Source organism: Molossus molossus, unplaced genomic scaffold (genome assembly GCF_014108415.1).
Source record: "Molossus molossus isolate mMolMol1 unplaced genomic scaffold, mMolMol1.p scaffold_m16_p_1, whole genome shotgun sequence".
Lineage (NCBI taxonomy): Eukaryota > Metazoa > Chordata > Mammalia > Chiroptera > Molossidae > Molossus > Molossus molossus.
In genome coordinates, this window is record NW_023425344.1 from 194462673 (window position 1) to 194524751 (window position 62079).

The window sequence follows — 62079 nt, forward strand, 5'->3', positions numbered from 1 at the left end:
GTGGCGGATAAAAATCAGGAGGACACCTCAGCTGGGAAGGTCCTCCCTGAGGACTGAGGGGGTCCCCGTCCCACACCAGGTGCCTCGCTCAGGGTTCCAGTGCCAGGAAGAGAAGTCCCCATAACTTCTGGCTGGAAAAACCAGCAGGAACTGAGGCTCAGGGAGGCTGAAGCTGCTGGAGCCCCAGGCAGATCCTTAAAGGGCCCGCGCACGGACTTATCGGACTCTCTCCCTCTAAGCTTGGAGGGGAGGCAGCTCGAGGGGCACCAGAGACATACAGGGAAGAACTGAGCTGTTTGGCACTGGAGTGAGGGCTGGAGAGAGGGCTTTCTTTGGGACAAACGTGCTGTCAGAGGCCTTTGTTCCTTTGGTGAGCCCTTCCCGGGGGGCGGCAGGCAGCCACCATATCTGGGACTCCAGCAACCTGGCTCACACTGGTAGCCCCGCCCTGCCCCACCCAACTTTCAAGCCCACCCAAGCTGTTGGCACTTGCTTAACCATAGGATTGGCCTGTCTTGGATCCTACTTCAGGTTTTCCTCAATTCTTTCAAACGAGCAGCATCTGGTCTCAGCTAGCCCCATACCGCTCGTTAAGTAATACACAGAAACAAACACAGGGAGGCAGCCAAAATGAGGAGACAAAAAAACAGGTCCCAAATGAAAGAACAGAACAAAACCCCAGGAAAAGAACTAAGCAAAATGGAGATAAGCAACCTAACAGATGCTGAGTTCAAAATACTGCTTATAAGGATACTCAATGAACTCAGTGAGAACCTCTGAGCTTAGTGAGGGCCTCAAGAGCATAAAAAAGGACCAGTCAGAATTGAAGGAAGCATTAACTGAAATAAAGAATAATTTACACAGCTTCAATAGTAGAGTAGGTAAATCGAAGAAGCAAACCATCGATTTGGAATCTAAGGAAGCAAAAAACGCCCAATCAGAACAGCAAAAAGAAAAAGGAATCCAAAAAAATGAGGATAGTGTAAGGAGCCTCTGGGACAACTTCAAGCGTGCCAACATTCGCATCTTGGGGGTGCCAGAAGAAGAGACACAAGAAATCAAAAACCTGTTTGAAACAATAATGGCAGAAAACTTTCCTAACTTGGTGAAGGAAACAGACATACAAGTCCAGGAAGCACAGAGAGTCCCCAAACAAGATGAACCCCAAGAGGCCTACACCAAGACACATCATCATCAAAATGAAAAAGGTTCAAGACAAAGAGAGAATCTTAAAAGCAGCAAGAGAAAGGCAGCTAGTTACCTACAAGGGAGTTCCCATAAGGCTGTCAGCTGATTTCTCAAAAGAAACTTTGCAGGCCAGAAGGGAGTGGCAAGAAATATTCACAGTGATGAAAAGTAAGAACCTACAACCAAGATTACTCTATCCTGCAAAGCTGTCATTTAGAATCAATGGCCATATAAAGGGTTTCCCAGACAAGAAAAAGTTAAAGGAGTTCATCGCCACCAAACCATTATTATACAAAATGATGAAGGGTCTTTTTGAAGAAAAAGATAAAATATATGAACAAACAAAATGGCAATGAATACATATCTATCGACAATGGAATCTACAAACAAAATGAACAGGTAGATCAGAAACATTCTCATAGATACAGAGAACATTTTGTTGGTTGCCAGATGGGAAGGGGGTTGGGAGGATGGGTGAAAAGGTGAAGGGATTAAGAAGTACAAATTCATTGCTAGACTGACCAACCTCAAAGGGAAAGGGGTTTGGAGGGTGGGAAGAAATAAACCAAAGAACTTATATGCATAACCAATGGACACAGACAATAGTGTGGGAAAAGGCGGGAGGGGGGCAGGAGTGGGGAGGAGGGGGTCAATGGGGAAAAATGTGGAACATCTGTAATACATTCTACATTTAACAATAAAGATTTAAAAAATAAATAAATAAAATAAAATAAAATAAATGAAACTTCCAAAAAAAATAAAAATTAAAAATGAACAAAGGACCTGAACAGACACTTCTCCAAAGAGGACATACAGATGGCCAATAAACATGAAAGATGCTCAATGTCACTAGTTAGAGAAATACAAATTAAAACCACAATGAGATATCACCTCACACTTGTCAGAATGACTATCATGAATCAACAAACAAGTGTTGGCAAGGATGTGGAGAAAAGGGAACTCACATGCATTATTGGTGGGAATGCAGATTAGTGCAGCCACTGTGGAAAGTGGTACAGAGTTACCTCAATAAATTAAAAATGAAACTGCCTTATCACCCAGTAATTCGACTTCTGGGAATATATCCGAAGAAACCTGAAATACTAATTCAAAAAAATATATGCACCCCAATGTTCATTGCAGCATTATTTACAATAGTCAAGATTTGGAAACAGCCCAAGTGTCCATCAGTAGATGAGTGGATAAAAAAGCCATGGTAATTTACATAATGGAATGCTACTCAGCTGTGAAAAAGAAGAAACTCTTACCCTTTGCAACAGCATGGATGGACATGGAAAGTATTTTGCTAAGTGAAATAAGCCAGTCAGAGAAAAACAAGTACCATATGATTTCACTTATACGTGGAATCTAATGAGCAAAATAAACAAACAAAATAGAAACAGACCCTTAGGTAGAGAACAGACTGACAGCTATCAGAGGAGAGGGCGGTTCGGGGGCTGGATAAAGAAGATTAAAGGATTAAGAAAAAAAACTACCTCATAGACACAGACAATAGTATGGTGATTACCAGAGGGGAAGAGTGATGAGAGGACGTAGAAGTGTTGGTAAAGGGGGGATAAATGGTGATGGAAGGAGACTTGACTTGGGGTAGTGAACACATAATACAATATACAGATAATGTATTATAGTATTGTACACCTAAACCTGTATAATTTTATTAACCAATGTCACCCCAATAAATTCAATAAAAAAGGAAGCAAGGAGGCTAAAATAAATTATATTTTCTCTTTTTAAAAATTATTTATGTACCATAATTTAATTAAGAAATCTCATGTTGCTAATTTTACACTATTATAAAAAAAGCTGCAATAATTATATTTGTAGCTTTTCCATACATTTAAATTTTTCCTTAAGATAAATTCTAGGAGTAGTATTTTTGTAGCAAAGCAAATTTTTACTGATTGGTTTTTTTGAGAGAGAAACATCAATTGTTGTTCTACTTATGTATGTATTCATGGATTACTTCTTTTATATGCCCTGAATGGAAATGGAATCTGCAACCTTGGTGTATGGGGATGATGCTCTAACCAACTGAGGTACCTGGCCAGAGCTCAAAGGAAATTTTTAAGGTTAAAAAATATATTGCCAGATTATACTCTAGAATGTTTAAGCAAATACATAACTCTTACTAGAAGAGTATGAGAGTACCCACTTCTTCACACTCTTAAACACATTAATTAGCTTTATCACTGTTTTAAATAATTGAATAATGTAATGTACAATTGTAAAACTTTTCTTCTAAATCTTAATTTTTAAATTACAAAAGCAAAAGTTGTTTTTTGGCAAGAACCTAACAGTTTAAATATGTAAAAAAAAATCAACATCCTCCCTATCCTACCCACAACTGTCTCATTCCCCACTGATAATCACTGTTAACAACTTTTTAACTCTACAGTTGGGAACTTTGTTTATCGTGTTCTTTGCTAGATCCCTAGTTAATGGCCCATTTCTCAGTATATAAAGCATTTAAAAAATCTCTCTCTGTAAAAACTGAGATCATACCTGAAATTATTTTCTGAAACTTGATATTTTCATCCAACACATATTATAAATATATTTATATTCTTTGTATATATAGACCTGCTACATATAAAAAATATATATGAATAGTATTACATTGTATGTATATAACATAATTTATCAAAACCCTAGTTAGATTATTTCAAATTTTTATTATTATAAGCACCAGTGAAATGAGTATCCTTGGAAGTATTTCTTTGTTTTGTACTACAAATAATTTTGAGGGATAAGGTCCTAAAACAGATTCAAGGTCAAAAAATATGTGCCAAATTGCTTTCCAAAAGATTGTACCAATTTACATTCTCTTCAATATGTGAGTGTTTTCTTGGTCTCAAGCCAGCATTTGATATCTTAAGTATTTTACCTTTTGCTACTTTGAAACATTAAAAGTTTATCTCATTATTTGAATTTTAGGCATAACCACTTAGTGGTTTAACAGTTTTTTTTACAATCATTAGTCATTTGTAGTCATCTGGAAATTCCTCCTTTATATCCTTACCAATTTTCTTATTAGGTTTTGTTGTCTTTTATTATTTATCTGCCTTTTTTCTATTATATATTTTGAGATAATCTTTACCCAGTTTGTTATTTGTTCTTTAACATTGTTATGCTATATTTACCATACAGGAATTTCAAATTCAAATATTTTTTGGTAGAGTACTATTGTGACTTTGTTTTTGTAGCTTCATAACATTTTTTTTTTTTTTTTGACCTGGTATGGCAAGCGCCTCCTCAACACTTTTTTGTTGTTGCTGCTGTTAATCCTCACTGGAGGATATTTTTGCATTGATTTGTTTAGATAGAATGGGAGTTAGGGAAGGAGGTAGAGAGAGAGAGAGAAAGAGAGAGAGACAGACAGAGACAGAGACAGAGACAGAGACATTGACTGGCTGCCTCCTGCACAGCTTTGACCTGGGGCCCTGATCTAACCTGCAACCTAGGTATGTGTGTGCCCTTGACTGAGAATCGATCTGGAAACTCTTCAGCTCCATGGGCTGATGCTCTAACCACCAAGCAGAACCAGCCAGGGCCCCTCCTCAACACTTTAAAAAAAGTCTTCACTTTTTGCATTTTCAATATAATTCACCAAATTTCCCTAAAAATGGTCAAAATTTTGTGAATGGATTACCATGGCAAATTACTCAAGTCAAATAACTTTGATTCTTTCCTGCCTCTCTCTGTTAATCTCTTTCTTGAAGATTTCTCAGATCTTTCCCCTCTTCACTCTTCACACAGTCACTGCCTTATTTCGGGCTTCATCACTTCTGAACTGAATTACTGCAATAACCTCCCAACAGGTCTCCCCATCTCTCATCTCATCTTCATCCAATCCATTTTTCACAATGTGATCAGAAAAACTTTTCTTTAAAAAATCTGATCATGTGACTACATCTTTGAAATTCTTCACAGTGAAGAATTTGGATCCTTTAATTTATCAGCCTATTACTTTAATGTGCTTTCTTCCCACTTCTCTATATAATTTCTTACTTTTAATCCTGAATCAGTTCCTTAGGACTTTTCCCTCTGTCTAGAAACCTTTCCTTTGCTTTTTTTTTTTTTTTTTTTTTTTTGATACGTGCCCCTAGCGGGAACCAAACCCGGGACTCTGGTCCTCAGGCCGATGCTCCAACCGCTGAGCCAAACCGGCCAGGGCTCTTTTGCTTTTTAACCTAATCATTTCTTACAGATTTAAAAATTCAGCTGAAGCTTTACCTTCCCCAGAAATACACATTTGTGATGCCACAGAAATCTACTGCATATGTCTGTGATAGCACCTATCAAACCATTCTGTGTATGAATGTTTATAACAAATTTAGTCATAATAACCCAAAACAATTTACATGTCCATCAATAATAGAATTGGTAAGTAAGTAATGGTTTATTCATGTTTGGAATGCTTAAAATCAATAAATAAATACAAACTACTGATACATGAAACAACATGGATAAACCTTAGAGACATAGTGTTGAGCCCAGGAAGAGAAACACAAAAGAGTACAGAGTGTACCGTCCAACCTGCCATACTGGAAAAACCTAATGAATCATGGGCCTTGGGTAGAGTACATAGAAAGATCATGCCTCTGAAGTAGGGCATAACTAGCTATAAATTAAACACTACTCCAATCTTGCCTAATAAATTTTAAAAGCAAGACTAGAAAAGATCATACTGTTTCATAGTAACTCAATTGTGTCCAAGGGCAAAACTCAAGAATATTTATAGAAATACAAAAATATGCAGCATCCAATAAGGAAGAATTCACATTGTCCAGACTTCGATCAAAACTTGTCAGGCAAAACAGCAGGGGGAGAAAACTTGCCATATGATGAAAAAATTCAATCATTTGGAACCAACCCTAAATTGAAAGAGATGAAAAAATTAGTAGACAAAACATTAAACTGTCTGCCACACATTAAATTTTCAGTAAAGAAATGGATGATATGAAAGAGATCCACTAAAATTATTAGAAATGAAAACTAAATAGATGAAATGAAAAACACACTGGATGATATTAACAATAGATTTGACACTGTAGAATAAAAAATTAGTGACCTCGCCTAGCCAGTGTGGTTCAGTGGCTAGAGCATCTGACCAAATTGCCGTAGATTTGATTCTGGTCAAGGGCATGTACCAGGCTTGCAGTTTGGTCCCTGGCCCTGGTTGGGGTTGTGCAGGAGGCAGCCAATCAATATTTCTCTCTCATATTGATGTTTCTCTCTCTCTTTCTCTCCCTCGCCCCACCTCCCACTCTATCTGAAGATAAATGGAGGAATATCCTCGGGTGAGGATTAAAAAAAACATTAGTGCTTTTGAAAAATTACTGAATAGCAGATTTGATGGTGTAGAAGAAAAATTAGTGAAGTTAAATAGAAACTACCTCAAAATAAAAATTTTTAAAAAGATAATTTAAAAAAAATGAGTGGAACACAAGCAACTCTTAGCATATTTCAAGGCCCTCATATATATGTAATTGGAGTATTCAAAGGCAAGGAAAGAGTGTGACAGAAAAATATTTAAAGAAATAAAAGTCTTAAAATTTTCAAACTTTATGAAAATTATAAACCCACATATTCAAGAAATGTCATCAATTTCATATTTAAAAACACGAGAAAAACCACCCTAAGGCACATCATAATCAAATTTTTCAAAACTAGTGAAAAAGAGAACATATAAAAAGTAGCCAGAGGAGTAAAAAGACATATTATATGGAAAAGAACATAAGGATAACAGGAGGTTTCTTTTTAGACACAATGCAATAGAACACACAATGCTGCAACTATCTACCTAGAACTCTATACCTAATAAAAATATTTTTCCAAAACAAAGTTCAATACAGACTTTGTCAGACATACAAAAGCCAAAACATTTCTCAAGAGCAGACCTGTACTATAAGAGATGTTAAAGGAGATCTTTTGTTTTAACTTATCTTTATTGTTGAATGTATTACAAATGTCTCCCTTCTTTTTTCCTCATTGACCCCTTCCTCCCCAATCCCCGCCTGCTCCTGCCTTCCCCACACTATTGTCTGTGTCCATTGGTTATGCACATATGCATAGAAGTTCTTTGGTTTATCTCATCCCACCCTCCTTCTCACCTTCCCTTTGAGGTTCATCAGTCTAACAACAAATTTGTACTTTTTAATTCCTTCATCTTTTTCACCCATCCCTCCAGCCTTCACCCATCTGGCAAGCTACCAAATGTTCTCTGTATCTATGACTCTGTTTCTGTTCTGGCTGCTCATTTTGTTTGTAGATTTCATTGTTGATAGATATGTATTAATTGCCATTTTCTTGTTCTTGTTCTTGTTCTTGTTCTTCTTGTTCTTCTTCTTCTCCTCCTCCTCCTCCTCCTCCTCCTCCTCCTCCTCCTCCTCCTCCTCCTCCTTCTTGAAGAAGACCCTTCAACATTTCATATAATACTGGTTTGGTGGTGATGAACTTCTTTAGCTTTGTCTTGTCTGGAAAATTCTTGATACGTCCATCAATTCTAAAGGATAGCTTTGCAGGATAGAGTAATCTTGGTCGTTGGTCGTTGCTTTTTATCACCTTGAATATCTCTTGACACTCCTTTCTGGCCTGCAAAGTTTCTTTTGAGAAATCAGCTGACAGTCTTATGGGAGCTCCTTTGTAGGTAACTGCTTTTCTCTTGTTTCTTTTAAGATTCTCTCTTTGTTTTGAACCTTTGGCATTTTAATGATGATGTGTTTTGGTATGGACCTCTTTGAGTTCAACTTGTTTGGAACTCTCTGGGCTTCCTGGACTTGTATGTCTGTTTCCTTCAACAAGTTAGGGAAGTTTTCTGTCATTATTTTTTCAAATAGGTTTTCAATTTCTTGCTCTTTCTTCCCCTCTGGCACCACCATGATGCAAATGTTGTCATGCTTGAAATTGTCCCAGAGGCTCCTTACACTAATCTCATTTCTTTGGATTCTTTTTTTTTTTTTTTTTCTGTTCTGATTGGGTGATTTTCACTTCCTTATATTCCAATTCGATGGTTTGCTTCTTGGCTTACCTACTCTACTCTTGACTCTCTAAATTATTCTTTATTTCAGTTAGTGCATCCTTCATTTCTAACTGGTCCTTTTTTAGGTTGTTTATGTTCTTTTTAAGTTCCTTGGAGTTCTCCTAAAGTTCCTTGAAGTTCTCACTAAGTTCCTTGAGCATCCTTATAATCAGTGTTTTCAACTCTGCATTTGATTGATTGCTTATCTCCATTTTGTTTAGCTCTTTTCCTGGAGTGTTGTTCTTTTCTTTCATTTGGGACATGATTCCTCATTTTGGCTGCTTCCCTGTGTTTGTTCCTATATATTATGTAGGGTTGCTATGTCTCCCAGGCTTCGTAGGGTGGTCTATTGTTATAGGCGTCCTGTAGGGTCCAGTGGCACAGCCTCCCTGATCACCCAGCTGGGCCCTCAAGGTGCACCCCTCGTGTGAATTTTACACCTTTTTGTTGTAATTGAGTCTTGATTACTGTTGGCATGTCAATGGGAGGGATTTACTCAGGTTGATTAGCTGCAAGGACTGACTGTGCCACTGACCATTGGCTTCTGACTACCTTGGAGGATCAACTGTGTAGGGGCCCACCACACAGAGCAAGACCTACTTCAGCAGGGTTCTGGGACCAATTGAGTCCACTCACTGAGTGTGTCACTTGTGGAGGTGGTTGGGTATGGTTCTTCCATATGGTCTGAAGCTATCCACTGGGTGTGCTGACTCTGGGGCAAGGTCAACCACTGCCTGTGCTCTGTCCCGGGCCACCTGGCATAAGCTACAAAGTGATCTGCAGATGGCTGCTTCTTGTGCTGGGCTTGGAGGTGCCCAGAAAAAGCCAAGTTGTGAACCAAGGCTGGCTGCTTCTAGTGCCAGGCCTGGGGCCACTTAACGAGATGTATGAGGCTTGCTGAGACAAGATGCTGCTTGTTTGAGAGGTTTTATCTGAAGCAGGATCCAAGACAGGCCAATCCTATGGTAAAGCCACTGGAAACAGCTCTGGTGGGGCAGGGCCTCAGGGAATCACCAGAGCGGGGCAAACAGTGTGAGCCAAGTTGCTGGAGTCCCAGATATGGCGGCCGTCTGCCGCCCCAGGCCCCAGGGAAGAACTCACCAAAGGAATATCAGCCTCTGCCAGTACATCTGTCAGAGAGAAAGCTGCCACTCCAACTCTGGTCACGAGGCCAAACAGCTCAGTTCTTCCCCTTAGGTCTCTGGTGCCTTTCTAGCTGCCTCCCCTCTGAGCTCAGTGAGAGCAAGTCCAAGTAAGTCTGTGTGTGGGCCCTTTAAGAGGAGCTGCCTGGGGCTCCAGAAGCCTCAGCCTCCCTCAACCTGAGTTCCTGCTGATTCTTACAGACAGAAGCTATGGGGTCTTCTCTTCCTGGCACTTGAACCCTGAGCTCGCGGCCCGAAGTGGGTCAGGGACCCCTCACTCCTCAGGGAGAACCTACACAGCTGAGGTGTCCTCCTGATTTTTATCTACCATATTTGGGTGTGGGACCAGCCCATCTGTGCCTTTGCCCCTCCTACCAGTCTTGATGTGGCTGCTTCTTTAATTTCATGGTTGTAGGACTTTCATTCAGCTCAATGTCAGGTGGTTTTAAATGATGGTTGTTCTGTAGTTTAGTTGTAATTTTGATGTGGTTGTGGGAGGAGGTGAGTATCCTGTTTACCTGTGCCACCATCTTGACCAGAAGTTCATTAAAGAAGATCTTTAAGGCAAAATAATAATAATACTAGATGGAAATATGGATCTACACAAAGGAATGCAGAGCAATGGAAATCATAATTTCTTGGATAAACATATAGAAATTAAAAATTTAAATCTATTTGAAAGTTAATTTAAACAAAAATAATAGCAATGTATTGTGGGGTTCTTAATATATGTAAAGGTATGGCAACAACATTAATATTATATAAGGCTCTTATACTATACTATTTATGAGGTGATATAATATCACTTAAAGACAGTTGAAAAAAGTTAAAATGTATAGTATAAACCCTACAGCATTAAAAAAGAGTGATCGGCCCTGGCCAGTTTTGCTCAGTGGTTAGAGCGTCGGCCTGCGGTCCAGAGAGACCCGGGTTCAGTTCCCGCTAAGAGCATGTACCTCAGCTGCAGTTTGTTCTGGCCCTGGTTGATTGTGCGGGTGGCAGTCACTCGATGTGTCCCTTTCACGTCGATGTTTCTCTCTCTCTCTCTCTTCCTCTCCCTCTCTCTCTTCCTCTCCCTCCCTCCCACTCTATCTGAACAAAAAATGGAAAAATGTCCTCGGGTGAGGATAAAAAAAAAAAAGAGTGATCATTTAAAATAACATTACGGTCATGTGCTCCTTAACAATGGAGATATATTCTGTGAAATGTGTTAGGCAATCTTGTTGTGCGAACATCACAGAGTGAGTATATTTATAAAAATGTAGATGGTATAGCCTACTACACACCTAGGCTCTGTGGTATTGTCTATTGTTCCTAGGCCACAAACCTGTACAGCACATAATTGTACTGAATACTGTAAGTTATTGTAACACAATGGAAAGTATATAAGCATCTAAACATAAAATATGTACAGTAAAATATGGTATAAAAGATTAAAAATTGTGCACCTGTATCGAGCATCATGAATGGAGCTTGCAGATCTGGAAGTTGCTCTGGGTGAGTTAGGAGTGAGTGGTGAATGGATGCAAAGGCCTACAACATTACTACTATAGACTTTATATGCACTGTACACTTAGGTTACACTAAATTTGTAAAACAGCATTAGATTAAATCAAGCACAAGAGAAAATTATGTAATTAAGAGATGCAATAAACACAAAATATGTGACATAGCTGTTAGTGCCATAGTGTTTTACAACAAACTTTAAATTTTTATAAGTAGAAAGAGTACACTCTAAAATAATGATAAAAAGTATAGTATAGCCCGGGCCGGTTTGGCTCAGCGGTTAGAGCGTTGGCCTGCGGTCTGGAGAGACCCGGGTTCCGTTCCCGCTAAGGGCATGTACCTCGGTTGCAGTTTGTCCCCGGCCCTGGTTGGGTCGTGTGGGTGGCGACCACTCGATGTGTCCCTTTCACATCGATGTTTCTCTCTCTCTCTCCCCCCCCCACTCTATCTGAACAAAATATCGAGAGAAAAAAAGAGTATAGTATAATAAATACTTAAGCCAGTAACATAGTTATTTATTATCATTTTCAAGTATTATTTACTGTGCATAATTATATGAGCTATACTTTTATACAACTGGTACAACAGTGGGTCTATTTACACCAGCATCACCACAAACGTGAGTAACACATTACACTACGACTTTACAATGGTTACATCACTAGGCGATAGAAATTTTCAGCTCCGATATAATCTTATGAGACCATTGTTATATAAATGGTCCATTGTTAACTGAAACATCATCATGCAGTACATGTCTGTAAATGTAAATTGTCAGAACACACCCAATCAAAAGACAGAAACTGTCAGATTAAATAAAAGAGCAAGACAATTATATGCTGTCTACAAGAACTATACCTTAAAGATAAAAACACCAATAGGTTAAAAGTAAAAGAATGGAAAAAATATGTCATAGTAATAGTAATAAAAAAGATTAACTTTTATTACCATCAAAGTAAATTTCAGAGCAAAGAATATTACCAGAGATTTTAAAAGGACATTTAATAATGATAAAGGGGTCATTTAATCAAGAGAGTATAACAGCCTCAAAAGGATTAAGCAAAATAACTTATAGATATGGACAACAACTTGGTGATTACCAGAGAGGAAGGGGGTGAGGAGGAAGGTAGAAGAGGGTATGGGGAATAAATTGTGATGAAAGGAAACTTGACTTGGGGTAGTGAACACACAAAGCAATATACAGATGATGTATTATGGAACTGTACACCTGAAACCTATATAATTTTATTAACCAATGTCACCACAATAAATTCAATTTGAATATTCTAAAATAAATAAATAAATAAAATTATTCACCTAATAAGAGAGCTTCAAATTATGTGAAGTAAAATTTAATAGAGCCACAAGGAGAAATAGAAAATCCAAAATTCTACTAAAATATTTTAATAATGCTTTCTCAATCATTAATAGTACAAGTAGGCAGAAAATTAGTAATGACAGATTTTATAAACACTATCAATCATGTTGACTTAATTGACATAATAGAACACTCTTCCATCCAACAGCAACACAATACACAGTCTTTTCAAGTGCATATGGAATATTTTACCAAGGTAGAACATATTCTATCCCATAAAACTAGTCTCAAATATAACAAGATTCAAGTCATGCAAAGTATTTTCTTGGGCCACAGAGAAATTAAATTAGAAATCAATAAAGATCTTGGGGAAATCTCTAAATATTTAGACACCAAATAAAACACTAATAAGTAGCACATGGATTAAAGAAGTAATTGAAAAAAAACCTGAAAATTATTTTGCATTGAATAAAAGTAAAAACAAAGATATAAAATTTGTGATATTTACCAAAGTAGCACTTAGGGGGAAATTTATAGCACTAAAGCCTATATTAAAAAAGAAGATTTCAGCCCTGGCCAGTTTGGCTCAGCGGTTAGAGCGTCAGCCTGCGGTCCGGAGAGACCCGGGTTCGGTTCCCGTTAAGGGCACGTACTTCGGTTGCAGTTTGTCCCCGGCCCTGGTTGGTCGTGCGGGTGGCAGCCACTCGATGTGTCCCTTCACGTCGATCTTTCTCACTCTCTCTCCCTTCCTTTCTCTCCCTCCCATTCTATCTGTACAAAAAATGGAAAAATATCCTCGGGTGAGGATAAAAAAAAAAAAAGAAGATTTCAAATCAATGACTTCAGCTTCTACCTTTAGAAACTAGAAAAAAAAGGGGGGGGGGCAAATTAAACTCAAAATAAACAAAAGAAAGGAAAGAATAAAGATCAGAGCAGAAATCAAATAAATAAAATAACCATAGACAAAATCAATGGAACTAAAAGCTAGTGTGAAAAGATTAATAAAACTGATAAACTTCTAAACTGATCAGAAAAAAAGAAAGAAGACAAAAATGATCACTATCAGGAATAAGAGAGGTACCATCTTATAGACTCTAGAGATATTAAAAGGATAAGGGAATATTATGAATAACTTTAAGCCCATAAATTTAATTACTTAAATGAACTGGACAAATCCCAGAAAGACACAAACTACAAAACCTCACTCAAGAAGAAGTAAATAACCTAGATATATTTGTATCTATCAAAGAAATTGAATTTTGGGTTAAATTCATCCTACAAGAAAACTCCCGATCCATATGGTTTACTGGTAAATTCTACCAAGCATTTAAGGAAGAAATAATTATAGTTCTACACAAAATCTTCCCTAAACAATGAAGAAGAGGAAAACTTTTCAACTCATTCTATAAGTCCCACCAGACTATGAAACATTATGAAAAACATTACGAAAAAATAAAACTCAGACTAATAGCCCTCATGACATAGATGAAAAATTTTACACAAATTTGGTAAATAAACTCCAACAATACAGGGCTAGGCAAAAGTAGGTTTACAGTTGTTCCTATGGAAAATAATATAATAATTAATAATACAAAAGTAAACTGCTTTGCATGCTCACAACTGTAACCCTACTTTTTTGCTCCACCCTGTATATAAAAAGGATAAAACATCATGACCAAATAGGGTTTATCCCAGAAATACAAGGTTGTCTTACATTTAAAAATCAACTGAGGTAATTTACTATAACACATAATTTAAAAACAACCATATGATTTTTCCAATGAACACATGTAATGTTTTTGAAAAAATTCCAACATCCATTCCTAATAAAAACCCTCAGCAAGCTAGAAATAAAAAGAAACTATCTTTTAAAGAGCATCCACAAAAAAAAAAAAAAAAAAAAACTACAGTAGCATGATACTTAAAGGTAAAAGCAGAATGCTTTCCCTAAAGACTGGGAACAAGACAAGGATGTCTGTTTTCACTATCTCTGTTAAACATTTTACTGGAGATTTTAGCCAGTGCAATAAGGCAAGAAAAAGATAGTAATGACATCCAGATTGGAAAACCAGAATTAAAACTGTCATCATTTTCAGACATGATTGTCTATGTAAAAACCTCTAAGGGCTCCTCAAAAAAAGCTACTAAAACTAATAAATGAGTTTGTATGTTTAGAAAATTTGCAGGATACAAGATTAATATATAAAAATTTATTGTATTTCTATGTACTAGCAATAAACAATTGGAAATAAAAAATGTTAAAATATCATTTACAATAGCATCAAGAATATGAAATATTTAGGGATAAATCTGACAAAAGATATGAGAGACATATACTGAAAACTCTAAAACATTACTGAGACTAATAAAATCTGAATAAATAAATATTTATTTATTTATACTTTGTTCATACTTCAGATGTCAATTTTCCCCAATTGAGCTATAACTCAATGAAATTTCTGTAGGCATTTTTTTAGTAGAATTTGAAAGACTGATTATAAAATTTATATGGTAATATAAAGGACCTCCAATAGCCAATATAGCTTTTTAAAAAAATTTTTTAATCTTTATTGATTTTAGAGAGAGAGGAAGGGAGAGGGAGAGAGAGATAGAAATATTGATGAGAGAGAACATCGATTGGCTGCCTCCTGCATATCTCCCACTGGGGATCAGGCCCTCAACCTGGGCATGTGCCCTGACCGGGAATCGAGCTGGTGACCTTTTGGAGCATGGGTCGACACTCAACCACTGAGCCACACTGGGTGGGCTGTTTTTCTTTTTAAAACTGTATTGGTGCCCAGCCAGTATGACTCAGTGGTTGAGCATCGACCCATGCATCAAGAGGTCGCCGGTTCGACTTCTGGTCAGGGCACATGCCCAGGTTGTGGGCCTGATCCCCAGTGGGAGATATGCAGGAGGCTGCCAATCGTTATTCTCTCTCATCGATGTTTTTATCTCTCCCTCTCCGTCTCCCTTCCTCTCTCTCTAAAATCAATAAAGAAAAAAGAAAAAGAAAAACACATTTGGAGAACTAATGGTACCTGATTTCAACACTTATAAAGCTACAATAATAAATACAGTTTGTTACTTGTGTAAATATGACAAAGAAATCACTGGAACGCAATAGGGTCCAGAAATAAAACCATAGACACATGTATGGACAACTGACTTTTACAAAGGAGAAAAGCAATTCAGTGGAGAAAGGATACTGTTTTCAACAAATGGTGGTAGGACATAGAAGAAAAAATTATATTGAATTACAGAGAGTTTCTCAGGACATGTCATATTTGACACATTGGATTACATAAAAATTTAGAACTTGAGTATGCAAAAGGTAGCTTAAACAAAGTAAAGGTAAGCAAAAGATAAGAGGAAAAAAACATCTTTTGAAGAGAAATATTTTTATAAGATAAAACAACAAGGATTAAATTCTATAATCTATCAAGAGTTCCTACAAATGAAGTAAAAGATAAAGAACAGGCAATTCATGGGAAAATAAATATGAATAGTCAATAAACCTATACATTGTTCAACAGAAACTTCTATGCTTTATATAATCTCATTTATTTACTTTTGCTTTTATTGCTTCTGCTTTGGGTGCCATATCCATAAAAGAATTGGCAGGACCTATGTTAAGGAGCCACTTTACTCTGTATTCTTCTGAAAGTTTTATGGTTTGATGTCTTACATTTAAGTCTGTAATCCTTTTCAAGTTAATTATTTGGAAGAGGTATAAGATAGGGGTCCAGTTTTATTCGCTTACATATGAATATCCAGTTTTGCCAGCACCATTTATTGAAAAGACTTCTTTTCTCCATTGAGTATTTTTAACTCCCTCATCAAATATTAGTTAACCATACGGGAGTTGGTTTATTTCTGGGCTTTTGATTCTATTCCACTGGTCTACCTATCTGTTTTTTTATGTCAGTACCACACTGTTTTATTTACTATAACTTTGAAGTGAAGTTTAAAATCCAGAAATGTGATGCCTCCAGCTTTGTTCTTCTTTCTCAGGATTGCTTTGGCAAACTGGGTCTTTTGTGGCTCCATATAATTTTTTTGGAATATATTCTGCCATAAAAAGAAGGAAATCCTACTATTTACTTACAATAACATGAATAAAACTTAACGTATTATGCTAAGTGAAATAAGAAGAAGACAAATACTGTATAACATCATTTATATGTGAAATCAAAAATAAACCAAACTTGCCTTAGCCCATGTGGTTCAGTGGTTAGGGGATCAGCCCACAGACGAAAGGGTCATGGGTTAGATTCCTAGTCAAGGGCACATAACTGGGTTGCAGGTTTGATCCACGGTTCTGGTTGGGGAACATGCAGGAGGCAACCAATCAATATGTCTCTCTCACATCAGTGTTTCTCTCTCTCTCTCTCTCCCCTCTCTCTCTCTTTCTCTCTCTCTCTCTCTCACTCTCTTCCACCCCCCTCCCTTCCTCCCTTTCAGTCTCTCTAAAACCAATGGAAAAAATATCCTCGAGTGAGGATTAACAAAAAAAATATATAAAATAAACTCACAGAAACAGAAAATGAACTAGTGGTTGCCAGATGCTGGGGGGAGGTTAGTGGGGGTGGGGGAAATGGGTAATGGTGGTCAAAGAATGCAAACTTCCAGTCATAAGATGAATAAGTTCTGGAAATGTAATGTACAGTATGGTGACTATAATTAACAATGCTATATTGTATATTTGGAAGTTGCTAAGAGAGTAGATTTTAAAAGTTCTCACCACAAAACAAATTGTAACTATGTGAGGAGATGAATGTGTTAACTAACCTTATTGTAGTAATCATTTTGCCATATGTACATATATAAAATCACTACATTGTACATCTTAAACTTACATAATGTAATATGTTGTTATATCTGAAGAAAGCTGGATATAATAAACAAAAAAGTTGTTCAATATAATTAATGATTAAAAACACATTATTTTCCCCACAATCTCATTATTGAAACTATAAAGGTTGACAATAGTCCCCCGAATCCAGGCCAGTTCTCCAGGGTGCACTTGGGAATAGAGTGTCCCTTCACTGGGCACAGAAAAGTAAGTGAAACATAAAACTTATTCTGCTTACATCTGTCCCATGACCTTGAGAAAAGCAAGTCAATGCACTGAGTTTGCATGCTCAACTCTGGGCAATAAGGGAGGTAAACAAGATACTCCCTAATCCTTGCCAACTATATCTTCTCAGATTAGTTTAAAGGCATATTTTCTCTAAACTCAAGAGAAGATGATTCACCTTTCTGGAGTGGCCATTCAGTGACAAATACTATGTCACGGACCCTTTATTAACTAATTTATTTAATCTCTACCACAACACAGCAAGGTTTTTATTCATGAGAGAATTGAAACTGAGAGAACCTAAGTAAAACTATATTTCAATATTCATGTTCTTTCCACTGCATGGTAAAGAAACAATAATTTCCCCCCTCTGGTAGTATGCAAATCAGAGTATGAAAAAGGCTCTGAGGGACACCACAATGGCTGAAATTATATAATTAGTAGAATTTGCACATGAAATAATGAAAACAATTTTAATGTTGCATATTCTTGTGATAAAGCCTGATATTTATGATATTGTGTGTTGTAATTTAAATTTTTTAAATTGATTTTAGTGAGAGAGAAGAAGAGAAACATTGATTTGTTTATGCACATATTGCACTTATTTATGCACATATTGGTTGCTCCTTGTATGTGCCCTGACCCAGGATTGAACCCACAACCTTGGCATATCAGGATGACACCCTAAGCAACTGAATTATCTGGCCAGGACTTGTGTGTTGCAATTTTAAAGTGAAAAGAACACTGGTCTTGGAGACAGAAAGACCTGATCTCAAATCCCAAGTCCATTGCTTTTCAGTGGTGAAATCTTGATCAAGAACCTGATTCTTTATGTTCAACCCTTACTTCACTTCCCATTGTATGCTATCTATAATTCTAGCATTATATTAATCACCATTTGACTTGTTTTGGAGTTAGTTGCTCATGTGACAGCCTTCTCAACCAACACATTGTGAGCTTCTGTAGGACAATCACTTTGTGTCACTGACAGTACCCAAAATGTTACCTGTACATAGAAGTTTTGTTATAAACATTCATTAGATAAATATCATTATAAACAAGACAAGAAAGATTGGCAATACTAAGAGATGGCAAAAGATGGGAGGCAACTGGAGAAAATTTGTCAATAATTATTAAAAGGAGTGCTATAAAAAATAAGACCCAGCCTGGCCAGTGCAGCTCACTGGTTGAGCATCAACCCATGCACCAAGAGGTCTGAGGTTCAATTCCTGGTCAGGGCACATGCCCAGGTTGTGGACCCAATCCCCGGTGGAGAGCATGCAGGAGGCAGTCAATCAGTGTTCTTTCTCATTGGTGTTTCTATCTCTCTTTCTCTCCTTTCTTCTATCTCTAAAATCAATTTTTAAATATTTTTTTAAAAAGACCCAGATATCTCCCCCACACACACTCTCTCTTCGGCACACTATTCCATGCTTCCTCCACCCATAACTTGATCCCTGACTTTCTTCCAATCCTTTGAATTGAGAAAAAACTACTTCAGAACCGGGATTATGTTTTATTCATCTGTGAAGTCTCAGACGTAGCACAGTATAATGCTCAATAAATGACTGGTGAAGTGAACTGAATGGTAATTTTGAGAAGGAAGAGATCATTGCATGCAGAATATTCATCCCAAGAGGTAAAGTTACAGTTCTCATTTATTTTAAGTTGTGATTCCTCCATAAGTAGGGAAATTCTATACCAAAGATGAGAAAAAAAGCACATAATAAAACATGGCTTATTCCATCTGACTGCTGCTTCAATTTTAGCACAGAAATGTGTTGAACTTCAGTGTTCCTGATTCACACATTTCTAATGCAAATACATCAAACTTCCAATTATTTGAGGGTGAATTATCAAATGTATTGATTAGCAAGGCCTTTTGCTTCTTCTACTCCCTGTAGCTACATAGACCTTGACGTGCCTTCTACTTTCCTTGTGCGTGAATGGCAGTGGATTTAACTCATTATGAATAAAGGAAACATCTGGGATGCCTAAATGGTGGTAAGAAAAGCACAGAAATCCAATACCACCTGTATGTACTTCTATTACTGGTCATACATTGTATTGAAATAAAACATTCATACTATTCAAAATTCAAAGGATATTTTTTGAAGTAGTTCATCAGAGAACAGTTTTTCCTTGTATCAACCAAAGAACTAACTAAATGACACATTTTATTTATAATAATAAAAATTATATAGATTCAAATCACAGACAGTATTTACACACACAACAGAAAGCAGATGTCGACATCACTGAAAGATTTGGTTAGTCAGGCTTAGCCCAGCTTGTCTAATGCCTTTCATTTAGTGGCAGGAAATCTAACATTGGTCCCTATCATTTAGTGGTCAATTAATTTACTGTTTTACTTCTATTTAAATCTTTGCTTTGATCCAGTTGTAATCATTTCATAAAAGTAGGAAAAAGCAATCCTGTTTATATATTATGAGCATTTTTAATCCTAGTAATTGCAATTTATTTTTTATATTCTTACTTATATTTCCTATCACTATTAATATTTCAAATAGGTATGAATATACGGTTCTATGCACACAAACACGTACAACGCCCAGTTTAATATCAACACATTTGGAAAGGAAGAAAAAAGACTTGTATGGGGAACCAATGTGTAAAGCTTTAATGTGTGTATGTCATCTAGTGAATATACATACATACATACTTATGTATATTTTTTAAAAAAGAAAACAACGAAAGGAGGAAGATAAAAAGTTAAAGTGACTAAATGGTGGGCTTTGGAGCTACTGTGTGTGGCCGCATAGATTGTCCACTACAAAATTTCAGGGATAGCAGTAACTTTGACTACAAGGTGAATGGCACCCCCTGGAGTTGTGCAATATGGTCGCTTTTGTGGACTTTCGTTTCTTTGGGACTTAAACATTTTCTTATGTGATTTAAACATTCTATAAAAAGAACTAGACTGTAACAACAGCTTCAGATAATACTTAATCTCCTAGCATGGTTGAAAGTAACTTGTTCCCCCACAAGAGGATAGGGGAAGGAGGAAGAAAAGTAGAGAAGAGAAAGTATTTATACAGAGGTAATACTGATAAAATAACAATAGTTATATTTGTCTAAACATTTACTATGCCAGGTATAGTTCATAGCATTTTGTACACATTAACTTTTAATCCTCACAGCTGTGGTAGGAGTCGGTACTATTATCCACATTTGGTAGATAAGGGAATTGAGGCCTAGTGATGTTAAATAACTAGCCCAACACCACACAGCCATAGGGGGGAAGATGTGAGGTGGGAGAATGAGAGCTGATTGACTTGTCTCCTTTGTAAAATTGTGACTATCGGTGGAAGGTCAACTGGAGACTCCTTTCATTTAAAACATTATTTGCTCTTGCTAAAATAAATAATTTTATAGGGAAAGCCAGTCCCTTAAGAAGACCCTCTGCCTTCAATCATAAAATCATATTTAAAAATAAAGAAAAAGTTAAGTTCCAAATATAATTCTGATAAAATAATAATAATAATAATTCTCCAAAATCAGCCTCAAACTTGACATGTAAAATGCTTAGGGTTACATTTACAGTTAGCATAATGCTAAAGAGATAAAAAACTATTTTTAAAAGTTTTTATTGTAAAAGTTTGAGGTGTACAGCATTATATTCAACATCTGTATATACTGCAAAGTGATCCAACACAAGTCTAGTTACCATCCATCCCCATACCATTGACTCCCTTCACCGATATTGCCTACCTCCCAATTTTTTTCCTCTCTGGTAACCACTAATCTTTTCTTTGTATCTGTAAGTTTGTTTTGGTTTTATTGTTTGTTTGTTTGTTTCTTTGTCTGTCTGTTTGTTTTGCTTCTTTTAGATTCCACATATAAGTGAAATCACACAGCTCTTTTCTTTCTGCATCTGACTTATTTCATTCAGCATAATACTTCCAAGGTCCATCCATGTTGTTGCAAATGCAAGATTTCATTCTTTCTTTAAGGATCATTAATATTCCATATATACTTTATCTTCTTTATCTACTCATCCATCAATGGACACTTAGGTTGTTTCCATGTCTTGGCTATCGTGAATAATGCCACAGTGAACATAAGTGTGTGTATATCTTTTCAAATTAATGCTTTCTTATTCTTCAGAGAGATACCCAGAAGTAGAATATCTGGGTCATGTGGTAGTTTTATACTTAATTTTTTGAGTAAAAAAAATGTTTTCTAAAGTGGCTGCACCAGTTTGCAATTCCACCAACAGCGTATAAGAGTTCCCTTTGTCTACCTTCTTCCCAACACTTGTTATTCATTGTCTTTTTAATAATCAGGTGTGAGGTAATATCTCATTGTGGTTTTTATTTGCATTTCTCTAATAATTAGGGATGTTGAATACCTTTTTATGTGCCTGTTAGCCATTTGTATGTCTTCTTTGGAAAAATGTTTGTTCAGATCCTTGGCCCATTTTCAAATCAAGTTGTTTTTGCTGTTGAGTTGTGTGAGTTCTTCACATATTTTGGATATTAACCCCTCATCAGATATATGGCTTGAAAATATCTTCTCCCATTCAGTAGGTTGCCTTTTCATTTTGTTGCTGGTTTCCTTTGCCGTGCAGAAGGGTTTTAGTTTGATGTAGTCCCATTTGTTTATTTACTTTTGTTTCCCTTGCCTTTGGAGTAAGATCCACAAAGACATCACTAAAACTGATGTCAAGGAGCTTACTGTCTATTTCTTCTCCTGGGAATTTTATGGTTTCAGGTCTTAATCTACAATCTATTAAATCTACAATCCATTTTGAGTTATCTTTTCTCTATGCTATATGATTGTAGCCATTTCATTCTTTTGCATGTGGCTGTCTAGTTTTCCCAACAGCATTTATCAAAGAGAATATGTCCTTTGTCTTATGTATGTTCTTGGATCCTTTGTCATAGATTAATTGTCCACATCTGTGTGGGTTTACTTCAGGGATATCAACTCTGTTCCATTGATCTGTGTGTCTGTTTTTGTGTCAATACCATACTATTTTGATTACTATATCTTTGAGTATAGTTTGATATCCAGAAACATATTTCCAGCTTTGCTCTTCTTTTATTTATTTATTTTTTTAATCCTCACCTGAAGATGTTTTTCCATTGATTTTTAGAGTGGAAAGGAGGAAGGGAGATTGTGAGAGAGACACATCAATTGGTTGCCTCCTGCCAGAACCCCACCGAGGCAGGGATTGAACCTGCAACCTAGGTACATGCCCTTGACTGGGAATCGAACCTGCAACCCTTTGGTCCATGGGCCAATGCTCTAATCACTGGCCAAACTGGACAGAGCTTTGATCTTCTTTTTCAAGATTGTTTTAGCTTTGGGATTTTTGTGGACCCTTCTATATTTTAGAATTATTTTTTCTAGTTCTGTGAAGTATACCATTGGAATTTTGATAGGTATTGCATTGAATCTGTACATTGCTGTGATAGTATGGACATTTTAACAATTAATTCTTCCAACCCATGAGAATGGAATATCTTTCTATTCATTTGTATCAGCTTCCATTTCTTTCATCAGTGTCTTTTAGTTGTCAATGTATAGGTATTTCATCTCCTTGGTTAAATTTCATCCTAGCTATTTTATCCTTTTCAATGCATGTATAAATGGGATTATTTTCTTAATTCCTCTTTCTGATAATTCATTATTCATGTATGGATTCACCACAGACTTCTGTACATTAATTTTGTATACTGCAATTTTACTAAATTAATTAGTTCTAACAGGTTTTTAGTGGAGTCTTTAGGGTTTTTTAGGTACAGTACCATGTAACCTGGAAGCAGAGACAGTTGTACTTTGGCCTTTCCCATTTGGATGCTTGTTATTTTCTTTTTCTTGCCTAATTGCTGTAACTTGTTGAATAAACAAGTGGTGAGAATAGACATCTTCTCGTGTTCCTGATCTTAGAGGAAAAGCTTTCAGCTTTTCACCATTGAGTATGATAGAGACTGTGGGTTTATTTTATTTTTATTTTATTTTATTTATTTATCTTTTTATTCTCACCAGAGGACATTTTCCCATTTTCTTATTCAGATAGAGTGGGAGGGAGAGAGAGGAAGAGAGAGAAAGAGAGAGAGAAACATCGATGTGAAAGGGACACATAGAGTGGCTCCAACCCACACAACCCAACCAGGGCCGGGGACAAACCGCAACCGAGGCACATGCCCTTAGCGGGAACTGAACTGGGGTCTCTTGGGACCACAGGCTGATGCTCTAACAGCTGACCCAAACCAGCCAGGGCTGTTATATTATTTTTATGTTCCCTCTATACTCACTTTGTTGAGAGTTATTATCATAAATGGATATTGAATTTTTCAAATGGTTTTTCTGCATCTATTGAAAGGATCATATGATCGTTATCCTTTATTTTGTTCATGTGAAGTATCTTGTTGATTGATTTGCAAATGTTGAACCATCCATGCATCTTCTGATAAATCCCAGTTGATCATGGTGCATGATCCCTTTAACGTATTGTTGCATTTAGTTTGCTAATATTTTGTTGGGGAGTTTTACATTTATTTTCATCAAGGATACTAGCCTGTAATATTCTTTTTTGTAGTGTCCTTGTCTAGTTTTAGTATCAGGGAAATGCTGTCTTTATAAAATGGGTTTGGAAGCTTTCACTCCTCTTCAGTTTTGGGGAAAAGCTTGGGAAGAATAGGTATTAAGTCTTTTCTTAATGCTTGGTTGAATTTGCTAGTGACGCTGTCTGGTTCTTGACTTTTATGTGTTGGGAGAATAATTTTTAAGTGATCAGCTGGCACTTTGTGAAAACTTCTGGCTTTTAGAATAAATAAATACAAATGTTAGGAGGAGATACAGAAACATCCCAGAGGTACTGATAGGGGAAAAGGATCAGTAAATAAACAGGGAGAAGCAGTGACAAGTGCCTATACAACCAAAGGAAATGGGAGGTGGGTGGGGCAAATTATCAATACACAGCACAGAAGGCCTAAAATATTTCTATAGTGAGTCATTAGCCTTTATATATCTAACTGAGTCCTTGTTTCATAATATCTGAATATTTGAATGTCTGCATATATAATTTATTATATAGAATCATATTCATGTAGAAATGACTTCAACTTTGTACAAAATTTTTTTCATACAAAGCTTTAATCTGAAAAGCCAACTTAATGAAATTATGCCTTTAATAAGAAATTGCAGCAATTATCTCGTATTTGCTCCTACTGCCCTATCCCAATGCTGCTGTGTTAAAATAAATTATTTGAGCAATCGAATCATTTAGAGCTACAAAGGAAAATGTTAAAGGTAAAGATAAAATAGCATTTGTAATATGAACACTATTAAAACTCTGGCCTGAAGACTGCTCAAAAGCAGTCTGTTCTCCATCTTGTCAAAACAACCCATTTTCTGAGCATGTTCAAAGCTTGCAGGTCTTCATTTATACCAGAATGTCAGGAACTGGAGAAACAAAAATATTTTGAAAATGATCTGCGATGTACATAGTTTTGTTCAATATCTAATCTAATGGAGACAACCTGTCAAAGTCAAGAAATGTTACTTGGCTAACAGTGGGTAGGATGCAGACCTGGCCACCCACTCACCAGCTGCAGGAAATGAATTTAAAGTAGTTGGTCATTTGTCCCAGGATAAAGAACAACTGCTAAATATTTTATCCCAATTTGTCAGCCCTGCTCTATTCCAGTGAATTTCATTAATCCAAGGCCAGTCACACTGTTTATTTTCTCCAGAACAATAAGCTTAACCCAATAGGTTTATTTGTTTAAGTCATCTAGTGAATTCTTTTAAATTATGCCTTGTTTCTAGCACTGCTTGCACTTTGCATTCATGTAAGCTTTTGCTGCAGCTGCTTGGGAGGAAAAGAAAAGGCTCTTGTGGAGCAGTGAGAAGAGAATACATTTTACAACTTTCTTTTCTTTAACCTAAAATTAGCACCTTGCATATGGAATATGCAGCAGGTGGCTCAGTAGGGGCAGGCTTACTGTTTTTCATACCTGCCACTGAGATGTTTGACATTTTGACTTGCTAAAGAACAGAACTTTTGAGGCCATCACGGGGGTGTGTGTGTGTGTGTGCGTGCGCACACATGTGCATGTGTGTGCTTATGATCAGGCTGAGGAACACCTCCTAGAGGAGACAGTGCAAGAGACAAAAGCTACTAACATTATACAATTAAGAAAAATTAAATACTAGAAAAGGGAGTGTGTTTGCCTGTGTTCCATCCTTACTATTGAAGTTGAACAACTAATTCAAATCCCACTAGTGTTAGAGAATAGAGAATTACTTTGTGACTTAAAGAATTCTAGGAATTACACATTATAATGTAATAGGAATATTCTTTGAATATTATTTGAAGACTCCAAAGTTCACTGAGATAAGTTCCCTCAGTTGTATGAAAAGCAGTTATTGAATCAGCATCCCACAAACATTTATGAACATAACCAGTGACTGTCATGCACTATTTTATGCAATGGAGCTTTAAAAAAAAAATGAGTTTCAAATCAGAAAGAAATGTAGGATGTATGATAAACTAATCTTAAACATGGGCAGTGAGGAAGACAACAGATCTCAGATAATCCGTAGGTCTCTTCCTTGATGACTAGGTGAATAGTAGAATCATTCATGATATCTGACAAAGACCACTGATTGCTTATCTGATTTCCACTCTACTCATTCTCTTATGTAACTGACCTATATAGTTTCAAAGATGGCAACATGCCCAGCTAAACACTGTATAAAAACTATATTTCCAGTCTCTATTGTGTCTAATAAGACATAATGACATAAGCAGACATCTTTGGGTGAGGCATCCATAAAAGCTCTCTAAAGTATATTGATTCAACAGGGTGGTAGCACTTTTTCTTTACCTTCCTTCTTTGTTCCTGGAATGGGGTGGTTGGTGCACCAGCAGCTAGTTTGAGGCCATGAAGTGACTTGAAGATAGGCACTTGGTGCTAACAATTGTAGAACAGAAATATTTATTCCTGAAAATTGGTGAATTAACATGTTAGCCCTGGGTTGTCTAATTTTGGAGTTCTATTTTGATTTAAAAAAACAACCTTCATCTCATTTAAGCTACTATTATTTCTGGTCTCTGTTACTAGCCATTAGAACTAATCCTACTTGATACCCCATTATAGAGAAGCGAGTTGTTTGGAGCGTTTTGGTAGGTGGCAGTGTTAGGAGGAAGTTCAGTTTTGGATGCATTGTATTTGAAGTGCTGGTGGAACACCCAGAAGTCACTTGGAAACACAAACTAGAGATAGAGATTTGGGATCGATCCAAGTAGGAGGCTAATATTTACACCTTATCATTTCCATTCAGTGGTTCTTAATTTTCTTTAGATCATGACTATGGTAAGGACTTTCTATTTTTCATTTCTGAGCATTTAACTTGTACTTTACCTTGAATAAAATAAAGGCTATCTTTATTTTGCTTGGCAGGACAGAACCATAAAAATTAGTGTGTGAACTGAAACCGCAGTGATCTTAATAATCAATGGGAAAATTATGATGGTTTTGTGATCTTTAAATTTCTTGCCAAAACATTTAAATTCTCTTACTGTCAGTTATACATATGTAGAGAAAAAATAGTAGTTATTATTTACTTAGTATATTGGAATTTAAGGCATTAGAAACATTGAGAATTAAAGTGTTTTATTTCTTTGTTAAAAAATGTATCAAGAGTAGTTTAAACACTGCTTGCCTTCTTCTGTTGTGTAACTTACTATACAGGGAGAGAGGATCTTTTGTATGCCCTAGAGAATTGTTATTCTCCTTCCTAAATTTGGATCAGCTTTCAACATTTTATTCTTTGCACACTCATGTTGTGAAATATCTCTAAAAGTTCCATTAATATGGAGGGTTTTTGTTTTTTCTTTTTTTGGCCTGTTGTTACTTCTGGGACAACTTCATGTGTTTTTTGTTTTGTTTTGTTTTGTTTTGTCATAACCACTTTCCTTCTTTATGTTGATAGGTTTGCCTTCACTGAGTTCCTCTGGTTTCACATGTAAGTTTCTCAAACGGTGGCAATGTCAGTGTTCTCACTGTCACTATTTATTCTATAGTTCCATGTACATTCAATTCAATTTTCACTTCCAGCAATGTCACTTTTGGGTTATTTACTGTACTTTCATCTCTGTTAGCTAATTCTCTCTTTTGATCACTCATTTTTGTAAAATGTCAGGTGGATTTTGTCACTGGGAGACAAGATGGAAACACAACTACACACTTTTGCTATCCCTGTATGTGAAGTGAATAACAGATCTGAGTGAACAATCACTGACGGACTTTGAAAGAAGTGATGTGATTGGCCACTGATCATGATATGCATTTGGTATTTACAAGGTGTGATTTATGGACTGAAGAGCTAGCAATAAAGTTTGTACTTTAGGCAGATACTGAACTGAACCATGGTAACTGAAACATGAACTGTGGTGCTGGAGGACTGGGTTATTTAACTAAACCATGGTAACTGGAAATTGTGCATGTCAGAACCATGCAAAGTAAGGCCTGCTGTTTATGATCCAGTTCAGCACTGGTGAGTAAAATCTAGATGTGTCCATGCAACATTCATTTTCTTTCTTTCATACCTCCTCTTTTTACCCACTTCTTAGTCATTTCATTTCTAATAACACTATTTCCAGAGAGTAATAAGGGAAATGTGCAATGCACCCTGCATCAGTCAGTTTTGCAACTGATGGTTTCAGTTCAATATATTGACTAAAATATGTGAGGGGGAGGTGGGGAGAAGAGGTTCGATATTATGCTTAATCATGAATTTTCTGTACTAGTTCTGTCCTAGGCTTGTATCTTATAGCCATAGACCACTGAAGTAGCATGGCTTTAATAATGTTTTGTCATAACAAAATAAAAACAGGCTCATAGATACAGAGAACAGACTGATGGTTACCAGAAGGGAGGGGGTTTGCAGGGCTTGGTGAAAAAGGTGAAGAGATTAATAACTACAGATTGGTAGTTACAAAATAGTCATGGGATATAGAGTACAGCACAGGAAATAGTCAATAATATTGTAATAACTGTATGGTGCCAAGTGGGTACTTGAAATATCAGGGGACCACTTTGTAAAGTATATGATTGTCTAACCACTATGCTGTACACCTGAAACTAATCCAAAATAATATTGAATGTAAACTGTAATTGAAAAATAAAATTTAAAAATGTTTTGTCACCCTGACCAGTTTGGCTCAGTAGTTAAGAGTGTCAGACCGCAGACCAATGAGTCTCGGGTTTGATTCTGGTCAAGGGCACATCCCTCAGTTACGGTTCGTCCCCAGCCCTGGTCAGGGTGGTGCAGGAGGTGACCAGTCAATGTGGCCTTCTCGCATTGATGTTTCTCTCTCTCTCTTTCCCTCCCACTCTGTCTGAAGATAACTAAAAAAAATCCTCGAGTGATGATTAAAAAAATAAATAAATAAATAAAAATATTTAGTCATAAAGAACTTTTATTACAATAAATGCTGTTTTTGATCTTTTTACTAATCTGAATTACCTTTTTATTCAGTCATTCGGTAAGTATGTGTTAGGCACTGTACTATGTGCTTAGAATATTTTGTATTAGTGAAAAAACAGACAACAATCCTTGCTTCTGTGGTGAATACATTTTATTCTATTTACAAATTTTTGTTGTTGGGGGAGGGGGCAACAGGTCCAAAGCAAAGTCTCTTTCTGTCCCCATTTATCCTCCTTCTGCCCACCTCTATGGTGAATACATTTTTTTTTTTTTAATCCTCACCCGAGGACATTTTTCCATTTTTTGTTCAGATAGAGTGGGAGGGAGAGAGAGAGAGAGAGAAACATCGATGTGAAAGGGACACATCGAGTGGCCACCACCCACACGACCAACCAGGGCCGGGGACAAACTGCAACCGAGGTACGTGCCCTTAGCGGGAACCAAACCCAGGTCTCCCCGGACCGCAGGCCAATGCTGTAACCGCTGAGCCAAACTGGCCAGGGCTATGGTGAATACATTTTAGTTGGTAGTTGTGAGGGGCTGGAGCATGAGGCAATAATAGCGAAGCCTTCTACAGTGTTGCAGTGTTGTCAAGCTATGACAAAGTTATAAATGGGGAAAATACAGATTTTAAGTACACATGTAAAATGAAAGTATTAACAACCTCGAACAGATGATCAAAATAAATATCACTAATAACATGATATTATGGACATGACATATAGATACAATGCCCTAAGAAGGACACAATATCACTATGAGGAAACATAAGACAAATCCCAAATCGTGAACATTCTATACAAAAGGAGGTATTCTCCAAAATTGTCTATGTCATAATTTTTTTAAATCTGGATTTTTAGGGTTCTTTGTTGACAAGAATTCTTAATTTTACCAAAGGATAATTATTCACATTTCTGTATCCGAAGCAAATTTTGACAATTTATTCATAAAATTTTTAAAAAATTTTTATGAAATATCTTCTTAAGTACTCATTTCTATGCTGTTTGGGCACAATCTTAGCTTGGATTATCTAGATAAAAGAGCCTCAGCAAATTTGAGTACCAGAACTTCATTGGGAAGTTTGTCATCTGAGAACATTTAAAGTAAGAAAATAAGCAAATAAGGCAGGAAAGAAGGGAAAACAAATTTAAAGGTGCTTTACTGAGCTGGCCAAAGATTCATGAAGAAATACAGTAGAAATGTCTTAGGGAAAACCATGCATAGAAAACAGAGTCAGGCCCTGGCCGGTTTGGCTCAGCGGTTAGAGCGTCGGCCTGCGGTCCCGAGAGACCTGGGTTCGGTTCCCGCTAAGGGCGCGTACTTCGGTTGCAGTTTGTCCCCGGCCCTGGTCGGTTGTGTGGGTGGCAGCCACTCGATGTGTCCCTTTCACATCGATGTTTCTCTCTCTCTCTCTGTTCCTCTCTCTCCCTCCCACTCTACCTGAACAAAAAATGGAAAAATGTCCTCGGGTGAGGATAAAAAAAAAAAAAGAAAGAAAAAGAAAACAGTCAGGGGCAAAGCTTAATTTTTATGCTTTATTTACTTTATACCACATTTGGTCACTCACTGGCCTTACTAAGCACCTGCTAGCTGTACCAGAATACTACTGAGAATGTATGCCTAAATCATCGAATTCAGGCACAGCTATATGAATATCTCTACACCGTGTGATGAGTTTTTCTGTAGAGAAGTCCTTTCAAGCTCAAATAATTTTCCACCATCCTCTTTACTGAGAAAAACCAAATTAGCAGTTGAGGTACCATTTTTATATAGAAGAAGCTTAATGGTTGAAAGTAGGTCTTAGAGCTTGTACTCTACACAAGAATGAAAAATAGTTTCTTAACTTCTCCTGAGTTAAGGCTTTGTGATGTTTACTTTGAAAACTGGGACAGACTTATTATATTCAGATGAAAGTTGAAAGAAAGAAAGAAAGAAAGAAAGAAAGAAAGAAAGAAAGAAAGAAAGAAAGAAAGAAAGAAAGAAAGAAAATATTCTAAAGCCAAGTAGAAAAATGTGAGGATGTCAAAATGTTTTAAGGATACTCTGATCCCATTTCCCTCCATTGGTTAAAAAGGCCCATTTTAAGCTAAATGGTAACAGAGTGAAAGAAATTTGCTGTTGTTATTGATTTTAGAGAGGGAGGAAGAGCGAGAGAGAAACATCGATGTGAATGAGATCAGTTGCCTCCCATACAAACCCTTACTCAGGATCGAACCCACAACCTAGGTATGTGCCCTGACAGGGAATCAAACCCATAGTCTTCTGGTACACGGAATCATGCTCCAACTGAGCCACACCAGCCAGGGCAGATATTTGTTTTTGCTATTCCTCTACTCTCCTTTCTTTCCATATACTTTCCCTACCCCAATATACACAAGTATCCTGAAAACTCTGGCATCCCTCTGAGCTTGCCTTTCCCAGACGGTGCCTTTTATGCTTATTGAGAGGGCTGCTATCACAAAACACCATAGAATGGGTGGCTTAAACAACAGGAATTTACTTTCTCTCAGTTCTGGACGGGAAGTGCAAGACCAAGGTGCTGGTAGCATTTGTGTCTGATGACATCTCTCCATTTGGTTTGCAGTGTGCTCATATGGCCCTTTCTCAGTGTGTGCATGGAGTGTGGCTGAGTGGAGTGAAAGTTCCCTTTTTTCTTAAGTGGACACTAATTCCATCAGCGCTCTACCCTTATGACCTCATTTAACCTTAATCATTGTCATGAGGTCTCACCTCCACATATAGGCTGGGAGTTAAGGCTTCAGCGGGTGAATTTGGCAGGGGGAGGGCACACAAATATTCAGTTCATAATACCTCCTGTCCTAAATCTTCCCTCAAGTGTTATCTTCCCCTTGGAAACTTGTTTGTATTTTTTTTTTTTTAATTTTTTTCCCTTTATTGATTTTAGAGAGAGAGGAAGTAAAAGGGAGAGAGAGATAGAAACATCAATAAGAGAGAACATCAACTGGCTGCCTCCTGCATGCCCCCCACTGGGGAGCAGGCCCACAACCTGGGCATGTGCCCTGACGTGGAATCAAACCTGCGACCTCCTGGTGCATGGGTCGACGCTCAACCACTGAGCCACACCAGCCAGACTGAAGACTTGTTTTTGGTTTTTGCTAGGTGGATACTGTGATGAACTAATCTGGACTAAAAGACTAGTTCCACTTATTTATTTATTTATTTATTTATTTATTTAATCCTCACCCGAGGACATTTTTGCATTTATCTTCACAAGAACGGGAGGGAGAGAGGGAGGAAAAGAGAGAGAGAAACATCAATGTGAGAGAGAGACACACATCGAGTGGTTGCCACCTACATGACCCCAACCGGTGCCGGGGACAAACTACAACCAAGGTACTCGCCCTTAGCAGGAACCAAACCCAATAATCTCTGGTCCGTGGGCCGATGCTCAAACGGCTGAGCCAAACCGGCCAGGGCACTAGTTCCACTCTTAAAGAATAATTCACACAGTAAAGTCATAGACTCTACCCCTTGGAGAATATCAATTTTAAAGAAGCATTTTATTCATTCATCTAACCATCAAGCACTGCTGCCAAGGCTCAGCTCTCTCTCCAGTCATTTGCTAGATGTGGCCTTAGGGAACAAGGTATTTGTCACCTGAGCATCCTTTTTCCATTTCTGGCATATACTGCGTTGGATTTTTTTGTTATTAATTGTATCAGTGATGTTCATTGAAGAAACTTGACATAAGAATGAAAACAAAGAACGCTGGCCCATGTTTCTCAGTGGATAGAGCACTGACCTGAGCATCTGAGGGTCACGGGTTTGATTCCTGGCCCCAGTCGGGGTTGTGCAGGAGGCAACCGATTGACATGTCCCTCTCAAATTGATGTTTCACTCTCTCCCCCTCCCTCCCTTCCAGTCTCTCTAAAAAAAAAAAAAAAAAGGAAAAAATATCCTTGGGTGAGAATTAACAAAAAAAAGAATGGAAACAAAAGACGTGGAAATTGTACATTCTAAATTTAACATCCAGTTTCATAAATAATGTATGAATTATGAATAATCCCAGAAATGAAGTTAATACTATGGTGATTTGTAAAGTTAGTTAAGATTTATTTATTATGCCCTGGCTGGTTTGGCTCAGTGGTTGGAGCATCAGCCTGTGGACCAGAGAGTCCTGAGTTCGGTTCCTGATAGGGGCATGTACCAAAAAAAAGAGATTTATTTATTGTGAAAGAAATTATTCCACTTATCAATTTATTACCTCTGAGCTCTAAATCCACCCTTCAGGACCTGCTTTGTAACATTTCTCCCTTACAGCAAGCACATGTTGAATTTTACCAGTAGAGAGCATGGGAGTGACATTGCAGGACGAAGGAGGTGTTTCTTCCTGGTTCCTGATTGCCGCATTTTGCTTTTTCTAGTTCCTGCTGCATCATTTACTAGCAATGCAAGGGTGTGAGGAGGGACTGCTGGCTCTCCTCCCACTGTGACCTCACAGACCCCAGCCTAGACCCAGTGGCCACCTCACCGTTGTCCTTCCAAAGCAGACACCATCACTCTGAATCTCACGCATACAACAGGGCCTCAACTCCCTCAGCCCAGCAGTCTTGGCTCACCTTACTAGGGAGGGAGACCAGTTAGAACATTCTGGTAATAGACTAAGCAAGATATAATGAGTTCTTTTAACTAAGATTATTGAAGTGGAGCCCGGCTGGTGTGTCTCAGGTTGAGCATCGACCCATGCTCCAAGAGGTCACTGGTTCGATCACCGGTCAGGGCACATGCCCAGGTTGTGGGCCTGACCCTCTGTGTGGGGCATACAGAAGGTGGCCAGTTGATGTTCTCTCTCATCAATACCTCTGTCTCTCTTCCTCTCTCTCGAAAATCAATAAAGAAAAATTATTATTGTTATTATTATTTTTTTTTATCCTCATCCGAGGACATTTTTGCATTTATCTTCAGATAGAGCGGGAGGTAGAGAGGGAGGAAGAGAGAGAAATATTGATGTGAGAGAGACACACCAAGTGGCTGCCACCCACACAAACCCAATCGGGACCTGGGACAAACTGCAACTGAGGTACATGCCCTTAGTGGGAACCAAACCTGGGACTCTGGTCTGCAGGCCGACACTCTAACAGCTGAGCCAAACCATCCAGGGCAAGAAAAATTATTTTAAAAAAATAGATTATTGAAGTGGAGATGATGAGAAATGGTTGGTCCACATGTTATCTGGGGTTAGAGCCAATAAAATATACTGATAGATTGCATGTAGGATATAAATTAAAGTGAGAAATCAAGATGTTCGTACCAAGTAATAGGATAAACAATAGAGGCAAAATGGAAAAGATTTAGGGAAGTCCATATTTGGGTATTGGAAAAAACAGATGGAAATCTAATTTTCTATTTTAACCATGTTTAATTTGAAATGTAAGTGGAGTTATCAAGTAAACAGTTAGATATACTAACCCAGGGCTCAGGAGAGAAAACAAAATTGAATATATAAATTAGAGTCATCACCATATAAATGGTTTATTAAGCCACAGCTCTGGATGAGATTACATAATATCTAGATAGAGAGTGGAGAGTAGAAGAAGGATGGAGGGAGGAGAGAACACTTTGAGATAAATGCAGAGTAGGGTTAGGAGAGAAAATTAACCATTGGCTTTGGTATTAGTTTGTCATTGGTGATCTTAGTAAGAAACTTTTCAAGGGCACCAGTATAAACAAAACTAGTTTAACCCTAGTCCTCTGAGGGCTGTTTTTTCCAAATCTTATTGATTAGACAATTATCTTCTATTCCTTCAAACAAACCATTTATTGTTGTAATAAACCACTTGGTACTGCGCTTTCCTCTTTTTACTTCAGCTGTTGGTTTGTCAGCAAACTGGAAAGCACAGGTGGACATTGATGACATTTGGGACATTTTTATTTCCAGGCATTTATGCCATCTATATTATCATTTGATTTCTAGGTCTTGCCCAGACAACCTCTATTTTTTTTTTTTAATGCTCACCGGAGGACATTTTTTCATTCTTTGTTCAGATAGAGCGGGAGGGAGAGAGAGGAAGAGAGAGAGAGAGAGAAACATCGACATGAAAGGGACACATCGAGTGGCTGCCACCCGCATGACCCAACCAGGGCCGGGACAAACTGCAACTGAGGTCCATGCCCTTAGCGGGAACCGAACCTGGGTCTCTCCGGACCACAGGCCAATGCTCTAACCGCTGAGCCAAACTGGCCAGGGCTGACAAGCTCTATTTTGCCTGAACACTGAGTAAACAAAAATCAGCCTGGGAACTGTGAGGATGAGTAAGGTCAGAGTCCTCTTGGCAGTCATGTTGTTGACTGGAGGTGAGCTCTACCCATCATCCTTTGCTCCACTTTGCTTCTCCCAACATTGAGCATGCATGAATTGAGCTCCTTTCCTTGCCCTATTTTTGTTCATAATATTTATCCCTACCTGACATTATGTTACATAATTTATTTCCTTACCTGTTTGTCTGTCCTACCCCACTCCCTTGTAGAATAAACGCTGTATGAAGTCACAGACTTTGCCTGTTTTATTCACCCATACTGTACCTGCTGCCTTTGGGCCAGTGGCACATACTAAGAGGCCAATTATATTAAACAAATTAACTTACCAAAAATTAGCTTGGCTAAAGTAGGAAAATTCATGTAGTACAAAATTTAGCTCATTTCCTCCTCAAAATTAAGAGGAATATATTATGGAATGCATAAAATGATGGCAACAAGTACACACAATACACTTGTATGTCAGCACAAGTTCTGACCAAGTGTCTTAAAAGGTAGGGTGCACTTCAAGGAGTCATCGTTCAGTTAACATCGTTCAGAAGGCTACTCCGGCCTTTGTCATTCTCTCTGAAGCTGGGCAGTGTGAGAGCGACGTGTCTTTTCTGTTTATATTTGCACTCTCAGTATGAGACCAGAAAAAGAGAACAAAGTGGTGAGGGGACATCTGAAGGTCAGCCTTAGGGGCACAAGATTGGGAATGAGCTTCACAGACATCACAGATCCATGATATTCCTTCTTTTTTTCTCTCTCTCTTTCTCCCCACCCCCTCATGTTCTGGCTCCCCTTGTCCAACTAAAACACCCACACAATTCCTAATTTGCCTTCAAACTAGTATACCTTTCTCACACCAGAACATATGCTCTCAACCAATATGCTAGTTTTTAAAAGTCTGTTAAGCACATGAACCTATTATCTGTTGTGCATGTTACAATTTTTCCTGTATTTTATTTGTCTTTTGATTTTGTTTACATGGCTCTGACACAGAGTTTGGTGCTAAATAAATGTTAGTTCTGTTTTTCTCTCCCTTAAGACACAGATGGAGTAAGCATCTTCTTTAGACAAGCACAACCATAGGCACTGGAGATACAAAATTAACAAGAGACACTTTCCTACAGTGGAATGAATATCTTGTCAGGAGGATGGCCGTGCTGGTGCTGATGCAGATGGAGTTAACTTGTTTTATTTTCCTGAATCTTCCTCCCCTGTCTCCTGCTCTCGGGGGGAAAGCAGAGGCATATTCACTTTTATCGCTTGTCAAAGATGAACATCAGTATGTTTTCTACATTTTATTATTAACTTATTATATAGTTTATGTTAACTGTATATTTTGTGTATAGATATTGTCAAGAGTTGACTATGTAATAACTTAAAATGACTCAAGTCTAACTCATCCCATCGCAGTAGCCTTCTTTCTGTTTTTAGAACATTCAAAGCTCTACTTCAGTCTTGGTAATGCTCTCAGTATGAGACTCTGCCTGGAATGCTCTCCTCAGCTCATTCAACAGGAGGCCACCATAACCACCCTCCATAACAGCTAATGCCGCCACTATCCCCTATCATAAGACTCATTTGTGCCCTGGCCGGTTTGGCTCAGCGGTTAGATCGTCAGCCTGCGGTCCAGAGAGACCCGGGTTCGGTTCCCGCTAAGGGTACGTACCTCGGTTGCAGTTTGTCCCCGGCCCTGGTTGGTCGTACAGGTGGCAGCCACTCGATGTGTCCCTTTCACGTCGATGTTTCTCTCTCTTCTTCTCTCTCCCTCTCACTCTATCTGAACAAAAATGGAAAAATGTCCTTGGGAGAGGATAAAACATAAAAAATAAAAAAAGACTCATTTGTTTCCTTTCTGATATTTAATACAATTTGTAGTCATTTCAGTTTTTATTTTCTTGTTGATTGTATCCCTTACTAGACTGTGAGTCAAAGCCTTGTCTGTCTTATTCACAACTATATCCTCAATCCTAGCAGAGTGCTCTGCATATAATAATGGAGTAAATGTTTGTCAGATGGCAAGATAAGTAATGAGGAGGAGAACAAAAGGGGGAGGAGAGGAGGGAGAGAGAAAGAGACTTCCCCTATCCTCAATCATCTTGCTCTTCTTCTGAACCCATAGAGTGTGTTCTCTAGTAGTCGTCAAAACACTTTCCTCAGGCACTGCCCAATATAACATATCTAAATGACATATGCCCTCACACACGCTTTATCTAAAATGTTTCATCATAAGTTTAAATAAATGCAAAGACAAAATATCCTGTGTATTATAAATATTAGCATTCTAAGTAAGTCTTTTACACTATGTTCTTTAAAATGTATCTAATGTAGTAACCTAAATACAATAGAGATTTTATATCCACTGCCATTTTTAAAAGACACAAAAATCCAGCCACATCACTCCCAGACATTGGAGAGAAAGTAGCATAGAGGTCCTCAACAAGACCTGTGCAAGAATATTCATAGCAACTTTATCCACCATAACCAAACACTGAAGAAAAACCAACTGTTCTTCAGCAGCACAATGGCTAAGTAAAGGTACGTACGTACATACATTCACTTGGATATCCCACAACAATGGTGCTCAAACGTTTTGGTCTCAGGACTCTTATAACTTATTAAGAACACCAAAGAGTTGTTTATGTATTTGTTGTTACATAACAATAACAACATGGATAAATCTTCAAGACATTGTACTAAGTGAAACAAACCAGACACAAAAGGAAAAATACTGTATGATTCTACTTTTGGAGGTACCTCGGGCAGTCAAATTCATAGAGATAGAAAATAAAGTGGCAGTTTCCAGTGATCCAGGGAAAAGGCAAATGGAGAGTTATTGTTTAGTGAATGAAGAGTTTCGGTTTGGGAAGATGAAAAAGTCTGGAGAAGAATTGGTGGCGACAGCTGCACCACAATGTAACTACAGGTAAGATCACTTAACTACACACCTAAAAATGGTTAAAATGGTAAATTTTATTTTATTAATATTTTACCACAATTAAAAAATAACAATAAAGCCATTACATGTCAATGTACATATTTTTATATATGACTATATTTTCCAAACAAAAACATTAGTAAGAAGAAGTGGCATTATTTTACATATTTGCAAATCTCTTTAAGATTGGGCTTAATAGAAGACAACTGGAACCTTTTAGCTGCTTCTATTTTCAGCGTGTCACAGAATGTTGTTTTGGTTGAAGTACATGAAGAAAATACAACCTTACAAAGATATGTAGTGAAAAGGAAAATTATTTTAATAGCTTTTTTTAGAGAATTATGAATGGTCTTCTTTAATACTACATCAAAACTTAAGTGGTAGTTTCTTAAAATACTGGTTCACCTAAATATGCAGATCTTCCAAATATTGACACATATTGTACATCAGAAAAATCACATTTGTTAAAATCACTGCCAATATCAACAGAAAAGTCATGACATACTAGGAAGATGTTAGGCCCAAGAAAGTATATACATATTTTCTAAATTTCTCATTTTTGCTTGAAAATGCAAATTTTATCAGTGTAAAGAAATATTGTCAGTTGTTTGCCTTGAAGTAATAGGATCACACTTTTTTTTTACAAACTATTTGCCAAATATCTAAGTCTGAGTAATCATAGTTTGTCCTTGGATCTTTAGAGTAAAAATGTTGTTCTATGAAAAAAGCAACCAATTCAGTTTACAACTCAATCACAGAAGTGTTTTTGTTTTGTTTTTTCATCTTCACCAGAGGATATTTTTCTATTTATCTTCAGACAGAGTGGGAGGGAGGGAGAGAGAGAGGGAGAGAGAGAGAAACATCAACATGAGAGAGTGGCATATTGTTGTTCATTGTGTTCTCTTATTATTCTCCAAATGTTTGCAGGATCTGTGTTCACAGCCTGTTTGTCTTAAGCCCTTGTTTTTTTGTTTTTGTCTAATTCTCACCCGAGGATATTTTCCCACTTATTTTCAGACAGAGTGGGGGAGAGAGAGAGAGAGAAACATTGATGTAAAAGGGACACATCAACTGTTTGCCTCCCACACGACCCCAACCATGGCTGGGACGAACCACAACCAAGGCACGTGCCCTTGGCCGGAATCGAACTCACAACTCCTTGGTCTGCAGGCTGATGCTCTAACCGCTGAGCCAAACCGACCAGGGATCCTCTTAACTTCTTGAAAATAAGTATGACTGTTTAAAACAAGGGCTTAAGCCTTGGCCAGTTTGGCTCAGCAGTTAGAGTGTCGGCCCGCAGACCAGAGAGAACCGGGTTCAATTCCGGTCAAGGGCACATGCTTCGGTCGTGGTTTGGTCACCGGCCCTGGTCGGGGTCGTGTGGGAGGCAACCAGTTGATGTGTCCCTTTCACATCGATGTTTCTCTCTCTCTCTCTCCCCCACTCTGTCTGAAAATAAGTGGAAAAATGTCCTCGGGTGAGGATTAAACAAAAACAAAAAAACAAGGGCTTAAGACAAACAGGCTGTGAACACAGATCCTGCAAACATTCGGAGAATAATAAGAGAACACTATGAACAACAATATGCCAATAAATTCAACACCATAGATGGAACAGACAAACTAAGGCCCTAATCTAATAAGACTGTTGTCCCTCTAAGAAGAAGGGAAGACATAGGGGCATGTGTTTGCACAGAGAAAAGGCCATGTGAGGACACAGTGAGAAGGTGGCATCTACATGCCAAGGAGAGAGGCCTCAGGAGAAACCAAATGTGCCAACACCTTGATTTGGATTTCTAACCTCCAGAATTGTGAGGTTAAGCCACCCAGTCTGTGCTATTTTGTTATAGCAGTCTTAACAAACGAATATACCAACACAACCTGAATATCAAAAACTGACAAAGACGGCATAAAAATTACAGACCAAGCCCTGACTTATTTGGCTCAGCAGTTAGAGGGTTGGCTGGTGGACCAAAGAGTCGGGGGTTCGATTCCAGTCAACAGCACGTACCTCGGTTGTGGTTCGGTCCCCAGTCCTATTTGGGGTCCTGCGGGAGGCAACCAATTGATATGTCTCTCTCACATTGATGTCTCTCTCTCCCTCCCCCCCCCCCTCTATCCAAAGATAAATAGAAAAATATCCTCAGGTGAGGATTGAAAAAAAAAAATTACAGACCATCATCCTTCATGGAGATAGAGGGAAAATCTTTCACAAAACACTAGTAAATCAAATCAACAGTACATAAGAAGAATACTTCAAGACTATGTAGGATTTATCCCAGGAATGCAAGATTAGTTCAAGATTTACAAATCAATCAATGTACAGTAAGTCCTCAACATCATTGTCATTAATAGGTTCTTGAAACTGTGGCAAAACTACATATAACGTAACCAATTTTACTAGAGCCTAACCAATACAAACAAGAGTTAAGTTCCTAGGCATCTCATCAATGTTATAACAAATGATCTTGCACAAAAGAGTACCTGCTGTAATTCACTATAACAGACTAAGAGGGGAAAAAATGATCATTTCAATAGATATAGAAAAATCATTGCCAAATACAACATTCACTCCTGCTAAAAATTTTCATCAGCACTGAGCCAGTGTGCTCAGTGGTTAGAGTGTTGGCACTTGCACTGAAGGGTCACGAGTTTGACTCCTGGTCAAGGGCATGTACCTATGTTGGCCCTGGTTGGGGTCATGAGGGAGGCAACCAATCAATGTGTCTCTCTCACATTGATGTTTCTCTCTCTCTCTCTCTCTCTCTGTGTCTCCCCTCTTTCTCCCTCCCTTCTACTCTCTCCGAAAAGCAATAGAAAAAATGCCCTTGGGTGAGGATTACCAAAAAAAATTTGTTGTAAACAAAAAGTAGCCCAGTCAGTGTGGCTCAGTGGTTAAGCGTCGACCCATGTACCAAGAGGTCACCAGTTCCATTCCGGGTCAGGGCACATGCCCAGGTTATGAGCCCAATCACCAGTGGGGGGCATGCAGGAGGCAGCCAATCAATTTTCTCTCTCATTGGTGTTTCCATCTCTCTCTCCCTCTCTCTTCCTATCTCTCTCTAAAATCAATAAAGAAAAAAAAAAAGTAAACTTTCAGCAAACCAGAAATAGTAAGGAACTTCCTTAAATGGATAAAGAACATCTGCAGCATAGTCAATGGTGAAAGACTAAATTGTTTTCTCCTACAATGGGAACAAGGCAAACATGCCATTATCACTAAGTCTTTTCAACATTGAACTAGAGATCCTTGCCATTGAAAGACAGAAAGAAAAGGAAATGGCAATAACATCAAAAAGGAAGAAGTACTTTATTTGCAAATTTATGATTATTAATGTAAAAAAATCCCAGGAAACCTAAAAAACAATTACTAGAACTCATAAATAAATTTAGCAAGGTCACAGAATATATGGTTCATATAAAATAATCTGTTTAAATCAAATATTAAACATATATCTTTGTATACTAACAGCAAATGATTGGAAAATAGAATTTAAAAAGCCATTCCACTTATAATAGTGCCAAAAATAAAATAATTATGACTACATGTAACAAAAGATCTTTATATTGCAAACTGCAAAAACATAGTTAAAGGAAATTAAAGAATACCTAAATAAATAGAGATACATACCATGTTCATAAATTAGAGGATTCAAATTATGGTATTAGTGAAAGGAAAGACATATAGATAAATAAAACTAAGTACAAAATCTATATATATATATATATATATATATATATATATATATATATATTCATTCAATTGAGTTTTGATCAAATTTCCAAGGAAATTCAATGGAAAAAGGGAGAATGAATATTTTTTCATTAAGTAGTGCTAAACAATTGGACATCCATTTGTTTTTAACTGAAGCAAAATGGATCTTAGTCCTACATGTAAAAGCTAAAACTATAAAACTTACAGAAAAGAATATTAGAACAACTATTTGTGTCCTTAGGTAAAGCAAAGATATTTCAGAGAGGACACAAAAAGTATCACCTAAAAAAAATTACTCACGCCAAGGTGCCAGCAGCTGTAATCACCATTGTTTTTGCCCCATCAATGAATACATCAATGCACTGAAAAAGGCAAATAAATAAAATCCTAAATTATTATGAGAATAATTTTGACTCATGGACCCCCCCTGAAAATTCTCAGGGACTCCCCCATCCCAACTCCAGAGACCCTAAGACCAAACTTTAAAAACAGCTGTTTTGCAACAATTCAAAAGAATGAACTCTGGTGTATGCAACAATAGATGCATCACACAGACATAATGTTGAACAAAAGAAGCCTGGCACAAAGGATATAATTCCATTTATATAACTCTATAGTAGTTTATAGTACTAAAAGCCTAAGAAGTCAGAATAATGGTTATGTCTGGGGTGGGGAAAGAAGGATATTAACTATGAAAGATCATCTTTGGGAGGGGCATTTACCTATATCTTGATTTAGGTGGTGGTTTTGTGCATGTTACTGTATGAATGTTATACCTCAATAAAAATAAAGTGAAGTAATATAAACAAGTTCTTTAATAGTTTTATATCTTTCTTTCCCCAACCCCGAACTCATATTTCAATTGCACTTCCTTATAGAATATTACTCTAATGAAATATATTTATATATTTTAAAGTCTTTCATAAAATATCCTTTAAAACTTCTACACAATTAAACTATAAGCATAGTCTCTAACCGCTGAGCCAAACCGGCCAGGGCCATAAGAATATTCTCAGTAAGATCAATTTTAGGGAAGAATTCATAATGAAGCTGAGAATCTAGAAAAACCAGTTTGAAGATGATAGACCTTAACATTCATTTGGCATTTCACACTTTATTTAAGTACCTTTTAATCTATTATTACACTAGAAATTTAGTTGCTTAAAGGTAGGAAGGCATCTTGGGTCTTCCATAGCACAGGACCTGGCATGCAGTAGTTGGCTCATTGATTCACTTTCTCCGGACCGCAGACCGACGCTCTAACCGCTGAGCCAAACTGGCCAGGGCGATTCACTTTCTCTTTCGTTCATGTAACAAAGATTTCTTTAGCATTTAATGATTTCTTTAGCATATAATGATGAATGGATGCAAAGCTCCATAAATTCCTGTTGATAATTGATTGATAATTATCAGCTATATTTCAGAGAGTGTCATTCTCTTTTCTTCTGAACTCTAAGTGCACTACAGGTCTTATTAACCCTATTGTAAAAATGGGGACACCAAGACACAGTGATTAATTAACTGACTTGCTCAGGGTCACGCACTTTGTCATGAGTTGAACGAGGATTAAAACCCTTATAGGTTCTTTCCTGGACTGGGGTGCTAAGGGAATTCATTCAGATTGACTGGAGTTCACATTTCATTTAAATGCTTTCATTTCACTTCGGCTACGTCCACCTTCTCTGACTCCTATTTCAGAACCTGCAGTCTGAACTGGTTTACTTCCACTTCAGACACTGTCAAGATAAATTAGACACTGAGGGTCCATGACACCATTTGAAGCAGAAGTACTACTGGTAGAAAATATATGAGCAGTTTTATATTTCAATACAGTGTAGAACTTGTTGGAGAACCTAGTTTCTACTAAAAAATGAAATGGGAATAATAAACCAGGATGAATTTTAAAATTTGATTTTATTATACATCCTCAGGCAAGTATAGCCAAAGAAAGGTAGGTTACAGTACATATTTTTATCTCCTGACAATGTATCTACACACCATTCTGCGGAATACGACTTGGCAGCTTCCTGACTGTGAGCAGAGACATGGTAACAACTCTGATAATACATAAACTTGTGTCAGATACAGACTCATCTTCACTGTATTCATCCATCCATAGCTTAGCCTATTCAGCTGACAAGGCAAGTTATTAATAAAATGTACTGTACCACAAGTTCATTGCCCTACATGGTGTTTATATTGTTGGAAACTGTAATTGTCTGAAACAATGGCCTTTGCGGAAAGATGTGATATGTTATGAGCAGTGTAAAGATCAAAATAATTTAGACTAATAATGGTAGTTTTTTTGTGAAGGATTAAAACATGGGTTATGCTGTGGAGAGCAAATGACTGGGCCTTGCTTTTAAGTTTTATTTCCATTCTGACCCCTGTAATATAACTTAGAATTTCATGCCAAGCCTGGTGAAGAGACAAAGTTCCCCCACCAAAGTGTAAATTAAATTAATTAGAGGCAGAGTACTCTGACTTATTTACCAATGTCTCCTAGCACGCAGCACAGTATTTGGAAGAGAGTCAACATTTAATATCTGTTAAATGAAAAAGGGAATGAATATGAGTATAGAAAAGAAATGGACCAAATTTCAGGCTCAAGCTAAGCCATTATCAAAATTCTTCCAGGCTGTTATTCAGAAAAATGGAGCGGACCCAATCTCCAGGAGATCAGTACTGGTGGGGAGGGAGAGAGCAAAATGGAAGCAGTCTGAATCTAAGTAACTGAGGATACCACACACACTCCCGCATGGATGAGGCAGACAGAGAAGCCTGGATATAGAACCCTGTTAGGAAGGAATGAAGCTTGCCCTTGGTCCTCAGTTCCTCATTACTGCACCTACTTCAGCCCCACTGGATAGATTCTGGACAATTTCTTGCATCTTTTAATCTGGATTTCCTGGGACAACAAAAGTCGCTTTAGATCTCCTCTGATTCTCACTAAGAGAGTGTTAGGTGGAAGAGCCTGCTGATAACTTGTGTGGTTTAGGGACCACTCTCAGGGGCTAGGTAGGTAGACAGATGGAGGACTAGGTCCTGAAATGGACCTGGATGATCTCTCCATTGAGATAGTACAGAAAGAACATGGAGGAAGATAGAAAAATTTTGAAGTGATGAAGGAGAGTAGATACAGAAACATTTTGAAGTAGAGGAGAGGAAAGATGAAGGAACTTTTTGAGGCCTAAACCAAAGCCACTTTTCCTTATTTTTTTCTGGCAAGATTTGATATTGAGGGATTATATCCTCCAGTGTACTCATGGAAGGTGAATTCTCTCCCCAGGACAAGGGGTAGATTATGTTTGGCATCATTCTTTTTACAAGTAATTAGTTTAGGATGTGTGTGTGACCCGATTCTTTCCAGTCAGACTATTCTGCTAGGGGTCTCTAGAAAGGATTAGCTTTCCTTTGTTGTGAGAGAGACAGAGACAGAAAGAGGTGGGAGACAACTTCCCTCTTCTTTGTTGGATGCCCTAACTGCATTTGACGCCAAGAAACGCAGAAGCTATGGTGCAGCCCTGAAGGGAGATGGCAGGAGAGATTGCCATCATATGAAGATGGCAGAGCAGAAAGAAGAAATCCACTTGAGACCTCGATGACATCCTTGAGTTAATCAATTAAGTAATACAGGAATCACTTTCCTTCAAACTTCTTATTTTATGAGATAAAAAATTTCTTATTTTCAAAAGCCACCTCTAGTCCGGTTGTTTGTTGATAGCCTAGTCTTTTCTAGTAAAGGTAAGAATGGGTTATGAATGTGAAATGTAGGATTTGAAAAGTCTGAAACAGGTATTTCATTTTCCACCCATAGCCTCCTTCTATCTTTTTTTCCCCCTTCTTCACCCCTTCCCCACTCCTACTGGACTCAGGGCCAAGAGACACAATATTGAACACAAATGGACGTTGCCCTTCTGGAGACTTAGTCTTTGTTCCTGACTCATGCGCATTGTATTTGGCCCCTTTCTCATGGAAGACATGTTCTGTCCCAGGAAACCTGTCAGTCACTCCACTAAACAGGCTTCCGGGGCCTTGCCTCATCAGTTCCACAGAGATACCTAGACATGTCTGAACCCCAAGCAACAGCTTAGGCTCAAGTGGAAAGCCCCAACCACAGCACCGTTCTGTGCCAATATCTAGCAATGCTTTTGGCCTTTGAGCAGAAATAGAGAATGAAAATGGCCAAGACTCGGGGAGGGGGACAGGTACAGACATGGGGAAGGTCTGAGAATGCAGGAATGAGTGTGGCTTTACTAGGGTATAAGTCCTGTGAAGACCATATAGCACCCAGAGCAGAACTCTGCATTGACAGAGTTAGTTTCAACACGTGTGTATTAAATTTTAATTGATGTGACCAGATTACAGGCTGAAGATCAAATGGCTTCCTTTTACAGAATCTCCTGTTCAGAGAGTGCCTTTTAATCACCACCACCTTCCCCCCAGAAACAAAACCTTCAATGTTTTAACCTTGGTTATCTAAATTTATTTTTACAATATACTTAGGGAGCAGTAAGAATAGCTTTAATTTATCAAAAGAAACGAAGACACAAAGAGATGGTCTGACTTGGCCACGGCCCCAGAGGGCATCCTGTGGCAGAGCTAGGATGGTCACTGAGTCCCTGGGGGCTCCCAAGTCATTGTCTTGATGTCCCTGTATGTAATTGTTTTGATAGCAATTTCCCTGGTTCTCTCTCGCTAGCCTGCTAATCACGCATGTCAATCACATTCAGGACCGCCGTGGGCCTAAGGGTCAGCACAGCCTCAGGAGGATGCATTCAAAAGAGAAAACAAGGCACCGATAAAGTACTTTCTTCTTCAAGCGTGTATGTCAGGTGTAGCCTAGTAAGTCTGACCATGTGTGCGGGAGGGAGTGTTGCTTTTTTTTTTTTGGTCCAGATGGAGAAGGGATCTATCAAGTGCTGTAACCACAGCTGGGAACCTCCCAGTTTAAGATCCTCTTACGAGGGAACACTCAAGGAAACGAAAGGCGCTCTCCACCCAATCTCTCCAGAACCGGGAGGGATGTCCTCTTTCCGCCCCTTCCCGGGGAGTCCCGGCAGCTTCACTCCGGGCGCTTCGGCAGCCTGGACGGCGGCGGGGCCGTAGTGTCAAACTTGGCGCAGCGGCGGGTCGCCCTTCCCGCCGACCCCTTGGCCTGCTGTCCTCATTTCACTTTCACTTTAGGGAGCAGCACCGGGGCCAAGAAGCAGGGTCCAGGCCGCAGCCTGGGGAAGGCCGAGGAGCGCGCGTGCGGCCCAGCGGCGGGGCGGGCGGGAGCGTGCGCGGGGCGGCGGGGCTCGCGTGGGGCGTGCGTTCGGGGATGTGCGTGTGCGCGACCCTTGGGCACGACCCGCGCGGCGCCGATTGGCCGGGGGCGCGCGGCGGGGGAAGCCCTTGGCTAATCTCCTGCCACTCAGCCGGGACGACGTCGGCGCCGCGACCGTAGGGCCGCGCGCGGAAGGATAAATAGTCCCCAAGCAGCGTGGCGCGCCCCTCGCCGCCCGGCTGGCCCCGCCCGGGGCTGCCAGGCCCGGAGACCCTGGGCGGCGGGGAGGGCGGCGGCGGCGGCTTCTCGACCCCGCTCGCGCTTCGCGGCCAGACGGAGGGATGGGGCTCCCTGGAGAAAACTAATTGGATTCCGGGCTCCCTGCCGGCAGGATCAGCGGAAATCAGAGACTGAGCCTGCAGCCTGGGAGAGGCGGCCGGGGAGAAGAGAAGTCGCGGAGTAGCCCCTGGGGAGGGAAACTTGGTGAAAGCACGACTATCCCCTGCAGTGTTGTCGTGCTTGTTTCTGTGCGGGTCTCGGTGGAAGGCTGGGTGGCCACAGAGACTGCCCCTGGTGCCCTTTTCTGCCTGTCATGTGACACCTGCCCCTTCAAATTGTCATCATTCCGAAATTCACCTGTTTGCTGTTTCACAGGAAGAGAGAAACACTTTGGACCCTTCAGTCTTTCCGTCAGCACTGTTACCGAACTCAAGGGGTTCAGTTTGCAGCTTGGGGTGCTCAATTCAAGAGAAGTGGTTGTCACCAGGCAGGTTTATTTACTTGTAGCAAGTAAAAGAGACAAGGGATTCATATTCAAAGCGCTGCCTCTTGGAAAGGAGGCTTAGTCATTGCTTATATACACTCCTTGGTCAATTTCACACTGATTTCTTCTATGCAAATTGGCTATATTTATAGGGTTGAGTTCCTGTTAAGCTCATTCTGTTTGCAGCTGGTCTGCAAAATACTGTGCTACGTTTTAACATTTAGCAAGAAGAGTATTTAGTAAGAATAGCCCAGACCTTGAGACCCTATTCCCATCTAACACCACCACTTCCTTTTTCTCTCAGAGCTCTTCTTAGAGCGGAGTGGAGAAAGAACCCTGTCAAATCCAGGATTGGCGATGTCTCTTCTAAACCGGTGAACTCAGGAGAAAATAGCACTCTTACCAGAATCATCCAAGGCAGTATCACAAGGCCTTGCTTTGGCAGTAGCAAACTTTCCTAAATTCCCTTTGTCTTGGGGGATGGAGAGCAGTGGGAGCCTCAAGTAGAGTTTTTGGCTGAAATGATAGGAATATTTTAGGAATTGAAGTGATTAACTCAGCCCTCTTGTAATTTCTTTTCTTTTTTTTTTTCTCATCTCGTTTATTGAATTTCACTCATTCATTCGCCATCAAACAAGATTTTATGGGAACTTTTATGTGCCAGTCTCTATTGTACTTACAATGGATACATCAGTAAATAATACAAGTCCTTGTACTCCTGGAATCTTATTACAATTCCTCCCATGTGGGATTTAGACAATACATTTACAGATAGATCTTCAATATTATGTTGTATAGCGATAAGTGCTATGAAGACAAAGCAGAATAGAAGGAGAGACAAGAATGCATTTGGGAGTAGTGTGTTATTTTACATTTTAGGTAAGCTGATCTAGAAAGATGGGTTTACACAGTGGTCTGAGAAAGCCAAGCAAATGTCTGAGGGAAGAACTTTCCAGGCAGAGACAGGGGCAAGTTCAAAGGCTCTGAGGCCAAAGAGTGGTGAGTTTGAATTAGTAGAAAGCAAGAAGGGCAATGCAAATGCTGTGCAATGAACAGGAAGAACAGTTGGAGATGGGCTGAGCGATCCAATGCCATATAGACCACGGCATGTATAGGGTTAGCATTGCTTTAAACATGATTTAAAGCTTTTCTATAAAGTGTCCTGGCTCTCTTTCTGGGTCTCCACCAAGCACTAGATCCAATTCACTTTGGATGCCACTTTTTCCTCCTGGTCTGTAACATTAAGTATTAATTCTGCTTTTCCCTTACCCTCAGGTACTCATTTACTACTGCTGCTTCGTGTTTCTTTTGTGCAGAGCCTTATCTTTAATGTCACCCTTGTCCCAAATTTCATACTCACATCTTCAAGTACATAATCAACATTTCTAATTGGACATCCTGCCATCTCCTCAATTTCAACAAGTTCAAAACCAAACTCACTGTCTCCAAAATCATCTCCTTTCTCTCTCACTGATACTAGGGCTGTCTCTGTCACCAGAGCTTGAATACTCACATGTCACTGTTGACTCATTCCATCTCTTTATTCTTTTTATCCAACCAACAATCAGGGTCTTTGATTTATCCTTTTAAAATGTCTCTTGTCAAATCCCTTCCTCTGTCTCTACTTCATGTTTGCTGTGTAAGCTCTTGAATGCTACCAGCCAGGGCTAATTCAACAGTCTCCTATGGTCTTTCTGACTTCCTTCTCTCTCTGCTCCAGTCTAACCTGTCACTTTTAGCACATCTCTTCTTGCTTTGATAGTTTTATGACTATTAAATTTAAATTTATTTTGACTAATTTTCAAGCTTGTGTCCCAATCCAGTTCCCTCTTACCCTATGAACCATTCTTCAATCTACCCCTTCAGTTTTAGTTAGGTCTGTCCCTCAAGTGTATTCATGTACAATTTATTCCTATTTGTATATGTTTATGGATTTACCCTTACACAACTCATTATTGATTCAGTAAGGATCTGTGGTGGCTAGTGACATAGAATCCAATTCAAATCAGCTTAAACAGAGAAGAGAATTTATTGACTCACATACTGGAAGTTCAAGATAGTTTTGTTAGATATGGCTTGTTGAAGGATTCATATTATATTTTCAAGATTCAGATTCTCCCTGGTATGTTAGCTCTTTCCTCTGCTGTTGGCTTCATTATCAAGTTCCACAAATGAACAACCAGCAGCTCCAAGCTCACACTGTCCTTACTACTAGCAAAGGTCAAGTATCCATTTCTAAATTAATCACTGTTTCCAAGAAAATGAAATGCTCAGATTGGCCTAGATTGATGTACAAGCCCATCCCCGGATTTGAGTCTATCAGTAACATTTGAATGGCACAAGAAGGTGATTCCACTTAGGAAGATAGTAGTATGATTATCAGAGGAATGGTGGATATGTCCTGGGTCATGAAAACAGCAGACATACCACACATTCCTGTTCTTCTCTTGATATACCCAAATATTCTTATTCTGCATATGCCTGTTTATTTTGATCTTCACCCAAGAAAAGTTTTATTTATTTTAGAGAGCGAAGAAGGGAGGAGAGAGAAACACTGATTAGTTGCCTCCCCTATGCACCCCAACCAGGGATTAAACTCACAGGAATCAAACGTGCCTCTACCAGGAATCAAACCCACAACTTACTGGTGGGACAATGCTCCAACCAACTGAGCCACCCACCCAGAGCTCTACATATGCCTTTAAAAATATTTATGTTGCCCTGGCCTGTTTGGCTCAGTGGTTAGAGCGTCAGCCTGCAGTCCAGAAAGACCTGGGTTCAGTTCCCACTAGGGGCGCGTACCTCAGTTGCAGTTTGTCCTGGGCCTGGTTGGGTCATGCATGTGGCGACCACTCACATCGATGTTTCTCTCTCTCTCTCCCTCCCACTCCATCTGAACAAAAAGTGTGAGGAAGTCCTCGGGTAAGGATAAAAAAAAAAAAAAAATCTATACCTACTCAATACAACAATATTTTGTTTACTTCCTCCTCAGAGAGAGATGATCCAAAATTTCATCTAGTTACTGCAGAAAACTCCAAGTCCAGGATAGTAGATAAATGTTTCTCTATCATACAGCAATTTGGTTCTTCAGGGTGTAGTAATCTAAGACTACTTGATAAGATTAGCTACAAAATACTTAAGATAGGCCCTGGCCAGTTTGGCCCAGCAGTTAGAGCGTTGGCCCATCGACCAAAGAGTCACAGGTTCAGTTTTGGTCAAGGGCCCATACCTTGGTTGCAGTTCATCCCCAGCCCCGGTCAGGGTTGTGCAGGAGGTAACCAGTCAATGTGGCACTGTCGCGTAGATGTTTCTCTCTCTCTCCCTCCCTTCCACTCTATCTGAAGATAATTGGAAAAAATATCTCGGATGAGTATAAATAAATAAATGAATAAATAAATAAATAAATAAAACAAAATACTTAAAATATAATAACAGAAAAAGAAAAGAACAACTGCAGTGAAAACTCATATTTGGAGAAATGACTAATGGCAAATACACAGTGGTCTCCAATTCATAGAATATATCATATCTAGCTGGACAGGAATAGCAAAGCCTTCCTACCATGAGAGAAGAGAAAGTTCTTTGATCAACCCATCTGGCTGCCATATGTTCTACTCTTGGAGAATTTCTCATTCATTGTTTCTTCATGCCATATCTGTAATGGACCATGGGGAGGATAATCTTTCTAGGGACTACACCTCCTCAGCATTCTGCTTCCTGATACAGTGGGGGTTGTAAAATCACTTGTTATGGCAGAGATAACTAGCTTTTACTACCAAATAGTTGTGATTCTCTTCTGTTATGGAAGAGTTGTTGCTAGGAAGTAGCTTTGTAGCTAGGGACTACATTTCCCAGCTTCCTCGTTGTTCTTGGTAAAGTCATATGACTAATTATTTCCTTTGGAATATGAATGGGCATGATGTGAATCACTTCTTGTCAATGTGGTTAAGAACAAAGTTATGACTTCTGCAGTCTCTTTTTCCTCCTCTGGCTGCACTGAAAGGCCCCTAAGACACTGGAGAATAATATAAGAGAGTCACGAGATAGAAGGAGTCTGGGTAACTGAATGACCTTGTAGAAGGCCAAGAGTACTGATATTGGACTTCACAAAAGTGAAAAATAAACATCTATTGAGTTAAGCGACTCAAACTTGTGCATTACCTGTTATAGGAGTTAGTGCTAAAACTAAGACCTAGCCTCTGTTCTCCAAACATAGGGTTTTTCTCACAATACAATTTTCTTTGGTTCTTAGTAAGCTTCCAGTCTGTTTACATCTGGCCAAATTCGTGGGGGAAAAACTCCAAAACCGGAGGTCATCTTCAGCTGCAGTCTTTGCATCTAGATGCCTATCTGGGTATTTTTGTCTTTTAATAATAGGCCTTGATATTCTCCTAGTTTACTGGCCTCCATTTTGGTTTCTGTCTGAGAACAATTTGAAACAATAGCCATTGGTTTTGCAAGGGGGAGTGTGGGCAGGGAGGGTGTAGTGGTGCTAGAGGGAACAGAATAAGATAATTATTACCTTTCTAAGCAGGCAGGAATTACTTGAGAGAAGTCTGGATGTATTCAATCCTCTCCCAGCTGCCAAACTTACCCATTTCTTGCTTTCATTGGTTTTAACAGTTTGGGAGGTTTTTCTAACCTGAATGGCCCCAGATCATTAAAGTTTCTATGATATTTGATTTTAGCCTATAAGCAAAAAATGGTCATTCAGAAAAAATCAGTATTTTCCCTTCTCTGCCTTAGCTAAATCCTAAACTTGAGTCTTTCTTATAGGATCTTGCTAAAAGACAACATATAATAGCTGAAGTACTCTAGAATCTGACCTTTTAAAAGCAGGCCCTTTTACATTTCATACTTGATAAGCACATATTTTGAATCCTAGTGTACAACAGGTGCCAGTTTAATCTACTACTTTGCTCTTGAATCCCCAGTTCACTATAAGTAGGGTTTCATGTGAATCAATTGGTTCAACATTTTAATATCTTTCTCTTACTAATCCCCACTCCTGTTACCAATTTATGAATTGTTAGAGCTATTTTAGTTGCAGGTGACAAAATAAACAACACTACTCAAATTGATTTATGCAAAAAAAAAAAAAAAAAAGAGAGAGAGATACTACATTGGTTGTTGGCTCACATAACTGAAGAACTAGTGATATATTTAGCTCAAGGCATAGGTTGATCCAAGGGCTTAAGCAATGTCATTAGAATTCTATTCTGCTTCATCTCTTGGCTCTGTCTTCTGTGTTGGCTTCATTCTCAGGCTCCATATGGTGGCTCCTGGCAGCTCCAGTTCACATAATCCTTACTCTTAGCAATCTCCGTGGAAGAGTGCTTGCCTCTTTCCCACAAATGCCAGCAATAGTCACCTTATATTTCATTGGCTCTAATTAGGACATGCGACCAGAGGAATCCAGTAGGTCAGAGATGATTCACATGATTTACTCATGTTGAGAGTATAGTCCACTCTACCTAAAAGACATTGGCAGAGAATAATAGAAGAGGAAAATCAGGATATTGTTATCAGAAAAGTGAATGGTTGCTGAGTAGCAAAAACCCAAATGTTTCTCATTAGATACCAATGTATAGTGTTTCCTAATTGCTTCACATGTGTTGGTTTGAATCTCTTCTGCTGGACTGTGTCTCAGGAGCAGAATTATGCATTACATGTCTTGACAGTGTCAGCCAGCAGGCAGTCCTTAGATACTAGCTGATTGATTGCCTCATCTTGTAACACTAAAGATGGCACACTCCAAGAAGGTAAAAAAAGCTTAATAGAGGGACAATTTACAGAGGTATGGGATGGGTTAAGGGAACCAACAAGCTATGGGGTAAAGCAGGTAAGAACTGGTAACAGTGGGAAGCCTCAAGCCTGAAGGAGCAGGGGAAGGAGCCCAGTAAAAGTTGTATTTTGGAAGGGGATGCAGCCACTGCCAAAATGCAGCCCATCTCTGAACTTGTGTTGGTACCTCTCATTGTCCAAATCCAACCAGAAGCTGGAGGGCTTGGATGGTACAAATGCAGCAAGACAAATAGGATGCCAAATAGATTTAGAGGATCAAATGGAAAATAACTAGGACATCCCTGTTATATTCCTTAGAGCAACCCAAAATAAAAACAATTCATATTCTGTGTTATCCATATAGCCTGGATTTACCAGGAAAATATAATTTAACCTTTCCAATAACTGTGTTCAATATATAAATAATGTGGTTTAATTTTTATAGCATTTTAAGAGTTTAAAATTCATGAAATAATAAATCATAAAAGGTCTTATTAGCATATATAGTTAAAAAGCTATTATTATTGTATTGATATGGAACTAGTCAAGAATATTGTACCTGGCAATCCATCAGAAATCTCTGGCACAGCACTCGTCAAATAGTGACAAATTTGATAAATGTTTGATGATCTGAAGAATGATTAAATGAATAAATTAAAGCATTTTTTGATCCAGACTATAAGTGGGAAGCTAGATGTGTTTTTCTTGTTAGTGGTTGATACTAACTATACAACATCTAACAATCATGTCTCTTAAGGTCTGACGCTAGCTTCTTAGCTGTTGATCAAGGTATTATCTCATAGAAAATGAAACTGCAATTTTCTTAGATGTAGAAGGTCTATAATTAACTGCCATGCTAATAAACTCACTATAAAGTCTGTTTCAGTTAAGGGACTAATATTATTTTAATCTAAAATCTTAATTTCCTTATGGGACTATCATTCAAATGTAAAATATATTTATCTCTAACTCTACTTGCTTCAGTATATGAATTGGCATTATAAAATGTTAGTCCAAACTGTTTCTGTAACAGATTTAATTAAGCCAAAAATCCATACTTCTGTTCTTTGGCAATCCTGTGTATATAGAACTTAAACAGTTTACAAAATGCTTTCATATATATCACTGTTCATTTATTCATGGAACAAATAGTATTGAGTACCTATTATATGCCACACATAATCTCTGCCTTCATGGAATTTACAGTCTAGAGCAGTGTTTCTCAAACTTAAATGAGAATATAAATCATTTGAAGATCTTATGAAAATGCAGGTTCTAAGTCTGAGATGGGGCCTAAGACTACATTTCTAGCCAGCTCCTGGGTGATGCTGATGGTGCTGGTGTATGGACCACACTTTGAGAAGCAAGACTCTAATGGACTCATTTAACCCTCGCAACAACTTCATAAGATATGTATCAGTGCTTTTTATTTTATTATCTTGAGTACTTACCACCTACAAAGCACTGTTCCATACATTGTAGATAAACATTTCAATTAGATATAAGCCTTTTTCAAACTTACTATATAGCACTAAAACACTAACATAACAAATAATTATGAGTGTGATTCTATTTACATATATGAAATATCCAGAAAAGACAGATCTATAGAGACAGAAAATAAATTGATGGTTGCCTGGGCCAGGGTTGGGAATAGGAATTAACTGTAAATAGTTATAAAGGATTTTATTGGGGTGATAAAAATGTTTTAAAAACTGGACTATGATAATGGCTGTACAACTCGATAAATTTACTAGAAATCATTGAATTGTACACTTGAAATGGGTGAATTTTATGACATGTAAATTACACACTAGTGATATTATTAAAAATAATTATGATCTAATGTGAACAATGTAATAATAAACATGTAGTCTTCATCCCCTTTAACAGCCAAGGAAATGGAGCTCAGAGAGGCTCAGTGATTTAACTAGTCACATAACTAGTTAATGACAGGGTTAGCATATAAATCTAGTCCTATTAAGCCAAGACTAGCTATCATCAGAAACCTCATTGCCAGAGGAGGTGCAGAGACATATGCCAGGAAATAGGTACCCTCCCATCAATTAGAGGTTGAGCCTCTCAGAATCGTCCTCACCTTGTGATGTGGAGATCATTCTGAGTGATGACTGAGGTGGCATCCCATACACATACTGCCAGTTGACAGGCTGTTCAAGCCAAATAGCTTCTGGCAGATCCTCGGGTTTCTTCAGGGTTCTTAGTTTTAAACAACAAAAATGAATTTTGATTGACTTAGTAGCAAAGAAAGTGGGAAGCTCACAGAATTATTATGAGGGTTGAGAGCACCAAGCTCAGAGCTGTTTAGCCAAGAACAATGCCCAAACTTATGCTGCAAAAAACAGCCCCAGTGAGAAGACTGCTATTACTGACACTGCCAGTATGCCGGGCTCTGCTCCTCTCCTGCTCTGGGAACTTAATTTGGCCGCAACTGCACTGTTGCAAGAAAGAACTGACTGCTATTCTTGCTTCTTCGTGTTACTAGGTCTCTACTCAAGGCCATACAGCTAATTCTCCAGAGAAGGTCATGCACCTGAATCCAGGCTGCAAGGAAGGTGGACCAAGGGAGGATGGTAAGGTGTTTTACAACTTCTGTCAGTTTCTAGATAGAGAGAATCAGGTTATACTTTCTTCTAAGACTCACACATCAGTGAATTCTCTAAGCTCAGAGACTAGGCCACCAAACAAACAATAACGACAACCAACAAAAAAGATGTTCATAACAGCCTTGCACAAATTGTGGTTCTTGGAGTAACAGCATCAACATCAAACGGAAGCTTGTTAGAAATACAGAATCTCAGGTCCAATTCCAGATCTACAGAATCAGAATCTGCTTTCTAAAAAGTAGGTGAGGTAACTTGTATGTACGTTAAAGTTTTAGAAGTGTTGCTCTATATTGTACATCATGCAGTTCTTTTTCATTTTCAAAGATCCGTTGTTCTTAGGCATTGTTCATCCGTAGGGTTGCCAGATTTAATACAGGACACCCAATTAAATTTGAACAAATCATTTTTAGAACAAATATGTTCCATGAAATATTTGGGACATACTTACACTAAAAATTATTCCTTGTGTATCTGAAATTCAAATTTAACGGGGTATCTGGCAATCATACTCATCCGCAATACTCTCTCCCAACAATGAACAGAAAAGAGCAAAAAGAAAGGGAAATTAACATAACTGCTTATAGGGAAGCATTTATACCAGTTTTCTATTTTGGCATGGTAAACTATAAGTATCATGATATTAAAACATACAAACTCTACAGTTTCAAGCTAACTCTGTATTCTGCATAAGCATTTAAAGCTTGAGGGTCCCCTATAATATGAAAAGTGAATGTTCTCTTAACCCGGAAGATTAACAGTTCTGTCGGATAAAACTTAATTTTTAATATACCTCTGACTTGCAACTAAATTCCTTTGCTAAGTTTTGACCAATAACACCTGTATCTCACAGAACCCGACTGCATAAATTAAGTACTGTCTGTAAAGGAAGTAGGTGGTGACAATCACTGTTGGCTTCTCTCTGGAGACTGCTATGATAATTTCATTTTCTTCCTAAAGGAAAGGGTTTCTGCCTATGCCCAGGAGTTCTAGAAAAACAGCTTTCAAACATTCTGGGGAAAGAGGCAGATTGTAGGATATATCAATTGAAATGAGATGCATGACATTCAAAAATTAAAGAAAAGTTTTAGTAGTCCAAAATGTATACCACTTGCATTTATTTGGAAGAAAGCTTAATTCAACATTTTAGCCAGTCCAAAAATTTCCAATCAGCTAAATAGGGAATTTCAGGTGGTTGGGAGTGACAATTTTCCTTTTACAGCTTTTTGCACAGTTATCAGTGAGCCACCTCCAATGCAGTTTATCAACAAAAATCTTCCATTTATCATACTCCTACCAAGCCTTATCTCATCTCTTGGCTCATGATGAAATGTTCAGGGACTATAAGAGGGATTGCAGTTCTAAGACAAAAAAATATCCTTAGAGGCTGATGAGTGTTGGGACTAAACATACATAGTCTCCCCCCACCATGTTATGTTATGTTTGCTGCCATCTTTTCATTGTTTGCAAGCTCCACCCTAGAGGCAGATGTCTGAAAGAGCTGAATGATGTACCCTGGTTTAGGGCCAGGACACAAATGAGCCAAATGACTAGCCTTTCTTTTTTCTTTTTCTTTTTTTCTTCTTTATTGGTTTTAGAGAGAGAGGAAGGGAGAAGAAGAGAGAGACAGAAACATTGATTAGAGAAAACATTGATTGGCTGCCTCCTGCATGCCCTCATTAGGGATCGGGCCCACAACCTGGGCATGTGCCCTGACCGGGAATCGAACCAGGCAAGCTCTTGGTACATGGGTCAACGCTCAACCACTGAGCCACACTGGCTGGGCCGACTTGCCTTTCTTTAAATATTAAGTACAAGAAACAGACAAACACCCAGACATTTATAAGGACACCTTCAAGTCACTTATACGTGCTATTTCTATAAAATAGCTGAGTACTTAGTTTATAATAGGGAATAGTTAGAAATTACCTGAAGCCTCTTCCTTCCCAATAGTGAACTGGTTAAATAAATAATGGTGTGCGCATGAGATGCAAGCATTACAAATCATTTTTTTTCCAGGGCTCCATGGAGAGATGGCTGATTCTAGGATTGAAGCAGGAAATTACAAGATGATCCCGGAACATCTTGTCATACCAGAAAGTAAGTATCAAAGACTTCTGGGTCAAGTCAAAAGGGACTCAGAAACTAACTTGAAGATGCTTCCATTTGTCAAAGAGGAGACGATCTGAGGCGGAATGAGAATAAATGTAATGGAACAAAGCATATTATATTTTTCAGTCTATTAGCTCAGACTGATACTCTAAAACTAAAAATTCTATTCATACCCTTAGAAGATCCAAAGAAACCGACTTATTTTATTGAAAACTGGTAAATAAAGAGAATGAATCTCCCGTCTGGTGTGGCTCACTGGTTGAGCGTCAACCCATGCACCAAGAGGTCGCTGGTTCAACCTGGTCAGAGCACATGTCCAGGTTGTGGGCCTGATCCCTAGTTGGGGGCATGCAGGAGGCAGCTAGTTGATATTTCTCTCCCTTCCCCTCTCTCTAAAAATCAATAAAGAAAATATATTAAAAAAAAAAAAAGAATGAATCAACTATTTATCTCACTTCTCATATACAAATAGTATCTCAGGGTACCCTTGTAGTTGATGAGAGGACGTTTCTCTATACAGAGTTTTTCAGTTAATAATAGATGTAGAAATAATAGAATATCATCACATTCTCATCTCTAATGAAATAATGCAACCAGGAAATGATCTACAGCTAACTTCACAAAAAGAGACAAGCAGACTTGCCTCCTGTATGTAACATCACATATGAAATATTCTAGCTAAAAATCAAACTAGCCCAGTTGGAGTGGCTCAGTTGGTTGAGCATCACCCTGTGCACCAAAAAGTTGCTGGTTCGATTCCAGGTCAGGGCACATACCTGGGTTGTGGATTTGATCCCCGGTTGGGGCATGTTCAAAAGGTAACTAATAAAGCCCTGGCTTGTTTTGCTCAGCAGTTAGAGCTTCGGCCTGCAGACCAATGAGTTTCGGGTTTGATTCCAGTCAAGGCCATGTACCTCAGTTACGGTTCGTCCCTGGCCCTTGTAGGGGTCACGGGAGGCAACCAGTTGATGTGTCTCTCTCACATGGATGTTTCTCTCTCTCTCCCTCCCTCCCACTCTATCTGAAGATAAATAGAAAAATATCCTCGAGTGAGGATTTAAAAAAAAGGCAACTGATAGATGTTTCTCTCTCATATCAATGTTTCTTTCTCTCCCTCTCTCTCTCTCTAAGCAGATGAGGATTTTTAAAAAATCAAACTAGAATTTGACCAAAGCTATGTATCTAAATAATAATTCACAGAAAACACAGGTGATAAAGGAACACATTAAAGGACACCAGGACAGTTACAATCAGTAAATCCAAACTATGGAGAATCCTACAGGACAAAGAACACAACTTTGCTTTAACAAACCAATTGAAAGAGAAGTAGGGGAAGCTATAGATGAATAGGCTTAACATATATGAAATAATTCACTGTGTGGGTCATATTAGGATCCCAATTTAAACATATTAACTGTAATAAAAAAACATTTTTGAAACAACTGGGGAAAATTTAATTTGAAATTACTATCTGGAAGAGATACCTGCATTCTCATGTTCATTGAAGCATTATTTACAGTATCCATCTATATTCAGTTACTTTCTGAGTATTTGATGATATTATAGCATTTTATAAACACTGTAGATGTGATGATGATGTTATCATTGTATTTTTTAGACAGATCCTATCTTTTAGTATAAGTGCTGAACTATTTGTGAATGAAATGATTTGATGCTCACTTCAAATTAATCTTAGAGGTGGGGATGCCCGAATAATTATTGAAGCTGGGTGGCAGGTTTGAGGACATTCACTATACTATTCTTTCTAGTTTTGTTGGTGTTTGAACATTTCTATAGAGTAATTATATTTTAAAATTGTGTTAGAGTATGATCTCAATTTTATGTTTGTAACATAAATGCAGAGAATTTGTTCCCACTTAAGTATATGTCCACCCCCACTTTCTTATCCATTACCCAATCATCCTAATGTTTCAAATTGTTATTTTCTTTAAGTTCTCTATGTGTACCTATGTCTGAATCAGTTCATTTCTTAGGTGGAGCAAAATACAACATGCATTTGATGTTATTGATGGCCAGTGGCGATCTTGTGCTTTGTCCTTCTGGGACCAGTACTTATTGAGACGGTCAGGAGTAGAGGACAGATCTGTGGTGAAGAGGCCCCTGCTTTTCTGAGAGAAGTTAACAGATCCTTTGGGGGTAAGTCTATGATTTTGATCTCATTAGCATTGTGAGCTCCATTCAAGTGTGACTGACAGTCACACAAGTCAATACAGGAGCACTATGGGAGAGCCAAGTTAGTGAGTTTTTTTCTTATAGATTAGTGCTTCTGTTCTTGCAGAGCTCATCAGAAAAACAAATCAGAGCACTTTTGATTCAACAAATGAATGTAATGAAACTGCATTTCTAAGAAAACTGCAGTACTGGGCTAAAGAGAAATAAAACACTAAATTGCTTGTTCAAATGAAAACGCGACTGAAGGAAATGGAAGTATATTCTAGATGTTTATTAATGCTTTCATTTTCACTTTAATCCTAGCTCAGGTCATATCTAAAGACTAAATGTAAGCTGAGAGATTTAGAAAGCAAAGAATATATCTTTGTCTGTTTTAATCCCGTGAAGCGTACTTTACACAAGTTTGAGTAAAATTAAGATGGAACACCCTCAGACCATTAGGAACAGTGGAGGAGGGAGCCAGAGACTGGGAAACAGTGAGCCAGTCCCGTCTAGTTTTCCCCTCAGGTTTCATTCCTAATTCCAGGGGAAGTAAAAGATGTTTAAAATATTCAATGGCATCTTTTTATCATGCTACTGAATATAGTTTGAAAGCCTAAGGTAATATGTTTAAAGATTAAAAACAATTTTTTAAAGAATCCCGTAGGCCTATAATTCAAATTAAACAAGAAAAATTATAGTAAGTTATTTTGGATTTGGAGAAGAATGTGCCAATCACCAAAACTTAATGTGTAATTACATAAAAATGCTGGTTTGGTGAAATTAGAAATTCAACAGATGGTCCCAAACTAAATATTCTGCAGTATATGAGAACAATTGTTCCCTAACTTCTCACAAATGAAAGTGTGGATAATTAAGTGCAATCTAAATCATCCAATCCAAGTCAATCAGTTCATTTTTATCAAATCACCCAGGGAATGAATTCAAGACAGGCAACTTCCACTGAAAATACTATTTCTCACAATTAATAAACAATTACTGAGGGATTATTGGGGTTAGAGAGAAGATACAGTTATTAGTAAGAAAAGGAAAATACATCTTTTACCCCTAAAAAGCTCCTACTTCAGATAAACTGGACATATGCTCCTAAGCACTTGAGGGTATTGATTATGTATTCTTCTGATAAATTTGCTCAAGACCTGGCCAGTGTAGCTCAGTGGTTGAGCATCGACCCATGCACCAAGAGGTTGCTGGTTCAATTCCCGGTTAGGGCACATGCCCAGGTTGTGGGGGGCATGTAGGAGGTGGCCAATCGACGTTCTCTCTCATGGATGTTTTTATCTCTCTCTCCCTCTTCCTTCTTCTCTCTCTAAAAGCAATAAAGAAAAAAAATTTTTGCTTAAGATACCAATAACTTGTGCAAAAAGATTGGTAAGATCAGACACATGGTGAGAGCTGAACTTGGTGTTAACTTAGGGTTCTTTTTCTAGACTTTTCACCAGTAATAACTTTTGCTTTTAGCAACTATTTAAAAACAGTTCATTTATACTCTCTTTATTCCTTTCAGCATTGCTCCATCTTGTTGTTGTTGTTTCTAAAGTTTATTTGTTGATTTTAGGGAGAGGGAGGAAGGGAGAGAGAGACACATATTGATTTGTTGTTTCACTTATTTATGCATTCACTGGTTGATTCTTGTATGTGCCCTGCAGGGGATTGAACCCACAACCTTGGTGCATTGG

At 38.3% G+C, this 62079-nt stretch overlaps 1 long non-coding RNA gene across 1 annotated transcript; it reads left to right on the top strand.

Annotated features, from left to right (window-relative positions):
* Positions 1-56009: 56009 nt before the first annotated feature.
* LOC118627936 lies at positions 56010-60217 on the top strand. Its single transcript, XR_004959228.1, has 3 exons — positions 56010-56065; positions 58115-58195; positions 60202-60217. It is a non-coding gene; the product is annotated as an uncharacterized LOC118627936 (long non-coding RNA).
* The last annotated feature ends 1862 nt before the right edge of the window (positions 60218-62079 follow it).